Below are 72,089 nucleotides of genomic sequence, written 5' to 3' on the forward strand. Positions count from 1 at the left end.
CACTACATCTCAGTCACTGCTATAACTACAGTATATCACTTAAAAAATGTTTTATGAAGATTAGCTACTTTAATTATTTACATTAAAATCAAACAATGCAATTTGTAATGAGCCCATCCATTTGAAATAGAACAATAAATTCATTACCTGGTAATGTGTGAGGTAATGTGTGTGGTTATAATAATGTTCTGGCCATGGCTTCAATTGCTTGCCTATTGTTCTTTACAGAACAAGTGGGAGGGGGGGAGCGTTCTCACACACACACACATATATATTAATATATATATATATATATATATATATATATATATATATATATATATATATATATATATATATATATATATATATAGACATATAATATAGACATAAAAAAGTTAGAGAACCACATAGTATAGCAACATAAGTGTTTCAGAAAACTGTTAGGATTTAGGAGACATCTGTAAAGATTTCCATGATTTTTCAAAAATAGCAGATCTACAAGCTCATAGTGCGATCTCCTCCTTTCTCAGGGCAAGCTCGTGTGTGTGTGTGTGTGTGTGTGTGTGTGTGTGTGTGTGTGTGTGTGTGTGTGTGTGTGTGAGAGAGACAGACAGACAGACAGACAGACAGACAGACAGACAGAAAACTAGCCATTACTACTCGGCTAGTTGAATAGACTGTTAACGAGCCAATCAGCCAGAACAGTCCACAGCTGGCTGTGGAATGTTGGCTGACTACCGGGCCATCAGAGGTACTTGCTGAGCCAGTGGGGGAGGGGGGAGAGCTGCTTGGACGCTCAGCAAGCCAACGTGCAAACTCCGACTCTGTCTGTTAGAGGTAGTATCAATTCACTATTTTGAAAAGTATTTCGCGGGCCGCACTGGACCTTTCCGCGGGCCGCAAAATGCCCGCGGGCCGCGAGTTTGACACCCCTGCTATAGATAGATGCAGTAGGTAGATAGATGCAATAGGTAGGTAGATAGATGCAATAGATGGATGCAAATAGATAGATAGATAGATAGGCCTAGCAGGGCAGTCAGTCAGTTAATAGTGAATAGCTCAGTCTACACAAACATGCAGACGTGTGCACTAGCAGTAGTAAAATCACTTTTGTGGACATACATACATTTTTTTGGGGGGGCTATAGAGGATGCAGCAAGCAGTAAGTCACGGATCAATGGTTAAAATGTGGAATTAGTCATTCTAAATCATGCAGCCCTGCTGGTCGAAGAGGAGCTCCTCCTGAAAATCATTAAACAATCATGTATTCCCATTGATTTATTCTAAAGACCTGCAGAGCGGGGAGCAGATTAAGGCGAGAGGAAGAGCAGGCTAATGCAGATGAAGCCGCTGATGGATAGATGCAACCTCCTCAGGGGAATTATGCTTTTTGTCCTAATCAGAGAGAAACAATAACCGCCACAATTACCAGCCCCTAAGCAGGTCTATTAAGGTCTCCTCTACTTGACATATTTATGTATTTCACATACTGAAGGCCACATTAAATACACTTTATTCAGGTGTTTTGTTTTTTTTGTACCCCTGTGTTGTAAACATCACAGCCACATGGGATGAGGTGAACTGAATGGTCCATCTGGCCTCGTTGTTGCATCTCCTTGTATCTAATCTCTCGAGACAGTTTCTGCTAACAGCCGAATCTGTCGGCACCACTGCCCTAAACATGTAGTGTTGTTGTTAGTATAGGAATAAACACACTACTGCCCTAAACATGTAGTGTTGTTGTTAGTATAGGAATAAACACACTACTGTCCTAAACATGTAGTGTTGTTGTTAGTATAGGAATAAACACACTACTACCTTAAACATGTAGTGTTGTTGTTAGTATAGGAATAAACACACTACTACCTTAAACATGTAGTGTTGTTGTTAGTAGGAATTAGCCTGGGAAGCAAAGCTTTTCGGGTCTATGATCCGGTCGGGAGCGGAAGTAGCCCTACGTCACCAGGCGCGTCATCCGCGTCATCAGGCGACTGGATCGCGACAATCCGGAAAGACTTCACCCCAAAATAGGTCCGTCTTAATAAAATCCTTGATGCGGCGTAGTTTTGCTTATTTTTTAAATATAAATGTGAGTGTACTTTACGACGAGACTATGTAGCGTCTGTATTATCCCACGGGGAAATTCTATTCCATTTAAATAGGGATTGGGGAACCAAAACAAAGCGGCACCGCAAAACCGGATCGCGACCATCCGGAAAGATAATTCTTTTTTTTCTCCATTTTTTTTCTTCAGTAGGCGTGGCCTAGACCGGATCACACAGGTCTTTAGTAACGCATACCAGGCTTTCCTCCGAGGTGGAAAGACTGGGGACGCGAGGTTAAGTAGGAATAAAGTGAAGCACCCGGGAGGAAGTGCACTAAGAAAGGGGAGGAGACAAACCGAGTTCCTGTCTCTACACAAAAATGGAGGTGTTTTTTTAATAATACATATATATTTGTTTATGTATTGCTTAACTTTTTTTTACCGAATGGGTTTCCAGATTGCCTTGTATCAGACCTATTGGGTTGGAATCCGGAAATATGTTGTGCCAGCAGAGACCCCCAGTATGAGATGTGTCTAAGATCTGTCACAATGTTTTGTGAGCTTATTTTAGATCTGCTATTTTTGAATAGCCTAAAAAAATATGGCTTACAGTGAGTGTTTAAACTGTTCCTCATTATTTTACTTGGGACCGCCTGGAACCCCCTCGAGGACCCCCTGGGAGGGGTTCCCTGACCCCACTTAGAGAACCCCTGTTCTATCGCACATACTTTTGGAGAGAATAATACTTGTTAACACAACTATATGGACAACATAATGAACCACTTAAACCCGGGGTCCCCCAGGGCTCTATGCTTGGTCGGCCACTTTTTCCCTTCTACACACTGAAAATAGTCCATCCTCGTAGATCGTCTGTTTTCGCCAAATGTTCAGTATTTATTAACTGTATATAAATACATTTCCTGTACATTTTCCGGATGCCCACGTCATTTTGGTCAATAGAAGTTGGCAAAAAAACAAACACTTTGATGCAGAAAGATTAGCAGTGAAAGATTATATAAAAAATAACGTTTGTTTCATTAAAGAAGTTACACAGCATGACATTAAATTGCTTAAATAGCTTAAAGAAATATAACAGAAAACAGAAGAAATGTAAACAAAAAAACCCGGCAGACTGAGAATACATTACTGTGTTTGAGAAGTTTTACTTTAATACGTATCCACAAAGTCACTAAAGATATTCATAAGACAACGCTATATGTGAATGTAATTTGATTAATTCAGACAATAATTCAGATTTATTGCCTAATAAAACGTAGATTTAATAGAGAATATCTGTTCCATTCTATTCACAGTCATGCATTTGGCTAATGGGAAACGCCAAGGAAATTCAAAAAAATTATAAATGGCAAAAGATTTAAATAAGTCTCACAAGTTTAATTTCGTATAAATGTGGTGGTTGAAGCCAGTGGAGACTTTAAAGCCGATATAAGTCATTCCCTGGGAGGAGATATTAATCAAGGCAGATTAAACGCTTTACACGTGTGCTTAATGTCTGCCAGGATAGAAAGAGGCAAGGAGAACATATTTTCATATTATTATTACATCCATAACAAAGCTTTCTACATCTTAAAAACTCAGTGCCGGTGTCATAGGGGCCATCTAAAAGCTTATGCTCAAATCCTCTGGCAGAAATAATGAGGAAGAGAATGAGATTGTGGAAAGAAATGCAGAAAAAGTTTCTCTCTAACTCTCTCTCTCTCTCCCTCTCTCTCTCTGGCAAGAGATTAAAAAGAGTGGACTTTTAAGTTTCATAGTACTCGGTGTGAGGATATTATTTTAGCGGCGAACGGTGTGATTAAAGAGTTGTCTAGTGAGAGATTCTCAAAAAACATTGTTTCAGAAGTCAAACAGCGCTTTGTCTCCCGGTTCAAACTTTTTTCAACTTGTCTTTTTAATCTGAGAGTCTGAGAGCTGCTATTTCCTTGTACTTGTGCAATGACATGACAATAAAGAGTTTACGATAGTGATTGTGTTTATCTGATCTGTGGTTGTGGTCACTGTACCGCATAGGGCTGGGCAATTAACCGGAAATATTTATAATATAGTCTTCAACGTTTTTCAGGCCAAGGACCCCCTAGCTGAGAGAGATGAAGCGGGACCCCCCCCCTCTATATTCTATAAAATTGCATTTCAGAACTTTTATTTGTTTTACCTCTTTGCCAAAAATAACAGATCTACAAGCTCACAACGGCTCGCAGCGTGAGTCGTTGTGAGCGTTGTGAGTTCTCCTCAGAAAAGGGATGCTATGGTTCAAGTGGTTAATGTAGTAACTCTGAGGATCCCCTGTTGAAGACCCCCTGATTTAGAGCCAATAATAACCCACTTAGAACTGAATAATCGAGAACCACTATAGTGGCCTAGGGAGAGGGAGAATCAGTGGGAACCAATCCGCTACCTGGGATCTGTATTGCTGCTTCTTGTCTGACTTAGAGGCAGTTGATGTCGCTGGGCATCGCCGATGGATCTGAACTAACCTGGGGGTTCCTTTATCTTTTATCTCGTTGCGGTGATGTCAGTCATACCCATATCCCAATGTCCACCCACCCCCCCATGTATGAATGAATGAACCATTGTAAAGCGCTTTGAGCACTTGGAAAAGCGCTATAAAAATGCAATTCATTATTATTATTATATATATGGAGTTCCCGATGTCAGTCATGCCCAAAGATGGGGTCTATGATGTCAGACCAAGCGGTTTCGGTTAGCCCCATATATGGAGCTTCCAGGAGGGGTGTATGATGATGTCAGACCTGAGTAATATGTCAGTTATCTCCATATATGGAGATGTCGGGATGAATAGGTTATCTCTGTATATGGGGGTTCCGGCTCTCCTCAACACGGCCTAGCTCGTGGTGGTATCCATGTATGACTAACGCTGGCAAGTATGCTCTGAAACGTTCTTTACATATTGATTTGAAGTCCCACACTGTATGTGAGGATATGGAGATGTAACTTTGACCGAGAGGGAGTGTGTTAATTCAGAGCCAGGAATCCTTTCTTCTGCTGAGCACACACAGCCATTGCAACAGTCATGCAGCGAAGTGATGTGGAACTATTTAAACAGCTGTGGGTAAACACTGTCTTTGCTCGGTGGAATAAACATCGCCGTTTGTGCTATTTAACAATTCTTTTAAAAAGAAGGGGAAAAAAGTGTTCCATATGAAGTTATTTTTCAAACAAAAAAAACAGAACTTCGTATGAGTGAGTGTGTGTGAGTGTGTGTGTAACACTTTTTTATTCTTTTAAAAGTGTGTTTCCAGCAGTAGTTCAGCGCCTCAACCACAGCCTTTGGTGTGCATTTACCTTTTCTACTGTATGTTTAACAATTCCTGCCTGCAAACATTCTTCTGTTGGCTATGAAGAAAGTACATTTTTTTAAATGTCATAATTGGGGGCATGTCTTAAATATCTACAATGGCACTATTTATTTAGCCAGAAAATATGCTGTTCTGCTATTTATTATGCATAAGCCTCAGTGCATCCATAGTGTTGGTAATGGAGAGACAGTGAGACAATGGGGCATCGTCCAACATTATTTTTTTCTCATGAAAAGAATGAAGAAATAATTAATGACACTTTTATTGTCCAACGTGCAGTAGTCTATTAACCCATTAAGACCTGGAACGCATCTGTGTCACTTTTCGATTTGAGCTAAAAAAAAAAGCATTATTTTACACTGTGGCTATTCAAAAATAGCAGATATACAAGCTCATAGCACGGCACCGAGTGCCGCGCTACGAGCTTGTAGATTTTCAAATCATGAAAATGTGTGCAAATCTTTGAATATATGTTGTTTTAAAGCAAACATTTTTAACTGAAATCTCTGCTTCTGGGGGGTCCCTGGAACAAAATATTTTGAGATGGGGTCGGCGGCCAAATACATATAATTTGGGGGGTCCTTGACATGAAAAAGTTTGAACACCATTGATATAGAAACATACGTTTTTTTCAGAATACTGTTGGGATTTAAAAGATATTCGTAGAATCGGCCTCAGGTCTTCATTGGTTAATAGATTGGTTAATAGATCTTCATGAGAACCACAGAAATCAAATTACTACCAGTATCTATATCAAAGTTAACTTTTTCAACATTGTTCCTCACTAATGCTCAGTGGTGAAAGTGGGCCGGCACGGTCCGGAACGGCGTTCCGGTAAAAGATTAGGTGCCGGAACGCCGTTCCGTTAAGAAAAAGTCGAAGGTAGTTGTGAAAATCCCATATTAAATAACCTGCCACAGACCCATGGCCATGTAGCCTGACACTCAGCCTGAATTTTCATTTCGTTTCACTCCATTATTCAGTCTGAAAGCCCTCTCAACGCAGCGGAGTTCTGAGATGGGGGCGTGGCCAAAGTGGGACTCCACTATGAACCAACGCGATTGGTTCATACTGGATTGTCCCGATCCCGATTCGTCGGTCAGATTTTCAACCGAGGAACACCCGCCTTCGAAAGCGTCACCAGACCCTGAATGCTAGGCAAAGGATTCAGGGGGTGGAGCCAGGCTAATGGCCATGTTCAAGAAGAAAACATAATCTACTAAACGTCAGATTAATATACACAAGTGTTAAATGTTATAATAAAGTGCTTTTGAATTGTTCCACTGTGTGTTTGTGTCAGCTTAATCCGTGCTATTTTTACGGTGTTTATTTATTTTACTGAGCCGAGAAGCGTCTCGTCTCGTCTTCTCCAGCGAAACGAAACTGGGACTGGGATCAATTCACTTTGCAGCTTGAATATCCGGTATAAAACGGATACGGAAACGGCCTTTGTCCGTGCCTATGTGTGTGTGCAAATTACCGGATAAAGAAGGCGGGCTTTACGACGAATTAAATCCCACCAACGTTCAAAACATGTTTCTGGTTGGCTGACAGACTAGCATACTTAGTTCTGATTGGTTCAACACGTCTTTTCTGGAAAAAAAGAAAAGAAAAGAAACGCGAGGGGAGATATACACTGTTTTGATGAAGAATGCAATTTAAAAAATAAATGAAGCACAATGCAACGAAAACTAACTGAGATGTTTAAGAGAAAAGAAGACAGAGTTGAAGAAGCTGACAATGTGGTTAAAAACTAAGTTTGTAGAACAACAACGCCCAGGTACAGTGGTGGGAAAAGTACTCAATTACTTAAGTAAAAGTATCAATACTGCAATGTATGTATGTAAAGCTCTGTTAAAAGTTTGGAATTGAAAATTTACTTGAGTGAAAGTACAAAAGTATTGGTATCAAAATGTACTTAAAGTACCAAAAGTAAAACTACTCAAATGTTTGAAAATAGCAGATCTACAAGCTTGTGGAGCTTGTAGATCGGCTATTTTCAAATAGCCTAGGTATAAAATAGGGCTAAGGGATTAATGTATGATTTATAATGCGATAATGTACAGTATATCTGCAAAGTACCTAAAGTTTTCAAATAATTGCAGTGGAGTAAAAGCACAATATTTGCACAACTATTTTCTATGCATGATATCATGTGCTTGTCATTTCTACACCATACCAGGCATTAAGAAATTGATTTTCAGGGATGCATGAATGAGGAAAAAAGCCTATAGTTATACCTATAACTTGTAGGTATAAATGTGGCTAAATCTATGCATTTTACGAGTTTTGGGCCCCCCAAAACATTTTGGACCCCGCCGCGCGGCCGAACACCCCCGCCGCGCGGCCGAACACCCCCGCCGCGCGGCCGAACACTCCCCCGGTATTTATACCTTATAGGTATAAATGTGGCAAAATCTATGCATTTTACGAGTTTTGGGCCCCGCCGCGCGGCCGAACACCCCCGCCGCGCGGCTTCGCCGCGCGGCCTAACAGTTCCGGCAAGAACTCTCAGCCACTTTCACCCCTGCTAATGCTCATTATAAGATGTCTACTCACTCTGGTAATTTCTAAAAAAGAGTTCAAACTTTAATTGTATTTATTTTATTTCATGTTTGATGTAAGAACAATCTATGTCAGCATGCTAACTTTCCCAGGAAGAGAAAGGCTGTAGTTTCTATTAGCGTGGAATCCCCATCAATGATGTCACAGGTAGGCAGGTTTCTGAACTGTCCACAGAGACACAGAGTGAGTAGACAGAAATGATGGCGTCTTATAACGAGAATTAGTGAGAACCAAATATTATGAAGATGTGTGAAGAAAATGGGTGTAGTGATCCTTTAATATAAACCCAAACCATTGCCCAATTGATTACAGTGCTCTATCATGTCGGATGAAAAGAAAAAGAGTCATTTCAGCTTTGAATTTCAATGCAAGAATCATGTGAATTATTATAATCAGTAACATGAGGACCATGTCATTACTGTCACCATGCTGAGGCTGTGAAAAAGTGCTCCTTCGTCTTTTTCAGTTTACATCAAAGTGCTTCAGCTCATATACGCAACAAGAAAACAACGTTTCAGTTTCAAACATTGTGTGTGTGTGTGTGTGTGTGTGTGTGTGTGTGTGTGTGTGTGTGTGTGTGTGTGTGTGTGTGTGTGTGTGTGTGTGTGTGTGTGTGTGTGTGTGTGTGTGTGTGTGTGTGTGTGTGTGTGTGTGTGTGCGCATGTTTGCGTGTGCATGTACACATACATGCATCTCCTAAAGTCTATGTAATATGAGACTGGGGGGGCTCTGCCACTGCAATGTGAGGCTGGGGGGGGCTCTGCAATCTGAGGCTCAGCTACTGCAACCTGCATGAACACATCCAGGCCTGACGGCTCCACATACAGGTGTTAGTGGTGAATCAATGAGATGTAATGATTAACTCTGCATGGGGGTTCCTTATGCTGCCACAGGATGACCTCATTCTGGAGTCCTACTGAGACCCAGGCTAAACATGTTGGAATATTAATTATAGACACATTTTCACCTATAGTATAGGAATGTTATAGTTTAGGTATAGGTTTGGTCTTAGTCGACCAAGACGTTTCAAAAATAAAAGGAAAACCTACATTTAAAAATTGCTGTCCTACAAGATCATAACACATCATGATGCATTTTGAGCTTTTAGATCTACACTTTTTTTTTTGCTATATCTGAAATAGGACCTATAAGCCCTATTTCAGAAATAGCAAAACAAAAATTGCCTTAAGTGGTTAACACCACATTTGTGTTACTGTGTGTAACATGTTATGTACAGTTGTAACATACAGTACTTGTTACTGTGTGTACAGCTGTCACGATTACAAATTTAAGTTGACGATTAATTGTCACACTAATAATTGCGATTAACAATTGTGTTTTTGGCATTGAACGTTGGAACATTTGAATAGAAAATACATTTCTGTTGCCTCGCAATCAAAAAATGCACAGGGCAGATTATGACAAATAACATATAATTACAGATTTTTATCTATTTTATACTTTAAAAAAAAAGTTAAACAATTATGAAATAGCTTATCTACAAGCTTATAGCGCGTCATGAAGTGATGCGTTATAAGCTTGTAGATCTGCTATTTCAGGTGTTTATTTTATGTATGAAATGTTTTCAACACGGAAACGATTATGACGATTATGACCAAGTAATTGCTATTAGACAATTATGGAATAATTGGCCTATAACTGTGTGTAACATGTTATCTACAGTTGTAACATGCCGTATACTTGTTACTGTGTGTAACATCATATTATCTACACGGTAACATCATGTTCAGTAATAAAGCAGCAGTGTGTGGTGTGGTGTTGACAGAAGCTATACCTGGTGACAGTGAGGACAGTCCTCCATACTGGGACAACAGACTATTGACCCTGCCTAGATTGGATTTAGCGCCGGGCTGCATGGATCCCAGCCCTGCTCGACATGATGGATTATTGTAATGGCCACCTCACTGTCCTTTCTGACACATTTAAATGGCAATATATTTGAGCATGACAGAAGGAGGAAATTTAACATCTCAAAAGCCCCCCGCCCGATTCATGTTTTTGTCGCACAGCGGTGTTGCACGTCTAAAAACAGCAGAGCTACAAGCTCACAAAGCGTCGCGTACGCGACGCTTTGTGAGCTTGTAGCTCTGCTGTTTTTTATCGCGTGACGTGGCATTAATTAGGCTTAAGGCTATAAGGGCAAATGATAATATTTGAGCGGTAAATAGAAATGTGTCACATTACTCACATTATGGGGCTAACATAGTGATAACATGCAGCGCTCAGAGCTACTGTAACTTAATTAAAGCATTTTGAACTTCAATAGATATAATAGCTTGTTGCTCTACACAATTTTTCAGAATTAGGGTCTGTCTGTCTATCTGTCGGTCTGTCTATCTGTCGCAATGCGTTGTGGGCTTGTAGATTGGCTATTTTTGCATAGCTGGAGTACAAAATAGGGTTTCGTAATAATGATAATATAAATCTACAATGTAACGTGTAACTAAACGGTCAAATAATTGTAGTGAACTAAAAAAGTACAATATGTGCCTCTGAGATGTAATGGAGAGTATCGAAAAACTGAAATACTCAAGTAAAGTGAAAGCAGTTCTCTCCCTGATGAAAGACCTTAACTGCTCCAAACATGTTGGCAATTTTTATAGAATAAAATGTGTTTTATCTTTACTTCCTCTCTCTCCTCCACATGTTTTGAGTGCTCGGATCTCCTCTTCATTTGTAAAGCAAAAGTACCCCATGAATTGTGCTCAAATACAGTACTCGAGTAAATGTACTCAATTACTTTCCACCTCTGTGGTGTGTATATATAGGAGCGAGGGGGGTTTCCTTTGCATGTTAAAATGACCGTATGACAAGGAGACCAAGTAGGCAGGACAGGTTCATCTGTTTGGTAGACAGTCTCTGCTCCCAGGCTCCGGCACACAGTCTATAGAACACAATGTAAATGAAGTAGCCTGTGCCAACAAGCCACTACTTTCTCTCTATCATGAATAAATATTAGTGCTTCTCACTGCTCAGGCCAGCCTTGCTTTTCCTTGTACTTCCCCAGTGGTGGAAAAAGTAATCACATCTCTTAAGTAAAAGTATCAGTACTGCAATACAGAAATACTTCTCCAAGTAAAAGTCTGGAAAGCTAAATTTACTTGAGTAAGAGTACAAAAATATTGGTATCAAAATGTACTTAAACCACCAAAAGTAGAAAGCACTCTTTCTGCACAATGTCCCATTTCACAAGTTTTCAAATGTACAAAAATCTTTTGAAAATAGCAGATCTACAAGCTCACAATGCATCGCGACGCATTGTCAGTTTGTAGATCTGCTATTTTCAAATGGCCGAAAGAAATGTATAAGTGGGTAATGTATGTTTTGTAATGATAATCAAAATCTACAAGGTAACTAGTAACTAAAGTTTTCAAATAATTGTAGTGGAGTAAAATTACAATATTTGCCTCTGAGATGTAGTGGAGTAGAAGTAAAAGTACTGAACATTTGAAATACTCATGTAAAGTAAAAAATACCTCAACATTTGACTTAAGTACAGTACTTGAGTAAATGTACTTAGTTACTTTACACCAGTGTCTATCAACCTTTTTTGTGCCAAGGCACACCTGGCATAGCCAAAAAATCCCAGGGCACACCTAGATATACGGTATCTATAATTATATATATATATACGGTATATCTATATACACACACTAGGGGTGTGCCGATTTTCACATTTCACGAAACGATACGATACGATATTGGGCACACAACTTCGATACGATTTCGATACGATACGCACTTTTTTATCGTGAAAATATATGGGGGAGAAAAAAAGCAAATGCAAACAAATGCTTTACACCACTGGTCCTTCCCCACAAAAGCCTGTGTGTGCGGTGGTCACATCCTATACATCCATGTTGCTAGCTATGTGCTTGAAGCGCGATATATCCGTACGGCCCCGGAAATGGCCCCCGATCTCCAAGCCCAGAACGTGGCGCGTCCGCGACGCGTTCTGAGCTTGTAGATCGGGGCTATTTCCGGCGAGTGATTAAATTGTGGCGTTTAGGTGTCTAGTAGGTGTCTTCATCACGACACTGGAAACACGGAGGAGACCCCCCGGTGGAAAGGTTGTCTTGTTATCAAAGACCCCCGTTTGGATTGGTAAACACAAAGTCATTAACCTCTGACCCCTGCTGTCCCACCACACATGGGGGGGGGGGGTGGGGGGGGCATAATGTCACTGTTTGGAGAAGAGAGACTCCCTGGTGTGTGGAGGAGAAGGTGTCAGGTGCCGAGATGGGCTCGTCAAATCGGCTTTAAGCGCCGGGGAAGCGACATTGACAGTCGTTAACCCGGATAAATCTCCATTCATGTTTGTAATGTCCTCCGGAGAGACTCTGAGAGACCCATCACATCACAGCCAATACAACATGTTTTACCATGCTAACCCTGGAGGGAGAAAGACACAGGAAATTGGGAAGAAATTAACCCATTAAGACCGGGAATGCATCTCCACTATTCAGTGCCACTCGACGTCTAAGACGTCCGTTGTATCATAAGCCCTGTGCCACTGGACGTCTAAGACGTCAAAAAATATATATATATCTTTTTTTTTCTTTTTTTGGCTCCTAAGCACTTTTTTTTTTACAATGAATTTTGGCTCTGGCACTCAGAACCAAACTGCCAGAAATAAGTCAGGCACTGAATGAGTTAACCATATTTTATACTTTGGCTATTCAAAAATAGCAGATCTACTGTACAAGCTCATAGCGCGGCACTCGGTGCTATGAGCTTGTAGATCTGCTATTTTTGAAAAATCTTGAACATTTGAGCAAATATTTGAATATATATATTTTTAAAGGGAACATTTGTAACTCAAATCTTTGCTTCTGGGGGGTCCCTGGAACAACATATTTTGAGATGGGGGTCCGCGGCCAAATACATATCATTTTGGGGGTCCTTGACATGAAAAGGTTTGAGAACCACTGATATAGAAACATAAGTTTTTCAGAAAACGGTTAGGATTTAGAAGACATTTGTAGAATCCCCAGATGCAAATATTTGAGTGACAAATGTTCGCTTTAAAAAAATATATACATTCAAAGATGTGGAGATTTTTCAAAAATAGCAGATCTACAAGCTCATAGCACTTGGTGTGCTATATATCTGCTATTTTTGAATAGCCAAATAAATCTTAAAATGACAGAGATGCGTTCCCGGATTGAATGGCTTAAACGGGCGGGAGGGGAAAAAAAGGGGAGAGGGAATATTTGGTTACTGGGAACGACAGAGGGGTTTCACAATGACTTCCACAAGAAGAGATCAGATGGAGATAGAATGAGAGGCTGGGTGGTAAATATGTGGGTCGTTTTTCAGAGACCAGAAGAAAAAAAAGAAGGAAGGAAAGAAAGAAAAAAAGAAAGAAAGGAGAATGAGCTGACAAGCTAACGACAGTCGGGAGTAAGCGTGGCTCAATGGCGGCGGCCATCAGAGGAGTTGATTTGAACAATGTCTCTGGTGACAGAACGCTGTCCCCCGGAGCCGCTGGCGTTTTAAATGGTTTCTCTGACACGGGGGGGGGTGAGAGGAGGGGATAAACTGCACTCCTCCAATCCCCCCGACCCATTTAGCGTGCAGATGAAAAGGCGGACAGACAGGCTATACATGTTCCTCCACTTTTATTCAGCGCCGGCCCGCTGATAAACAAAACAGCCAATATCCTCCACTGCGTTTGTGACAGCCGCCTGCCGTCCGCCTGCCACTCAGCATAGATCCCACCAACGCTGTCTCTCGTGTTAATTTAGTGGGGTATAGTTCACCCCCCCAAAAAAAGGACTTTTCTATCAGTTACTCACCCCATAAAGACTTGAATTTATGGAGTTTTTGTCGGATTTCTCATCCAATATTCCAATATTGGATGGGGGGGGGGAACTCTGAGAATGTACAAATGTAGCCAAATGGACCCGTTCATTTGGTTACATGTGTACACTCTCAGAGTTAAAGGCATACATATGTAACTTTGCCCTTTGTTTACATAACAAAACAATTTAAAAAAAAGTTTTACCATGCCAGCAGTCATCAGCCACTGGAGTAGTGTGGCGTTTACCTACAGAAACCAAGGGGCCAGCTTCCGAGTTGTATATTGAGGCTATATAGGAAGTGACAGTTCATATGAATGGCCCGTAGCCTCGCTGTTTCACCGCTGCTGGTGTCAGGAGTAATTACGCTCCATTCAAGCGGATGGGTTTTGATGAATTTTACACTTGATTTTATTACCTTTATAAATATTGTCATAAATTCTTTATGTTTCCAGTCGCTAGTTTAAAGTCTTCTTTCAATCTCCATGATATGAGTTTTGGTAAATTATGGTCCCATTTCTTTCAAAATTGATGATAAAGTAGGGTATGCTATAAGAGGGGCGTGGCTACCTTGTGATGATTTGATTGACAAGCTACACAACCAATAGCATTCACTGATGTCACGTCCCTGTCGACCAAAATAAACAGTGAAAACAACCAAAATACAGCGAGAAGGCAGTGTGTTCCTGTAGGTAAACACCACCACACTGCTCCAGGCTGATGATAACTGCTGGGATGGAGGGAAATGGTGGGTAACTTTATTTATTATTTTTTTATTATTTTTGCTATATGTAAACACAGGGCTTTAAAGTAACCCTCAGGTTTTGGCTGTGTAACGGCCCTTCCCCCGGTTCACCAGTTGTTATTAATTTGTCACGTATTACGTGTGATTGATATCACTCTGAACTCTGCACTTTGACAAATTAATTACTCAAATCGGCAATTAAAAGTAATTATTTCATTATTGGAGCAGTAGTCATTATTTAGAACTTGATTAAATGTGTGTTTAATGACACAGCTGTGCGCGTGATTTATGTATCTGCTCTCTCTCTCTCTCTCTCTCTCTCTCTCTCTCTCTCTCTCTCTCTCTCTCTGTATGCTTTGCAGTATTGTTGTGGTTGTGTAATAGTGAATAACTTAACCGGTATACAGTAGCACGTCAAATATCATTGCTGAAATGCAGTCAATTCATACATAAGCTGCAGTCTTGCGCTCTACCATTTTCAAAACAAAATCTTGAATCAATATGCGAAATATTTTCTAAACATTTTAACTACACAAATCTTGTGTGGGGGTCCCTGCCTGGCATTAAAATATTTTCAGATGGGGGGTCCTTGACATGAAAATGTTTGACAACCACTCGTTTAAACAACATTACGAAGCAAGCCCAAATAAGAAACTACACTTTACAGAAAAACTATCCCAAACGTTGCTTATAAATAAGCAGACTTGGCAACTACTGGCACTGCCTGGCTCTTCTAGTCTCCATCCATCTGTCAGCCATCCTCTCTGTCTCTCTGTCACTCTCTCTCTCGCTCTCTCTCTGAGGAATTCACAGTCAGTCAGTGGTCTTATCGGGGGGTCAAAGGTGAGACGCAGTCCCTTGTCAACTTACCCTCAAGTAATTTCCATTCTAATGCCATAATTCTTATAATCTGTGAGATGTGATGTGATGGGCATCACAGCACATGCACCCCTGGGGTTTATGCACTAAAACTAAATAAAAACTATAAGCTATGATGACTAAAACTATGACTAAATATATTGACAGTTTCGTCAACAAACTAGACTTTAAAATGTTAGTGAGGGATGAGTGGAGAAGAGATCCAGTAGAACTAAAAGACAAGTTATTTTATGTTTGGTTGCCCTCAGGTGTTGCGCTCTGAAAATAGCCGATCTACAAGCTCACAACGCGTCGCAGTGCGACGCGTTGTGAGCTTGTAGATCTGCTATTTTCAGCATGCAACCAAGTGTAAAATCAGCCATTACGACGCCATCAAGGCACCGCCAAGATACATTTTAGTCGACTAAATCAACTGTAGATTTAGTCGACTATAATCTTATGATATTTAGTCGACTAAAACTAGACAAAAACTAAAACATTTCAGATGACTAAAATATGACTAAAACTAAATGGAATTTTATTCAAAAGACTATGACTAAAACGAAATAAAATAATTCTGTCAAAATCAACATGATTGGATCTCTGGTTCTTTCACCTGTGATAGGGAGAGATGGCAGAGACCCTCCCACAAAAAAAACTAGCCCCTTACCCAGTGGTGTAATGTATAGTACATTTACTCAAGTACTCCGACTTAAATCCGATTGTGAGGTATATGGAGCATTTCCAATTTTCTATACTTTTACTTCTACTCCACTACATCTCAAAGGCAAAATGTACTTTTACTCCACTACAGTTATATGAAAACTTTAGTTACTATAGTTACTTTGTAGATTTGGATTATTGTTACAAAACCACTTCAGACCTATATATATACACTTTGGCTACAAGCTCACAACGCGTCGCTCACACCTTGTGAGCTTTTGAGCTCTCAAAATTTACATTGCACCTGACACCCTGCACTGACACCTACACTTCATCAGTGATGGGAGAAGTTCACAGATTTGGCCCATTTTGCACCCTGTCCGTCCGTCCGTGTGTCCGTCTGTCTGTCTGTCTGTATGTGAACAGCTAATCTCCGGCACCGTTGGCCCAGTCGCTGTGAAACTGTGCAAACACACTCCCTTTTTCAGAATGTTTATTTTGTTTTTCAGAATGGCCTGTTATAGCGCCACCAGGAGGCAGATTTTTGCAAAACACATATTTTTGATATTACTCCTACAGATTTTGTCCAAACATCACGCAAATCGGTCCACAGTATCTCTATAGTCATGTGATCAACACAGATCTGACCGGTTTTCCATATCCCATCCTGATTGGCTAAGATTGCCTTGCAAAGTTTGTAGGATCGGTTCGTTTGGAACAAAATGCCTGAAATCATGAACGCAGCATGCAATTTCCGTGAAATTTTGCACGCACATTTCCCACTATAGGCAGAGGAAGAAATGCCACCCTTTTCACATTGGCTTATTATAGCGCCACCCAGGTGGCCACAATAACCTACCTGACCTGGCGGAGACCTGTGCTCCGAGAAGCACTTTTTCGTAGGTTTTTACGTGCAGCAGTTCACCCATTCTCAACCTTTTTGGGTCCCGACCCACAGTTTGAGAACCTCTGCCATAGTGCTGGCTGCATGCGGCTCCGTGCGCAGCATCCTAACAGCATGCAGTGTGGATATGTTTCACAAACAAAACAATGCTTTCAACATTGTGAGAAGAGAGACGGGCGAGGAGGAGGTGGTGTTTCTACTCGTTGCATCAACCTGATGACTGACTGACTGACTGACTGGGGATATTAATCCATTCAAACCGGGAAAGCATCTGTGTCATATGAGCTTGTAGATCTGTTATTTTTGAAAAATCGTGAACATTTTTGCAAATCTTTGAATACGTTTTTCTTTCTTTTTTAAGCGAACTTTTTTTTATGATCAACACTTTAGTTTTACCTTTAAGCAGAACAAATAATAAAACAAACATACAAATAAACATGTAATAAAATGAATATTCAAAGAAGATCAGAGTAAGAAAATGTACACACACAAAAAAACATCAACAATAGTATACAAATATAATATAATATGTACATTTAAGCGATTTTTTTAACTAAAATCTTTGTTTCCGGGTGTCCCTCCGTGGAACAGAATATTTTGAGATGGGGGTCCGCAGCCAAATACACATCATTTTGGGTGGTCCTTGACATGAAAAAGTTTGAGCTGTTCAGAAAAAAACTGTTAGGATTTAGAAGACATTGGTAGAATCGGGTCCTCTCGGGTCTTTATGGGTTAATGCGCTCCACTAACTGTTAATTTCACTTTGTAGAAGTGATTTATGGGCAGCCAGAGAGGAGAGGCACAATCTAATTGAGATCACAATGGCTGTTTCTTACACAGTCACGCCTGCACCTTCCAGATGGGGCCGCACCATGATTAATGCATAATGAGCAAATAATCCATGAAATTAATAACAAAACAATTCCTCAGCGACTCTGAGCGTCTTTGAATAAATACAAATAGAAATGAAAGAGTTTTTTTCTTTGGTTTTATTTAGTCATTTCTCTTTTCTTTTTTACGCACTTCAAATAGAAGAAGCAGTGGACAGAAGCCACATAATCAAAATGCCATTGGGCTGTCTGTCTGTCTGTCTGTCTGTACGCATGTCTGTCTGTACGCCTGTCTGTCTGTCTGTCTGTCTGTCTCTGTCTGTCTGTCTGTCTGTCTGTCTTATTGTAAAACAATACGAGATTTCTCAAACTCAATGTATAAGATCTTTGTGGACCAATTATATCTTATCTGCCCCTGAATCCCTCGAAGGTGCAGTTAAGTGATGTTCTTTTGTTAGAAGTGTGAAATGGCTCTATTAGTCTGTTAGTAATCATGGTGTTTGTTCAGTAACAGGGCTCTGTCTCCCCGTCTCTCCAAGCTCTTTAGTAAACACAAGGCCGGGATACAAATATAGATGACATCAGAGATCTCAATCAACTTGTCCACCTTCTGTAGACACCGGGACACCCTTGGTGACGCAAGTTGAGAGTTGTGTTGGTGGGCTCCATATATGGCAATATGGTTCCATGTATGGAATATGGTAATATGGCTCCATGCATAGGAATATGGCTCCATATGGTAATATGCAAAGTATAAATACTCCTGGCCATTACTCCACGACAGGTCAAAGTTGCTCAGTCAAATGTGTACTTGAGATAAAGTACTGGAGCACTTGATTTTTAAAATACTTTATACTTTATATTAGAATTGTCTTAAGGGAGGAACAGCTGGCTGACCGGCCGGCCGGCGGGCGGACCTCCGACGTCATGCTCATGACTCAGCCATAACCATATAATGCAGCTACGCCCTATATATATATATATATATATATATATATATATATATATATATATATATATATGTATATATATATATATATATATATATATATACACATATATACCGTATATGAAATATAGTGCGTACCAAAAAATCCTGAAGGAGGCGTCAACAAGTGTCATTTGGTGGCGCGGACATCTTTGTGGGGTATAAACAGGTTGACTTAACATTGACCCCCCACAAGTATGTCTGCAGCTACTATGCCACGCCCCCCATGGTGATGACACGTTGGCAAGCACTATACTGATGACATCATGGATCTCCATATATGGGCATAAAAGGGACGAGAGATACAGAGATCTCCATAAGTACAAAATATCAATAATAGTGAAAATAACAGATCTACAAGCTCATTGTAAGGGTCCATTTGGTTCCATTTGTACACTCTCAGAGTTACAGACCTGCATGGGTCCATTGATTATTGGACCCTTGCTGGTCCCTAGACCCCATGTTGAGCACCAGTGATCTGGAGCATGACTAAGCGATTACGTCACACTCTTTATTTGCCCCGGAGCGACACACTGACCTGAATAGCTGCTGTTTCATCCATATTTACGCTGTCAAATCCTCACCCACCTACTTTTTTTACTCCATTTAAAGACTTAAGTAAGCTACCAGTTAGGCTACTTTGCAGGTTTAGATTATGATTACGAAATACACATTAACCAATTCAACTCTGTGATGTTATACTTCAGCTATTTGAAAATAGACTATCTATACAGTAGCCTACATGTTGCGACGTGTTGTAGTGAGCTCGGAAGATTGGTTATTTACGAAACATTTCGACTTCTGTACTTTAAGTAGGCCTACATTTTGATGCCCATACCTTTGTACTTTTACTCCAGTCAAATTTCAATGAATGAATCGTTTATTTTGGTCCTTTCAACAGAACATGGATAGATTACTACAGTTTAGCAGTGATAGAAAAAGTACTCAATTTTAAGTAAGTGAAAAGTATCAATACTGAAATGTAGAAATGTTCTTACAAGTGAAAGTGCGGATTAAAAATGTACTTGAGTAAAAGTATAAAAGTATTGGTATAAAAATGTACTTAAAGTACCAAAAGTAGAAAGTACTCATTATGAAGCATGTCCCATTTTGCTTCAAATGGACAAAATATATACAGGGCGTTAGTGGGTTTTGTAAAAAATAATAAAAATTCATAAAGTAACGAGTAACTAAAGTCTTCATATTATTGTAGTGGAGTAAAAATTGCTATATTTTCCTCTGAGATGTAGTGGAGTAGAAGTATTGAAAATTGTAAATACTGAAGAAAGTAAAAAGTACCTAAAAATTATACTTAAGTACATTACTTGAGTAGGCTACATGTACTTAGTTACTTTACACCACTGCAAATGGCATCGATAAGCATATACCCTATTTGAAGAGTAACTTTGTTACAAAACAAAAAAAGGCACAATACCAGACCTTTTTTTTCCCACTTGTAACAGAGTATTTCTACATTGTGGTACATATGGCTACTTTTACTTGAGTACTTCTCCCACCCCTGGTCAGCCTGTGGTCAATTGTAATGTGTCTATAAAGCGTGGTGAGCTCACACCGCCTCTCCTTTACAGCCAATGTGTTTAAGTGTGTCTAAAGGCGTGATTTATAGCTCGCTACAGTCGGACGACGACGGGGTCGCGTGGTCGGAAAGAACAGCACGACGCAATGCTTGGAGATCACCATTTTTGGGGGGAACGCACAAAATGTTTGCTTGTCCCCTGGAGGTGCCTTTCTGACACCCAGTGGTGGAAAGTAACTTAGTACATTTACTTAAGTACTGTACTCAAGTACAATTTTAGGTATTTGTACTTTACTTGAGTATTTCCAATTTCCAATACTTTTGCTTCTACTCCACTACATCTCAGAGGCAAATATTGTACTTTTACTCCACTACATTTATTTGAAAACTTTAGTTACTTTTCAGATATAAATTATGATATTATGAGACATACATTAACCACTTTAGCCCTATTTTATACCTAGGCTATTTGAAAATAGCTGATCTACAAGCTCACAACGCGTCGCATCGCGACACGTTGTGAGCTTGTAGATCAGCTATTTTCAAATGATTAGTACTTTTACTTTTGGTACTTTAAGTACATTTTGATGCCAATACTTTTGTACTTTTACTCAAGTACATTTTTAATTCTGGACTTTTACTTGTAACAGAGTATTTTTATATTGCAGTATAGTACTTTTACTTAAGTAAAGAATTTGAGTACTTTTTCCACCACTGCTGACACCTCAACCCAATAACATGGAGAGACCTGCAAGACCTCAGTGGATAGAACCAGGGCTGTAGTGTGGAATAGAAACATATCTATCATCACATCACCCCTGATTACTTTATGACCGTTATTCTGCATATGAAAAACAGTGGTGTGGAAGAAGTTATGTTTTAAGTAATGTTTTATACTAAAGTAACAGTATATAGCAATGTCACAATATAGAAATACTACATTTTCACTTGAGTAAAAGTATCAGTGTCAAAATATAATGAACCACTTGAACCCTGGCATGCCTATTCTGGGAGGAACATTCGCCCAAACTAGAAGATATTCAAGCTCATAATGCTTGTAGATCGGCAATTTTTGGCAAAGAGATTTGTGTAGACGGGAAAAAGTAGGCTACAGTTGCAACTCAAGTCCGTTTTTACTAAGAATAGAGAGTTTAAGTTGTTAAAGTAACAAAAGTTAAATCAAATACAAAAACTTTGTAATAATTTAAAATGTTATAATATATTTTTTAACAAATATTAAAATAAATAGCCATTAAGCTTTATTTTCTAAATACATCTGAAGTAGTTCTAATATATTTTTGTACATTTAAGTCCCACACCAATTTTTTTGTGTGTGGGGGGCCTAATTCATTATGTTGCACGCAAACATCTACAAGTTCATAACGTGTGAGCTTGTAGATCGGCTATTTTCAGCACAAGAATAAATGAGGCCCTATAGTATCTCCTCCTCCTGTTTGGTTTGGGGGGGGGGGGGGGGGCTGACAAACAGAGGGGGGAAGAAGGGGGTGACCGGTCCTCTCTTTAACACCAAACACTGCGTCTCGCTGAGACAAATTGCTACAAATTGGTATTTTTCCACTTTATAGGATTACAAAGGCGTCCCGGCGGGGAAGGAGCAGCAGGACACAGACACACCGCGGTGGGACGGACTCTAATGAACAAAGAGTCTCTGGGAATTAGCTGCCAGCCACAGTCAGGGTCAGTCCCCCGTCCCCCCCCCCGGTCCCCCTCCTCTAGTCTAAACACTGTCCTTACAGGCCTGACATCCAGGAAAACTACTCACCCAGGAGACACAGAGACACAGAGACACAGAGACACAGAGAGACACAGACACACAGAGAGACACAGAGAGACACAGAGAGACATAGAGACACAGACACACAGAGAGACACAGACACACAGAGAGACACAGAGAGACATAGAGACACAGACACACAGAGAGACACAGACACACAGAGAGACACAGACACACAGAGAGACATAGAGACACAGAGACACAGAGACACAGACACACAGAGAGACACAGACACACAGAGAGACAGAGACACACAGAGAGACACAGACACACAGAGAGACACAGACACACAGAGAGACACAGACACACAGAGAGACACAGAGAGACACAGACACACAGAGAGACACAGACACACAGAGAGACACAGACACACAGAGAGACAGAGACACACAGAGAGACACAGACACACAGAGAGACACAGACACACAGAGAGACACAGAGAGACACAGACACACAGAGAGACAGAGACACACAGAGAGACACAGACACACAGAGAGACACAGACACACAGAGAGACACAGACACACAGAGAGACACAGACACACAGAGAGACACAGACACACAGAGAGACACAGACACACAGAGAGAAGGAGACACACAGAGAGACACAGACACACAGAGAGAAGGAGACACACAGAGAGACACAGACACACAGAGAGACACAGACACACAGAGAGACACAGACACACAGAGAGACACAGACACACAGAGAGACACAGACACACAGAGAGACACAGAGAGACAGAGACACACAGAGAGACACAGACACACAGAGAGACACAGACACACAGAGAGACACAGACACACAGAGAGACACAGAGAGACACAGACACACAGAGAGACACAGACACACAGAGAGACACAGACACACAGAGAGACACAGACACACAGAGAGACACAGACACACAGAGAGACACAGAGAGACACAGACACACAGAGAGACACAGACACACAGAGAGACACAGACACACAGAGAGAAGGAGACACACAGAGAGACACAGACACACAGAGAGAAGGAGACACACAGAGAGACACAGACACACAGAGAGACACAGACACACAGAGAGACACAGACACACAGAGAGACACAGACACACAGAGAGACACAGACACACAGAGAGACACAGACACACAGAGAGACAGAGACACACAGAGAGACACAGACACACAGAGAGACACAGACACACAGAGAGACACAGACACACAGAGAGAAGGAGACACACAGAGAGACACAGACACACAGAGAGACACAGACACACAGAGAGACACAGACACACAGAGAGACAGAGACACACAGAGAGACACAGACACACAGAGAGACACAGACACACAGAGACACACAGAGAGACACAGACACACAGAGAGACAGAGACACACAGAGAGACACAGACACACAGAGAGACACAGACACACAGAGAGACACAGACACACAGAGAGACACAGACACACAGAGAGACAGCGAGACAGAGAGAGACACAGACAGACAGACAGTACAGATACACAGCGAGACACAGAGAGACAGACAGTACAGAGGGTTCACTTAAAAAGGATATAGCCAAGCTGTCTGTAGAGGTGCAATATGAGCTTATTGTTTAATTAATACAATCAGATTGGACGTTTGTGTTTCATAACTGGGGCTGTCAATGGAATGTATTACAACTTATAGGTGGATATAGCCTCTACTGTGTAGACAGGCAAGATCTTGCCATCCTGAATAGCAGTGGTGTAAAGTAACTAAGTACATTTACTCAAGTGTACTTAAAGGGATACTTCACTTTAGGGCCGGGGAAAGATTTAAAAAATATATTAAAAATAAATGAAAAAAGTTATGGAAAATTCATGGCCCCCTCACGCATTAGAGTGTCCTACTAATGCGTGAGGGGGCCATGAATTTTCCATAACTTTTTTCATTTATTTTTAATATATTTTTTAAATGTTTCCCCGGCCCGAAAGTGAAGTATCCCTTTAAGTACACTTTTGAGGAACTTTTACTTTACTGGAGTGTTTCCCATCTTCTATACTCTTACTTCTACTCCACTACATCTCAGAGACAAATATTGTACTTTTACTCCCCGAAATTTTTTTGGAAAACTTTAGTTGCCAGTTACTTTGCAGATATAAATTATTACATTATAAAACATACATTAACCACTTTAGCCCTATTCTATACATAGGATATTCGAAAATAGCCAATCTACAAGCTCACAACGTGTCGCGATGCGACGCGTTGTGAGCTTGTAGATCTGCTATGTTCAAACATTTTAGCACTTTTACTTCTGTTACTTTCAATATATTTTAATGCCAAATACTTGTGTACTTTTACTCAAGTAGCTTTTTGAACACAGGCCTTTTACTTGTAGCACAGTATTTCTACATTGCGGTATTGATACTTTTACTTAAGTAAAATATCTGAGTATACTTCTTCCACCACTGCTGAATAGATAAGATGCCGCAAAGCATGCTGGGAGAGTTGTTATGGATGAGAGAAAGTTGTCAGGTCCATGTTGATAGACTGGAGACAGCGTGCTGAACACAAGGCTCAAACTGTGTCTCTGTTTCCCCAGCGGCTTCACCGCTACGCTATAATACTGTGTTCCCATGCTCGCCACGGCCCCAACGCTTGTTCACTGATGTCACAAGTGGGTGTTAATAACGTCTAGGGTTCTCAACGTACGGGGCCGGGGACCCGGCCAGGGAACGTGCGGTTCAAATGGACCCTGAGTGTACAGAGTCTGTATGTAACTCTGAGAGTGAATACTACATGGGAATGGTTCCATTTTTACACTTTCAGAGAAAAAAATAACTAACCCATAATCCTTAACCAAGGATTTTACAGTGTACAATGGGGCCTAACAGATTTTAACAATAAAACAAATGTTTTTTTAAGTATCAAATGGGATTCCGAGGCCTGATGCATAGCAAACTGGGGGTCCTTAACCACTTAAAGGGATAGTTCACCCCAAAAAAAATGCTTATTTTCTATCAATTACACACCCCATGAAGACTTGAATTCATGGAGATCTTGTTGTTTTTGTTGCATTCCTAAGCCAATAATTTGATGACGGAAAGATGCTAATGTCTCCGGTCATCAAATTATTGTCTTATTGTCACTTATTTTATGTCCAGCACACAAATTTCTGCTTCTGGGGGATTCTACAAATGTCAGTTTTTTTTTTAAACTTATGTTGCTATAATATCAGTTGTTCTCAAACTTTTTCCATGTCAAGGACCCCCCAAATGATATATAGGCCTATTTGGTGGCAGACCCCCATCTCAAAATGTTTTGTTCCAGGGACCCCTATAGAAGCAAAGATTTGAGTTACAAACGTTCGCTTTAAAAAAAAATATATAGCCTATATTCAAAGATTTGCACACATTTTCACTATTTAAAAAAGAATAGCAGATCTACAAGCTCATATCGCGGCACAGTGCCGCGATCTGAGCTTGTAGATCTGCTATTTTTTTTGAATAGCCAAAGAAATCGTAAAATGACACAGATGTGTTCCCGGATTGAATGGCGTTAATGTGTATTTAGTGTTATTACCAGTATGAGCCTCTCCTCAGGCACCTGGGTGGGGTGGGGGTCCATTCAGGGTGCAGGGTGGGGGTCCATTCAGGGTGGGTGGGGGGTCCATTCAGAAGCTACGGGGGTCTTGTTAACCCCGTCACCTCCAGGCCATCCCATCACTCTGCCGAGTGAATGAAAACGCTAGCTCACTCATAAAAGCTCATGAATGGGCCGAGCAGACAGTAAATCAGCATCATTTGATAACTAATCAACTAACCAACACAATGCCAGGCCCTGGCAGCCAATGATAGGGAATAAGAAACTCATAATTAAATCTAGAGAGAGAGCAAAATCACGTGTCCTCCTCTCACTATATACTATTGGAGAAAAAACAAAGGTGTGTGTGTGTGTGTGTGTGTGTGTGTGTGTGTGTGTGTGTGTGTGTGTGTGTGTGTGTGTGTGTGTGTGTGTGTGTGTGTGTGTGTGTGTGTGTGTGTGTGTGTGTGTGTGTGTGTGTGTGTGTGTGTGTGTGTGTGTGTGTGTGTGTGTGTGTGTGTGTCCAAAAAATAATCCTGTTGTCTATCGATTAGTCACCACATAAAGACTTGAATTCATGGATATATTTTTTTGTTTTTGTCTCGTTCCTAAGCCAATAATTTGATGACCAGCGGATCGCTTGCTTCCGGTAGGAGACACAAAAGAGACTCTTTGTGTCTCCTACCGGAACTGCTGCTGGTCATCAAATTATTGGCTTAGGAATGCGACAAAAACTAAAATATATATTTTCTCTCCATGGGGTGACTAATCCATAGAAAAAAAGTCAATTTGGGGGTGAACTAACCCTTTAAGGTACACAGTTCTTGTTTTTTTGGTCAGAAATGTGAAATCTCAAGCAACGATTCTAACATTTTAACAAATAAGCCACACATGCAGCAGCCATGAGAACGTGTGTGTGTGTTTAAATTGGATTGTTCTTGGAGTGTGTTTTCTGGTGGTGTGACCTTGTTGTCTCCAGTGGTTGTTTGGTTTATTGACTGACCACAGACACACCAGCAAGCCTCTCATTGGCTTAAATGGCCTTTTTTTCTTTTCTTTTTTTTTTCCTTCTTTTTTTATTGGCAGGCTAGTAGGTGACGGGCAATTTTTCTCTCTCCAAAAATAGCGAAAATAGCCGATCTACATCGCGACGTGTTGTGAGCTTGTAGATCTTTTTCTCTTTTTTTGTTTTGCTGTTTTTGCTATTTTTGCTCTACACTGTTGTACGACTAAGTATAGGCCGTTATTGACTGTCCATATCCCCTCACAGCTGCACCTCCATTGGCTTAAACAGGCTTTTCCTTTTTTTTCTCTCTAGTTTTATTGGCAGCCCAGTGACAGAGGTGTTTTCTCGTGGCTCTTTACACTTTAACAGCTTAGCGTATCAAACGTGTTTTACTGCCTCTCGCAAAAAATCACACAAAATGCAATAAAATCAAATATGATCAATGAAGACGCCCTCTTTTTGTGCCCGCTGTGAACAAACCGGTTTAGAAGTTAGAAAAGTAACAAAAACAGTCCTGACTTTTTATAGTGTGACACCATCCATCCCACTGATTATTTCAAAAATAGCTGATCTGACAAATTAACAAACAAACAAAACGTGGCGCGTTGTAACACGCTGTTAGCTTGTAGATCAAATATTTTTGAATTTAGGAAATTTGGGGGGATTTGATATCCCCCTATATCCTAGTGAAAACAAGTCCACAGAAAAAACGCTTTGTTTTTCGTACATTAATGCCCTGGTTAGTACAATAGTGTCACACAAAAGGAGAGAAGATAGAAGATAGAAAGTAGAAAGTGACAGTGGTTAAAGGAGTTCACCAAAAAAATGATCTATTTTCTATCTGCATGAAGCATTGAATTCATGGAGAGTTTTTAGTTTTTCTCCCATATTCCTAAACCAATAATTTGATGACTGGCGGAAAGATGCTAATGTATCCGGTAGGATACTCAAAGGAGTCTCTTTGAGTCTCCTGGTCATGAAATAATTGGCTTAGGAATACATAAAAAATAAAAAAAAGTCTCCATGAATTCAAGGCTTTGTGGGGTGTGTAATTGATAGAAAATAAGAAATGTTTTAAGTGTGTTAGTGGGTTTTTATAACACATTGAACCGATGGGAAGTATTAACAAGAGGAAGTGGAACACAGGTTATTTTTTTTCCCCCAATTCCGGTTTTGGACATACGAGGTTTCCTCGCCCGACAGCCTTGATATACTCTTGGCTGGATATGAACCCTGGAAAACATCTATAAAGGTATGAAAAATGATCAGGGAAAAGGGAGCACAATAACACAGTGAACTTGAGAAGCTCTTTCCATTGATTATGGAAATGTCTTTTTCTGGTGACCTGGGGTATTATGACTCTTAAGTATTGATTAAATACACACACAGAATACTTTGGCAGTTAAATCGGAGTTTCATTCGATTAGCTCCTCCCCCCCCCCCCCCCCAACCCCTCCCCCTCTTGCTGCTCAAAATGGCCACTTTAATGGGATTTCATTTTTGTGTATAATTCAGTGCTGTCGGGCGGAAAACCATGTAAGTCCAAAACGGTTACTTTGCTGGAAATGGAAATAAATTACCTGTGATCCAGTGGATCCCATGTAGTTATTATTTAGTCACCCCCAAAATGACTTTTTTTTCTTGTATTTCTTGTTTTGGTCGCATTTTTAAGCCAATAATTTGATGACCAGCGGACCGGTAGGCAACGGTTCCGGTAGGAGACACAAAGGAGACTCTTTGTGTGTCCTACCGGAAACCAATGGACCACTAATGGTCCATTGGGGTGACTAATCGATAGGAAAAAAATATGTTTTGGGGTGAACTATCCCTTTGATAATTTGTATTTGTTCAATATTTATAAAAACCAAATCAAAGCGGAATTTAAATGAATAAAATGTAATTGTGTCCAATCTGTATGATAGAGTATGTTAATACAATATAACTTATACAATCTGTATGGTAGAGTATGTTAATACAATATAACTTATACAATCTGTATGGTAGAGTATGTTAATACAATATAACTTATACAATCTGTATGGTAGAGTATGTTAATACAATATAACTTATACAATCTGTATGGTAGAGTATGTTAATACAATATAACTTATACAATCTGTACTGTAGAGTGTGTTAATACAATATAACTTATACAATTGGGGTGGTTGTATTTGGTCTCCCTGCTCTTCTATAGAGTACAGAAGTCCTGACGTCACTCGTCCATCCCCTGGTTCGTAAAGTAATTTCTCTATGTAGAATAACATTGGGTCATCATAGAATCGTCTCATATAAGAATTGTGGTCCAAAAATAAACAAACTGTCTCGGCGATATTGTCAGGGAGGAGGTTCTGTATCGTTTATGATAGTCAGTCACTCATACTTGATACAGTCTGTTTCTGGCGAAAATTTAACTAATTCGGCGGAAGTAACATTATCGTTTTCTCACCGTCAGTTGATGCTTCATATCCATATGAGTCAAACCGCCGGGTCATTTGTTTATTTTTGGAACACAGTTCTTATTTGACGCGATATTAAACACGTCTATGGGGATTCAGAATGGGGGTGGAAAACCGCGAACCAGGTAGACAAACCTAGGATGTGTAAATTACGTCAGACTTTGGTGCTCTATTGAGACATTTAGATCGTGTGTCTAGGTGAGACATGACCTTTGCTTTGACACAATCCTGTTTCTGGTTTGACACGAATTTTGACGAAGGTCAAGACTCAATTTATCCCCTGATCAAGCAGGCAGGCTCTACTAGCTCAATGGCAAAAAAAAAAAAAAATACATCTCAGCACTTGTGCAGGATATCCAGGGTTCAAATCCGGGGTAGAAGAGGAAAGTTACATAGTGCAGCATTAAATACTTTCATTAACATTTTCGAAAGCTTTCAAAAGGCTCGGAAATAGTAGATCTTTTTGCCACTTTTTGCCCAACACGACAAAGCATAGGGCATTCATTTGTGGGGAAAGAAAGGTATTATATTAGGCCTATAAAGTTTAAATTGGAGATATAAGTTTTCATGGCCGACAGCGAGGATATCTCTTGTCAGGTGGAAACCTCATATGTCCAAAACTAACTTAAAATTCAAAAACATCAAAAGTAAGCAGATCTACAAGCTCAAAACGTGTCGCTTCACGCCCGCGTTCCGAGCTTGTGGATTGTGTGACGCTGTAGTATATGATCAAGTAAGGCATTAAAAGGGATAATTCACCCCCCAAAAGGACTTTTTTTCTATCGATTAGTCCCCCCATGTAGACTTAAATTCATAGATATGTTTTAGTTTTTGTCGCATTTTTTGGGTGAACTATCCCTTTAATTTACAAAAAAACACAACAAATCAAAAATACGGAGATGTGAGGTTTCTGCCCGACAACGACCATATATACTGTGTTGTCTGCAAAGTGAATTAACTTCTCTCCACAATGTAGATGTAGACTGTGAGACTGACCCTGGCTGCTTTGACTCACCTCTGACTCCCTGACCCGGGGGAAGTGTCTGGTCATAAGAGGGGGGGGCGGGGGGGGGGGGGGGTCAGACCCCCTCACCCCATGCACTTAAGGCCCCTCTCTCTCTCTTCTCTCGGCCCCCTCTCTGATTTGACACGGACACACATGCAATAATCTGGCATTGAAATCGATATTATGTTCCCTCAGATTGACTTCATAAGTAGGCCATAAGGAGACTTTTTAGGATATTAGCAGTTTGGCAGGAGAATGAAGGCAGTCTGGAGTTCAAGCTTCTGGCCTCTTAACACGTTAAAACCGGGAACGCTTCTGTGTGTCATTTTATACTTTGGCTCTTCAAAAATAGCAGGTGCCCCGCTATGAGCTTGTAGATCTGCTATTATTGAAAAATCATGAAAATGTGTGCAAATCTTTGAATATATATTTTTTTAAAGCAAACATTTGTAACTCTAATATTCGCTTGGAACAGAATATTTTACAAATGTTTGCTTTAAAAAATATATATATATTATGTTCAAAGATTTGCACACATTTTCCCGATTTTTCAAAAATAGCAGATCTACAAGCTCATAGCGCGGCACTCGGTGCCGCGCTATGAGCTTGTAGATCTGCTATTTTTGAATAGCCAAAGACATCTAAAATGACAGAGATGCTTTGCCGGATTGAATGTGTTAAAAGGAGGAATTTGCCCCTGAAAGAGATTTCATGCATTTTTCTAAAGCACTCTCAGTCTCTGGACGGCTCTGTTAGCATTAGTATTATATACCCTTATAACAACTCCTCCTAAAACTTGCATATTATAAGATTATTGAGCTTTTAACCACTTATACTTATAGGCTATTCAAAAATAGCACATTAAAAAGATGTGAATCATCGTTTTTTTCCTGGAAGTGGCCTGAAAAAACCTCTATCAGGAGACCACAAGGTCTCCTTTGTACACATATAGTGTTTTTAATTTGTTGATGACATGTATTATTTTTATGCTATGTTGATGAATTGATGAATACATAGGACCACAATGGAAACAAGTCGCCATGCAGGACTTTTTGTGTTATTCGTTTAGCCTTAAAGTCCATGCTGTTTACATTTCTGACTAATAAAGTATTCAATCAATCAATCAAAGCAGGTCTACAAGCTCACACCGCTTGTCCATCCATCCATCCATCTTCAACCGCTTATCCGGAGTCGGGTCGCGGGGGCAACAGTTCCAGCAGAGAGCTCCAGACCTTCCTCTCCTGAGCAACATTAGCAACTTCCTCCTGGGGGATCCCGAGGCGTTCCCAGGCCAGTGTGGAGATGTAATCCGCCCATCTGGTCCTTGGTCTGCCCCGGGGTCTCCTCCCAGTGGGACGTGCAGCGAGGACCTCCCTAGGGAGACGCTCGGGAGGCATCCGTACTAGATGCCCGAACCACCTAAGCTGGCTCCTTTCCAAGCGAAGGAGCAGCGACTCTACTCCGAGTCTCTCCCGGGTGACCGAACTTCTCACCCTATCTCTAAGGGAGATGCCAGCCACCCGTCTGAGAAAACTCATTTCGGCCGCTTGTACCCGCGACCTTATTCTTTCGGTCATGACCCACACTTCATGACCATAGGTGAGAGTAGGAACGAAGATTGCTCGGAAGACCGAGAGCTTTGCCTTCTGGCTCAGCTCTCTTTTCGTCACCACAGTGCGGTACAGCGACTGCAATACCGCTCCTGCTGCTCCGATTCTCCGGCTGATCTCCTGCTCCGTCCTCCCCTCACTCGTGAACAAGACCCCGAGATACTTAAACTCCTTCACCTGGGGCAAAGCCTCATTCCCTACCCGGACTGCACAATCCACCGGTTTCCTGCTGAGAACCATGGCCTCAGATTTGGAGATGCTGATTTTCATCCCAGCCGACGCACACTCGACTGCGAACCGATCCAGTGAGAGCTGAAGGTCCCGGACCGATGGTGCCATCAGGACCACATCATCCGCAAAAAGCAGTGACGCAACCCTTAGCTCACCGAACCGTATACCCTCTCCGCCACGACTTCGCCTCGAGATCCTGTCCATGAAAATCACAAACAGGATAGGTGACAAGGCGCAGCCCTGTCTGAGACCAACCCCCACTGGAAAATAATCCGACTTACTGCCGAGCACACGGACACAGCTCTCGCTTTGGGCGTACAGAGATTGGATGGCCCTCAACAAGGTCCCCCTCACCCCATATTCCCGCAGCACCTCCCACAGAAACTCCCGGGGGACCCGGTCATATGCCTTCTCCAAATCCACAAAACACATGTAGACCGGATATGCATACTCCCAGGCCCTCTCCAGGATCCCTGCCAGAGTAAAGAGTTGGTCAGTTGTTCCACGACCAGGACGGAAACCACATTGCTCCTCTTGAATCTGAGGTTCGACTATCGGCCGGACCCTCCTTTCCAGTACCTTGGCATAAACTTTCCCAGGGAGGCTGAGTAATGTGATACCTCTGTAATTGGCACACAACCTCTGGTCCCCCTTTTTGAAAAGTGGGACCACCACCCCAGTCTGCCACTCCCTCGGTACTGTCCCAGACTTCCACGCGAAGACGTATCAACCAAGACAGCCCCTCAACACCCAGAGCCTTCAGCATTTCTGGACGAATCTCATCAACCCCCGGAGCTTTGCCACTGTGGAGTTGTTTAACTACCTCAGTGACTTCCTTCCGTGAGATTGACGCCGATCCCCCATCATCCTCAGGCTCTGCTCCTGTCAGGGAGGGTGGGTCTGATGTCATTGGGTTTAGGAGTTCCTCAAAGTGTTCCTTCCACCTCCCTACGACTTCCTCACTTGAAGTCAGCAGAGCCCCATCCTTGCTGTATACAGCTTGGATGGTTCCCCGCTTTCCCCTCCTGAGGTGCCGTATGGTCGTCCAGAACAACTTTGGTGCCGCCCGAAAGTCCTTCTCCATGGATTCCCCGAACTCCTCCCACACCCGCTGCTTAGCCTCCGTCACAGCTGTGGCTGCCGCCCTTCGGGCCTGTCGGTACCTTGCAACTGCCTCTGGAGTCCCCTGGGATATCATACCCCGATAGGCCTCCTTCTTCAGTCGGACGGCTTCCCTGACCACCGCTGTCCACCAGGGTGTTCGAGGGTTACCGCCCCTTGAGGCACCTAAGACCTTCTGACCACAGCTCACAGCCGCAGCTTTAGCAATAGAGGCTTTGAACATTGCCCATTCCTGTTCAATGCCCCCAACCTCCACAGGGATGCCAGAGAAGTCCCGCCGGAGGTGGGAGTTAAATTCCTTCCGAACAGAGGTCTCCTCCAAACGTTCCCAGTTCACCCGCACTACACGCTTGGGTTTGCCAGGTCTGTCCAGAGGCTTCCCCCGCCATCTGAACCAACTCACCACCAGATGGTGATCAGTTGACAGTTCCGCCCCTCTCTTCACCCGAGTGTCCAGAACATGCGGCCTCAGATCAGCTGATACGATTACAAAATCGATCATTGATCTTTGGCCTAGGGTACTCTGGTACCAAGTACACTTATGAGCATCCTTATGTTTGAACATGGTGTTTGTTATTGTCAGTCCATGACTAGCACAGAAATCCAATAACAAGCCACCACTCAGGTTCAGATCAGGGAGACCGTTCCTCCCAATCACGCCAGTCCAAGTATCCCCGTCATTGCCCACGTGTGCGTTGAAGTCCCCCAGCAAGACTATGGAATCCCCCACCGGAGCCCCATGCAGGACCCCATGCAGGGTATCCAAAAAGGCCGAATACTCTGAACTCTTGTTTGGCGCGTACGCACAGACAACAGTCAGAGTTTTCCCCCCATCAACCCTTAGGCGGAGGGAGGCGACTCTCTTGTCCACCGGGGTGAACCCCAACGTGATGGCACTCAACCGGGGGCTTGTGAGTATCCCCACACCCGCCTGAGACCTCACACCCTGAGCAACTCCAGAATAAAACAAGGTCCACCCCTTGTCCAGGAGTTTGGTTCCAGAGTCCTTGCTATGTGTGGAGGCAAGCCCCACCAGGTCTAACCGGTAGCGCTCTGCCTCCCGCACCAGCTCAGGCTCCTTCCCCACCAGCGTAGTTACGTTCCACGTCCCAAAAGTCAGCCTCTGCTGCCCCTGATTGGTCCGTCTGGAACCTCTGCTGTCACTGCCACCCATCTGACAGTGCACCCGACCCCACTGGTTCCGATCGCGGGTGGTGGGCCCACGTGGCACCGCTTGTAGATCTGCTATTTCTTTTTTTTTATTGTTTGAATTCTTCAAAAATATATTTGCATTTAACATTTTCCACCTATAATTTCCCAAAATAGGGATGCCAGGTGGCAGGGGTGCCAGGTGGTTGAAAGTGGTTAAAACATCCCGTCAAAAAATAATAATAATAACTAGAAAAAGTGCTCCTCGGAGCACAGGTCTCCGCCAGGTCAGGTAGGTTATTGTGGGCCAGCTTTGGAATTGGCCAATCAGGAAGGAATATGAAAAATAGGACGGATCCGTCTTGATCACTTGACTATAGAGATACTGTGTACCGAGTACTGTCAAAACATGTGTTTTGCACAAATCGGCCTCCTGGCGCCCATGTGACAGGCCCATGTGAAGACATTTGAGGCAGAGGTTCTGCTCTGGCATCCAGGGAGTGTGTGTGCACAGTTAAGCTGCCATCCAGCCAACAGTGCCGGAGATTAGCTGCTCACAGACGGAACCACACACGGACGGACGGACGGACAGGGTGCAAAACATAGTCTGGGCCATGCCTTTCGGCCTGGCGGAGACAATAATAACGTACAAAGTGCAAGAAGATAAATATTAAACAAGTGTCTACTATAATATCCACTTAATCAAACTCGTGCTTTCCTGAACCTCATTCCTTATTCCCACAAAACATGCAGGGTTTGGTGTTTATACCACTGGAAGGAAGGATGTGGCTACATCTCTACATGAAGACACGTTCAGCCGTCGCATCGTTTTTCATCCGCGCCCCATTATTTAATGTTGTTTCCTTCCCCCAAAACGCACTGACAGTCACAATACAAATGTTGTCGATGGATATACATACATACATACATACATACATACATACATACATACATACATACATACATACATACATACATACATACATACATACATATATGTGTCACTGTCAGGCGGAAACCTTGTATGTACCAAAACAATGCGTTACTTTTCAGGAAAAAAATTGTCATAAGCTCTTGTTAATGGTGCAATATTTATAAAAACCCACAGACACAGTTAAAGGAGCACTTCACCCATTTTCAACCCATCTTCAATTGGTCCTCCTCACTAATGATAATTATATTATGGCACCATTTTTGTCTACTCCATCTGTGTCTCAGAGGAGGGCTGTGGACAGTTCAGAAACCCGCCTACCAGTGACATCATCGATGGGGGAATCCAAGCTAATAGAAACTGCAGACTATCTTATTCCTGGAAAGTTAGCATGCTATATAATCGAAGGCATTGTTCTCGCATTCATATTTCTTTTTAATTAATAAGTTAAAATCTTGTTTGAAATGACAAAACCTGCCTATGATGTCACTGATAGGCGGGTTTCTGAACTGTCCACAGCCCTCCTCTGGGACACAGAGTGAATAGACACAAATGGTGCCATATTATAACAGGCATTAGTGCATTAGTGAGGACCAATTATAAGCATTAGTGAGGACCAATTATATGAAGATATATAGGTTGAAAATGGGTGAAGTCGTCCTTTAACCATTTTCACTTACATACATTACTTTTTAAATAGCAATAATAGCCGATCTACAAGCTCACAACGCGTTGCGATGCGACGTGCTGTGAGCTTGTGGATCGGCAATAGTTTGGACAATTTCGTGCGACACTCTTGAATGAAGATTTAGGGCGAAATATGGAGATAGGATGTATCTTGCCTGACAGCAGTGATACGGTGTCACATGCCCTGCTTGTAATGGAGTGACAGTCCGGCCCTGAGCGGCAGCTCCCTATGAAACACGTTTTGTGTAATGTTTTGGGACACTCCCTAGTTTATCATTAGTGTTGCCATGTCTGCTTATTATAAGCGACTTTGGGCTTGTTTTTTGGGTAAAGTTGCTTGTGAATATTGGTAGGTTGCGGTAGATTGCAGTTTTCTTTTGGGCTTGTTTCTAAAGTGTAGTTGCTTATTGGACTTGCTTCCTAATGTTGTTCAAACCAGTGGTTCTCAATTGGTTCTAATTTTTCACATTTTCACAGATCTACAAGCTTGTAGATCGGCTATGTGGTGGTGTGTGTGTGTGTGTGTGTGTGTGTGTGTGTGTGTGTGTGTGTGTGTGTGTGTGTGTGTGTGTGTGTGTGTGTGTGTGTGTGTGTGTGTGTGTGTGTGTGTGTGTGTGTGTGTGTGTTTTTGGGTGTGCTCATGTGGCCTAGTCGCTTCTTTTTGGCATTTTTTCATAGATCTGGTTGCTTGTTTCTCTCGCAAATTCTGGCAACACTATTTATTACGTGACGGGGATGGGTGCTAGGTAGGGTGGGGTGGGTGGGTGTCAGGCGGGTGGGTGGGTGTCAGGCCCGGTGCACATTGTGTGTGTATAATTCATTTTTGTCAAAAAAGGTGGAATGCGTGTGGAAGCTAATGATCCACGTGAAATGAATGACTCCATCAAAAGGAAAAATTCCCCCCGTTCGCACGAGCGTGACCAGATCCTCTGACTTTGATCAACCATTAAAAGCCAAATAATAATCAGGAGGGTTGGGCGTCAGGCCACACAGGGCTGTCTCCATATTTCATCATGTTTCATCATTTTATTGTTTCATAAAGTGATGCCCTATTTTTTTTTTCACTTTGACGTATGACATGCAAAAGATAGCAGATCGACGAGCTCAATGCGTTGTGAGACTGTAGTTTGACTATTTTTGCTATTTCTTCACATTTTTGACAAACATTTTGAACATAATTTTCCACATAAAAATAGGGATTCTAGGTTGAAAGTGATTAGAGGTGTAGTTCTCATCCCCCAAAAAAAGGACTTATTTTCTACCAGTTACATACCCCATGAAGCCATGAAGCCATTGAATTCATGGAGATTTTTAGGTTTTTGTCCTACTACTACTCCTTTAAGTATATCTTTGGGTTTTTATAAGATAGAGGCTCGGGCGACCACGCGGCCCTCACACCCTACTGTACGCTGCACCGCACGATCCGACCGTTATGCCCGTACAGTATATGGGCGTATCAGACCGAGAACAGCCGATCTCCAAGCTCACAGCTTGTATATATCACAGCAAATATCCACTGAAGAACGTGTGTGTGTGTGTGTGTGTGTGTGTGTGTGTGTGTGTGTGTGTGTGTGTGTGTGTGTGTGTGTGTGTGTGTGTGTGTGTGTGTGTGTGTGTGTGTGTGTGTGTGTGTGTGTGTGTGTGTGTGTGTGTGTGTGTGTGTGGTAATGAGCATCTATAATTCAGAGTACATACATGAACATTTTATCAGATGTCCTATCAACATGACTGCAGAATGAGAGTGTACCATAAAACCTTAGCATTTGTCCTTGTACCTTCTTACATAAGTTAAACATGACGATCACGAGCACCGTGCTGGATTCACCTTCCAGCTTAATGGGCAGTGGTGCAGTGGTAAAGTTCCCGCCCACCACCACGGAGGTTGTGCGTTCGAATCCCCTGCAGTGCATTTGACTCCTCATGGGGCTCCTCATAGGATACAATAGCAGTGACAACACACAGAATATAAGTGAAATCTGACACCGCTGTGCTCTGCCGTGTGTCCAGATCCCATAGTCTGAGAGGATGACAAGCCCTTATTGGCTGAGAGGCCAGCCAATGAGGAAAAAGTGTCGAGAAGCGACGACTAGGTACAGGTCTGTTTGTAGACAGGCTGGCTTTTTAAAGCCACCCTGTAAAAAAAAAGAAAAAACGTCCAGCTTAATAATACAAACCTTCAACTTAATACATGAACAGTATAATGCCTCGTTCATAATCCGTCATACGACAGTGACACGCAGCGGAAAGAGGCGAACGCGTCGCATCTGCACCGCATTGTGAGCTTATAGAAGGGGCTATTTACTGCTGGGCGACACCGTACGTACGTCTAAGCATAAAGCAGGCCTAAAGGGCCTGTGTGTGTGTGTGTAGCTAGCATACTGCAATCTCCTCATGCGCCTCCATGCACTTCACTGCACAGTCCGTCCCCATTGGCGGACGAATCCGTCTCCATTGTTTTAATTTCATTAAAGGCATATTACAGTTTATCATCGTTTCATACCGTCTCTTTAATTCATTACAGTGGAAGCAAGCACTCTGCGATCCGCAATAACTGCAACCCGGGGCTGAGTGAGGGCTGTGCATCTCTGCCAGGGGAAGGGGGGTCCTAGACTCAAATGAATCTATAATCAGCCTTTGATTTCCATGCTAGACCAGGCCAGGGAGATGCCTTTAAGACCGGCCCAGGATACAATCTATTACCCCCCTCCCCCCTCCCTATAGCTGCCATTTTCCTAAGTGTTTGCACCCCATCACTGACCCTGCTACTTTATATCTGTTGGTTTTACATTTTATTATTTTTATTTTCAGAGTGCATGCTGTCCATATGTTAGCCTAATAGTTGCTATAATTCTTTGAAGCAACAGGGAGCTCATGTTTTATTGGGGCCTCTAAGTAAAAAAGAGAGAGAGGCGAACAAATGCATTTTAATAAAAAATAAAAAAGTCCTTAGCAGCAATACACTAATGGGGCCGACACTGGAGGTATTATTTGCATAGAGATGAGTTATACAGCCCGGTGTGTGTGCGGCTTGACACGACTTTAAAAAAATATGATTGACGAGGTTATTATTGCTTCACTGTGATTCATGTTAACAAATTATTTTAGTGTCGGTAATAAAAGCCAGAACAAAAGACTCGGGTGATGAGGGCAGCTTTTTCACTGGCGGAGTTTACCCAAGGTGCTTATTTAGTCATTATTTAAGCACAGCCTTATAGCCAGTGGTGGTGGACAGGATAATAAGTATGTTTACTTGTGTACTTAAGTACATTTTTGGGGTATTTTCTTTTTTTGTTTTAGTTTTTTTGCAAGCTGATGATGACCACTACACATGCTCCGCTACATATTAATCATTGTACTTTTGACTCCAATGCATTTCTAGGAAGGGACTCTTCGGTAGCTTATCTACAAGCTCACAACGCGTCACAGTGCAACATGTTGTGAGCTTGTAGATTTGCCATTTGTACTATTTTAGAAGACTTCTTACCATTTCTGAAAATGTTTGAATACTTAAGTATTTATTTGATTATAGGCTACTTTGTCCACCTCTGCAGCCTACCCAGTGGAGAGGGGAGAGGGGAACTACTCGAGTCAAGTAAAAGTACTCCTCAACATTCCCACCAGTATACCCACCTACCCATGCCTTTTCCATGTCATTCCCAGGCAGGCAGGAGAGGCATCGCAGCATTCTCTGTGTGTGTGTGTGTGTGTGTGTGTGTGTGTGTGTGTGTGTGTGTGTGTGTGTGTGTGTGTGTGTGTGTGTGTGTGTGTGTGTGTGTGTGTGTGTGTGTGTGTGTGTGTGTGTGTGTGTGTGTGTGTGTGCAACCATCCTTGAGTGAGTCAGGCCATAACAAACTTTAGCCTCCTCATTAATCACAATAGTTTGTCTCTCTGTGTGTGTGTGTGTGTGTTTCCAGAGGCAGATAAGACCAGGCTGTATGAAGAGCAGTTTGCTGAAGCAATGAGTCGTGGAATGAGCTGCTATCCATACAGCCTGCTGGCTCTGTGGGAGGAGGATTAGCTCTGATATGCACTTATTGTGTTTATTTACTGTGTGTGTGAGGATTAGCTTTGATATGCACTTATTGTGTTTATTTACAATGCGCTGAACTTACACCTGTTCATAAGCCGCTACATGATAGCATGCGTCCCTTTGGTTGGATACCTTGTAACTCCATTTTTCAAATGTGTATGTTTTTTTCCCCCATAAATTAAAGCCCTATACTTCATCATATGAATGTGTCACATAAAAGTATAGCGAAAGCTGATCTACATGCTCACAACTCGTCTCCATATGACCAGTTGTACATCAGATTTTCACTATTTTTGAAAAAAGAAATGTACGTGAAAAGTTGTATCTGTGGGTTTTTATAAATATTCAATCAATGAATAGTATGAAAAAGATCTTGTGACTAAATAACTACATTGTGTCCACTGGAACACAGGTTATTTTTTTCCCCTCTCATTTCTTAGAAAGTAACGGTTTACTTTTTTAACATACAAGGTTTCCAGGCGACAGCAACGATCAGTTCCTTTGACAAAAGGGAGGGAGAGAGAGAGAGAGAGAGAGAGAGAGAGACATAAAGACATCATTAAAGCAGATTATCTGCAGAGTAAACGCTTGGATGGGACCGTCTGCCATCCAGACATCCTGGAATACACATGATGGAAAAACAAGTCATAATAATAATAATAATAACAACAGGCTTAACAGTGTAGTAGAGCACACTGATCACATACATGTTTATAAATACAGTCAGACACAGAGGACAGGTAGACTCCTACACTAGTAAGTCTCTCTGGATAAGAGCGTTGACTGCTACATTAACACATTCCACGCCAGAGGATTAATATCATAATGTACTCACCAGTGCCAGCGATTTATTGTTGTTTTTTAGTTTTTTTCACCTCGCCACAGACCTCGCTAAATAGGCTACCTTAAAGGGACACTTCGCCGATTTTGATAAAAAATCTTTTTTTATGAAGTCTAGGACCCCATAAACATGATCCTGGTGTGTTTTTTGTGTTGTATCTGTGTTTTTAGATTTTTTTATCCGTGAGACGCCAACCAAAGCGTCAAATGTCCGCACTACATGACTGCAGGTGACTACAGGTGTAGTTCCAATCCAAACCAACCCCCATAACTCAAAGGACCGTCCCCGAAGGTGTCACCGTAACATTGTTCAACCTTCTTTCCCCACTCGGCCACTCCCATTAGCTACCTCACATGTACTATCATGGCGTCTGCAAACATATCAGAGTTATACTTTAGTACCCGGACCCACACGCAGCTAGGCGGGCAGCGAGGAGCAACAACCCATCGGGGATGTTTCTTAGTGGAACTGACAGAATGTACACAGACCGTGGACGGTGGACGCTTGTCTCTCGAGTAAGTACATGCTGTAAAGTTACCACTATCACTATAATCTCATGTTGTATCCCTCGGGTAGACTAAACTAGCTCGTGGAGCCGTGGCGTGAACGGAACGTTTGTTATTGTTGACTTTGAATGTAGCCTCGGAAACCCATGTCTTTTTTTTGGAACATGACTGTCATGGCGGAACTTAAACCTGGTTTTGGCACTTTCTCCATTCACAGCCCTTTCATCTACATAAACGTTCATATTTCAAATATAAAGTTCTTACCCCGTGGCCACAGATGTTACAATTGGAATCGGATGGGTCTAAGTACCCGTATCTTCCGTATTGTTCAATAAAAAAACATTTAAATCCGAACGGTGGCCATTTTCTCTTAGATGTATAATGTATCAGAGTGCAATATACATCCCAACCGATAGGGTCGCGTAATTGAAAGCATAAGGACTCACAACGCGTAGCGGACTCTACACTTTGTGAGCTTGTAGGTCTGCTATTTTTGGTGCGCATGCAACTAAGAATAAATTAGGTATCACGTCGGATGATATCCATGTAAACTACAAGTCTAATCTAATGTGTTCTTTCCAATGACAGGACAGAACGTTGTCGTCAGCCTGCAAAAATGAAGGAACTGCAGATGAAGACCTGGGACTACAGCCATATTTTCTAAATAAAACGGTTACATTTACACACTGCTTGCTCTACTCATTGGTATATTCTACATTGTGTAAGCATTTATAATGACAAAATGTATGTACACCCAATTCTATAAGGGTTCTTTTGAACTGTTTCATGATATAGGATAGGAGATGGTCTTTCATTTGGCAGAATGGTACATAATTACATGACTGTAAGCATTACAGATATAATAGTGAAAAACTCTTGTACATTCTGTTAGTATTTACTTCTACATGTAATCATTATTTTTCTGGGGACCCCAGCACATTGGATTCAACTTTACTGGTCTTAGATACAATAGGCTATAGTAAAACCTAATATTATCCATGTACACCAATTGAAAGCATGAAACGGTCTCATTTGAACAAAAAACGATTAGGCTGTGTATGACAACAATATTTGAACATTAGCATGATGTCATATATTCTAAAGTAATGGCCATCATGTGTTCTATAAGTTTAGTCCAAAGAATATAACTGGAAATGACAGTGAAACATTATGTTCTCAGAAATAAGGAATCACACATGACATGAGTATGAAACGTTTTGTTTTATTATTATATTGTTGACTATGCCTCATCGCCATGGATGTCCCGACTAGATGGACGTCACCAGCACCGGACTGTCTTCATGGTGGGAACTGGGAAGGAATGTTGAACACACGCACACGTTTGCGCTACTCTGCTAATTTACACATGATATTTAGTTTGCTAAAAGATAACATCAATACAGAACACAATACAACAGCAGCAAAGATTGAATAGTTTCACGGAACGGAGCATTCAAGTCTATTCACTGTTGCCAGATCTTGTGAGAGAAATAAGCAACCAGGTCTATGAAAACAAGCCCAAAAGAAAATACCTAGGCCAAGAGCACTTGAAACCAAGACATGGGCTATTTGAAAATTGCCGATCTACAAGCTCACAACGCGTAGTGATGTGATGCATTGTGAGGTTGTAGATCAGCTATTTTCTAAAAAATCTTGAGGAAAAAAAGAGCTAATATTTTTGAAACATTTTAACAACACAAATCTGGTACAGGGGTCCTTTGTCAGAAATTATGATTTCAGATGAGGGTCCGTGGACAAGTACACAATTATTTCATTTATGTATTTAAAAACAAGCCCAAAAAAAAAACTCAACTACCAATATTTACAAAGTCCCAGAGTCGCTTATAATAAGCAGACATGGCAACACTGGTTGATGTTGATGACAACATCAACATGTGTTGATGTTGTTGTAGTGAGAACTGGGAGGGGAAAGTTACAATGTAGACCACACCCCCACGCATCCTCCCTTCCCCACAAGGAAGGGCAGTGCCCCAAAGCATTATGGTCATTGTAGTAATGCAGCAGTCCAGTCAAACCCCAGTCAAAAACACATACTTCTATATTGTTCTGGCCATAGGGTGCACATTTCAAAATTTGCTATTATCTATTACAAATATTATTAACATTGAGTGACTGTAAGTTCTTCCAGGAGTGAAATGCTCCTTTAAGATCGCGCGTTCAACTGTTTGTAGACACACAGGGTAGCTGTGTGAGTGGCCCAGAGAAGACCGTTTCAATCGGCGATCATCCATTTTGCAGTAGTCGCAGTTTCTATTAAACAGCGTTCAGTGTGGAGAAAAACAACAACCGAGATAATGGCGGATTAGGGGAAGCTTTAGAGCGGCGGCGGGTGGGAACGAAAATCTTCGATTGACATTCTATATCCGTTTCCGGTGTGCTACAATGAAATGTGTCACTGCGAGGGAGGCCTACAATGAAATGTGTCACTGCGAGGGAGGCCTACAATGAAATGTGTCACTGCGAGAAAACAAAAAGAAAAAAAGACCACTTCGCGTAGAACTACGCGACTGGCACGCTGCGCAATTATTTAGGTTCGCGTAGAACTACGTGATTGGCACGCAATGTGTTAAACTGTAAATTGAGAATTGATACATTGATCCAGAGATCTAGCTAATGTTTAAGCTTAACCCCTTAAGACCTGAGGCCGATTCTACAAATCTTGTTGCTAATATCAGTGGTGCTGAAACTTTTTCATGTCAAAATATTCTGTTCCGGGGACCCCCAAAAGCAAAGATTTGAGTTAAAAATGTTAAGATTGTATACGTTCGTTTACGTGCTAAAAGATTGACTTTAAGAGCAATTTTACCGTACAATGTAAGTCAATGAGGAGCATATTTTGAATTATTCATTTCTAATCAATGGAGCAATTATTTTGTATTTCTTGTTCACCTTTGGAGTTACATCATGGCAAGGTAACTACACAACCCAAACCTCTACCAAAGTGGTCTTGCCCTTTAAGCTTCCTTTGAATTAAAACATAAGTTAACATTAAATTATTCAAAGCCAATGTTAAGTCGCTCAGTGAGCAGTAATGCCAGAAATAGAAACAGAAATGGACTTAAAATGCTTTTACAACGAGGCACGTTGAGACTTTGTGGGGTCAGACTGTGTTTTCACTCAGCCATAAATATTTGGTAAAAAGGGGAGGAGAGAGAGAGGGAAGGGGGGGAGAGAGGGGGAGAGAGGGGAGGGGGGGGGAGCCGGTTTGAAAGGCCGTGTTGGCCTGTTAGCTCTCCATAATGGGGGGCTCCCAAGGCGCTCCTTATCGGAGGGAGAGCTCCAAGGGTATAGAGGCGAGATAAGACCGCCACAGTGAAATGTGAGCCGCGATTCATGGCAGCATGGGATCCCGGGCCTCCCGTGGCACATGTCCTTGTGTGTAATCTGCTGCAGTACATGGTCAACTGAGAGCCTGTCAATGGGCTCTTTATAAAGATTGGCTAATACCAACACATTAGTCACACCGCTAAACAGCCAATGATTTAGTGGTGGGGGACGAGGGGGGACGGGGGCTTTAAGCAGATACTGCAGTTGAGGAAAAAGCTGCAATCCGTTTGGATTCAGCGTCGTCTTTCTCCTATTTACTACACACACACACACACACACACACACACACACACACCCACACACACACACAGATAATACAGTATATGCGTACATAAAACTATACAGAACTCAATTTGTATGTTGATCCAAGCCAGAGCAGGGTGTTATTCTTTTCTGTTTAAACTGCCAAGCCCATGTGGAATACAAATGCTCTGAGTGTGTTGGCAGAGTGGCGTTGGGTTGGGTTGGGTGGGCATTGTGAGAGAGAGAGAGAGAGAGAGAGAGAGAGCAGGCAGACAGACAGACTGGCACAGCAGCCAGTCAACAGATGCTGCACACAGTCTCTGAGGGCCAGAGTCCATGTTCAGCACACCTGGAACACATCAAACCTGTGTTCACTGACACCAGGTCTGTGTTCACCACACCTGGAACACGCCAGACACCATGGGCAGGAATGCCCTGCATGGGATCAGGAGAGTGTGGAAATCAGACCTGGGAGAAGACCTCAAGAGGCGGCTGTTCATAGCTACAGTGGAGTCAGTACTGCTGTATGGGGCCGAGACATGGACCCTCACAGTGGAGTCAGTACTGCTGTATGGGGCTGAGACATGGACCCTCACAGTGGAGTCAGTACTGCTGTATGGGGCCGAGACATGGACCCTCACAGTGGAGTCAGTACTGCTGTATGGGGCCGAGACATGGACCCTCACAGCACAGCAGGAAAGGGCCCTGGATGGAGTCTACACAAGAATGCTTCTGGGGTCATTTAAACGTCCACTCAGGCTTTTGTGTTTCACCCCAGACAGTTCTTAAGTTGATTGATTCAATATTTAGATTTTATATTAATTTCATCAGACACGCCCCCTTCCTATATTGCCATTTTAACCATGTTAGTTTCAGTGAAAACACTCATCCCTGCCATGGTGACTGATACTGTCCTGTAGTGTGTGAGGGGGCTGTGTTTTTTCAATTGTTTGGCTTTTTGTGTTATCCTTTTAGCATTATTGTATAACTGTACCTCATTTGCAAATTGTTAATAATGTATCAATGAAACAAACGCTACTGATGCAATGGAAGTTACTATTAAACAGCAAAATGCCTGCAGAAAATAGCTATTGATTGGCCATTATGTTTGTGCTGTGTTTATATTATAGGATTTAAAACAAATAAATAGGCTTGTTGAAGACTTTGAAGACTATTGGGGGATAGTTTATATAAGCATTCAGGAGGACATTAAGGGAATTTACTTCCATTCAATGAAAGACCATTCACTCAACTTTCACATCATTGTGTCATTAGACTGTGCGATATTTTAGTGGAACGATGTACTCAAGCTCTACAAATGAATGAAAAGGACGTCTATTTGCAAAGCCTGATCTTATACATCAAATATCGCAATAAAAATAAAAATAGAAATCTTATCTGAGCTATAGGAGTTTGTCATGGACCCCCAAAGTGTCTTTCATTAGCTATGCCATGGACCCAAATGTTTCTGGACCCTGATATGAAAAGGCCTTTTGGTATAAATACATTAAATCGTCTAAAAAAGACATAATTGTATTATATGATAAATCAATTCATGCTGATGGTGAAACGTTATAGACATAGTGACTCATGCGTTTTTTTCTTTCATTTCCATATACTTGGCTCAATGAGCCCCTGGGAGGGTCCCTGGACCTCACTTTGAAAACCAACTGGCCTTTGAGACCAATCGTGTGCACACGCGCGCACACACACACACGCACGCGCGCGCGCACACACACACACACGCACACATTTCAAAGTTCATGACCTGATGGCTGCTGTGTGACCTCTCCTTCTGAAAGACAAAATGACTGTTTAAACCGCATGTTTTGTTCACAAATCCTATTATTGCTCATGAGTTCAATCTCAAATAGGGCCCGGGGACCACCACCAGGGTATATAATGGACCCTTTTGGGTGAGTGTGTGTGTGTGTGTGTGTGTGTGTGTGTGTGTGTGTGTGTGTGTGTGTGTGTAACTCTGAGAGTGTGCAAATGGAACCAAATGGACCCGGGATGGTCCATTTGGTTCCATTTGTGCACTCTCAGAGTTGATTAAACACCGAGCATTTGACAGTGTAGATTATAGGGTAACAGGAAGAGTGGGAACATTGATGTAAAATTGGCTATTTGGTCCAAAATATTAATAAATATATACATATTTGGAAAACGGTCTTAATTAATGTAAAGTTTGCATGAATAAAACACAATTGAACATTTCACAATTAAGGTATAATATTTGTACAATTGCTAGAGAATATGTCAATTTGTAGCTATATGATTCCCTGCTTTCATATGACATGAAAAATAATTATTTTCAATGACTGTTCATTCATGGGTATGGTGTTGCGTTGGGTCACAATTGCTACAAAACCTGCACCAATCATTTTGGGCATATTAGGCTAAACAAGATGTTGAAGGATATGCGTTTAAGTCTAATAATGATGTACACTGTGCTATGTTCAAATAGCGTTCTATAGGGCCCTGGTGGAGGTATCATGTCGCTACCATGTGTCTGTGATGCTGCAATTAAGTTAAGATGCAGTAATTGTTGGCCAATTGTAGCTGTTCTGTTTAAAAAGGACTCAATGGTGGTTTACTTTGAGAGATTGCATAGACATCTGTCATCTAAAAGCTTGTAGATCTATTTTCAAATGGTCTAAATGTATACAGGGCTGAAGTGGTTAATGCATGTTTTGTAATAATAATCTAAATGTACTAAAAAAAGTATAACTCAAGCTGTCAAATAATTGTAATCGAGTAAAAGTACAATATTTGCCTCTGAGATGATGTGGAGTAGAAGTAAAAGTATTACAAATGGGAAAAGTAAAAATTCCTCAAAAGTGTGTTTAAGCAGTACTTGAGTAAATGTACTTAGTTACTTTACACCACTGATTATTTATTCAGATCCTAGTTCTCCCGTGGTGGTGGTGGTGACTGTTTTTGAACATGAATCTCTACCTGGGGTATAGCCTCGAACAACAAGGCCTTATATCATATGTTCATTTTATGAACATACAGCCAAAAGATCCGCGTTTCAGCAGCAAAACAGTGAAGATCCGTAGCTTTTTACTTGACGAATAATGTTGCATTTATTCCAGAATGATCCACATGTGATGATAAATTAAACATTACGGAGCTGCTGCTGCAAATCGGTTGACTGATTTCCAATTTGAAAAGGAACATGCTGATGTAGCCCTACCATGCGAAACTGCACAAGCGAGCGCGCGCGCGCACGCACGCAGCCACGCACTCACACTCTCACACACACACACACACACACACACACACACACACACTGAAATTAATTTAGTCCTCCTTTTTACTGCAAAATAAAAAAAGATATGTATATGTTATTTATATCATTATTATAACGTCTTCATTTGCTCAAAGCTGGACCAAAATTAGACCAAAACGTCATTTGTTCAGTCTATCAGACTAATATCCTATCATGTATAAACCAAACGGAAGATTTATTTGCTATATTATGTCTAGTCGCTTTCCTCTAAACCGTTTAATGGTTTATAGGGTGTGATTTAAATTTCGATTTGTTTAAATGTATTTCTCATAGTCCATAGGCAATTAATAAAAAAGTTTGGCTAAGTGTTGTCTATAATAAGGTCCATAGATGCATTATTACTATTATTATTATTATTATTATTATTGTTGTTGTTGTTGTTATTGATGATGATGATGATGATAATAGCCTATTCCAGATGACTGTGGCCTACTATGATAGACTATAACGAGAAATAATGAATAAACAATTAGCATTTGCACTGTCAAATAATAAAAAATAAATATTGCATGTAATCAAGAGAATGATTGACAACAAATGAACCTTCATCTTGGCTAATTTGCTTATTGCGGACAGAAAGACTATATAGGCTACACCCTTTTAAACAATAGAAAATATCAACCTAAAAAACAATCGTGCATTTCCGTTTTTATTAAATAAAAGTGCATTATTACATTATTAACCTGCCTTATACAATTGTGCAGGATTCCAACCACTGTTATCAACTGAAAACATTATAAATAAAGTGAGGACATTTCATTAATTCCGCCATTGGGGATAAACAATGATGTGGGTATGATGTGTGTGTGTCTATTACAAATTTATACGACTCTGTCACATTCATCTCTCTATATGTACAGGTAATGAGTTAAATTAATACTCCATGTTTTAAAAGTAAGTGTGTGTGTGTGTGTGTGTGTGTGTGTGTGTGTGTGTGTGTGTGTGTGTGTGTGTGTGTGTGTGTGTGTGTGTGTGTGTGTGTGTGTGTGTGTGTGTGTGTGTGTTGCCTGTATATGGAACCCATTCGAGGGGAAGGTTGTTCAGCCCAATGTTGGAGGGCATATGTTCCAGAGAAATGCTTAAATACATTTATCCGTATTATAATGACAATTTGACTATAATGTGACTACATAAATGCAATGTAGGCTTAAACCAGTGGTTCTCAAATATTCAAGGACTCCCACATTTGTATGAATTTTGCAGCGGAACCACCCAAAAGAATATAATTAAGCTAAAAGAAAATGTAAAAATATTGTTTTAGATTTTTCTTTTTGTTTAAACAGCCGACCTACAACAAAGTCACAAAGCATCATATACTGCAATGCGTTGTGAGCTCGTAGATCGGCTTTTTTTTTTTTAAATAGCCAAAGTATCAAATATAAGTGGCTTCAAGTGGTTCAAACTGATTGTAATTAATGTTGCTGCATGGCATTGGAGACCTCCTGGCTGGAACCCCTTCCAAGGACCCCCGGGGGGTCCCCGGACCCCACTTTGAGAACCACTGGGCTAAACCGTTAGTCAGGAAAAAAATAAAAAAATAATAATAACGATAATAATAAAATGGTATAACATGTTTGTATAATTATGTGTTGTTCACCCACTCAAACATATATAAATTATTCACAGAAGTATTGGATACAACTCACGTTTTTTCTATTTACAAGTAAAGTACCATCGATCCTCTTGTATCGCAGTCAGTCAGAGAGAGTCCTTCATCATCATCATCATCATCATCATCATGTTTTGGTCACAAATCTCATAATAATTCCTTTTTCCTCTGAGAGTCTGAGATCCTCCTCCATCCCGTCCATCCATCCATCGTGCAAAAAAACCGTGTAGATTTGGGATGAGCGGGTGAATCCTCCTAGAAAACGTGACACCCACCAGTTCAACAGTTCGGACAGTTTTAGTTTTGTTCCGTTGAAAGGGTAACAGGATAGGTGGGCACCGTGAGGGAGATCTGGGCACCAAGATGTAAAATTGGCTATTTTGTCCAAAATCTAAAAAAGTATATATATTTTTTTTGGGGACATTTTTTTCTTAAGTAATATAAAGCAGTGGTTCTCAAACCTTTTCGTGTCAAGGACCCCCAAGATTATATGTATTTGGCCGCGGACCCCCATCTCAAAATATTTTTGTTCCAGGGACCCCCACAGAAGCAAAGATTTTGAGTTACAAATGTTCGCTTTGAAAATATATATATATTCGAAGATTTTTACGGATTCACGGTTTTTCAAAAATAGCAGATCTACAAGCTCATAGTGTGGCACTCGGTGCCACGCTATGAGCTTGTAGATCTGCTATTTTTGAACAGCCAAACTATAAAATATAGTTACATTGGTTAAAATGATTGTGACACTACATTCAAAACAAATTTGGCTGGGGACACCCTGGTACCCCTCCAAGGACCCCTGGTGGTCCCCGGACCCCACTTTGAGAACCAATGATGTAAAGTGTACATGATGTGAACGTGCACGCGCACGGTACATCATTATCAGACTTAATGTTATATCCTTCAACTTCTTGTTTCTGCCCCAAAATGACTGGATAATATACAGGTTGTGTAGCAATTGTAGAAATATTAGACCTTAATCATCGAATGTTTAAGCATGTTTTAGTATACTTTACATTACTTAAGACCATTTTTCATTTGTTTTAGTTATAGGTTTTTTTTACATTTTGGACAAAATAGCCAATGTTTCCACCGAGGTGCCCAGATGTCCCTATAAGGGCCCACCTATCATGTTACCGTTGAAAGTCTGATTATTAATTATTAGGAGCTGTCGTTTTCTGACGTGTGAATGAGCAGAGAGTTGTTGTTGATGAGAATGTTGTTATTGTTGGGTTTGTGTTTCTTCAGCAGCATGCTGATCTTCCGCTCGTCGTCAGAGTTGGGGTCCAGGGGTTTGTTATAATCAGAGTTGGGGTCCAGAGGTTTGTTGTAATCGTCGTCGTCCTCCTCGTTGTCCGACGTGCCCTTCAGTCTCTCCGTCTCCGAGTCCTGCTTCTTCTTGGCCGAGGCCATCTCTGCTGCGTGGCGCTTCCTCCACTTAGTCCGTCTGTTCTGGAACCACACCTGGAGATACATAATATAATTATAATATACGATAAAATATATTCTGTTCTGGAACCACACCTGGAGAGAAACAATATTATAATGAAATAGAATTAAAATATATTCTGTTCTAGAACCACACCTGGAGAGAAATAATATCATTTTAATAAAATGTAATTATAATGTAATATATAATAATTCTGCTCTGGAACCACACCTGAAGATGAATAATATATTTGTAATAAAATATAATATAAAATAAGTCCATTGGAATCCTGAAAAGTAACAGTTTTCTTTATTAACATATGAGGTTTCCACCCTACAGACACGACATATGTATTAATTACAATAGGCCTATTATTATAGCCTGCATATGTTTTTTGTTAAATTAATCATGACTGTGTAAACTGCACTCAATGGCTACTGGTTATTATTTTATAACAGAAATCATTGTAGCTACTTTATATCCATCAGCCTATAACCGTTATAGGCTGATGGATATAAAGTAGCTGTAATTATTTTTGTCCGGGCAAAATATAATACAGTTTTATAGCTATTATTTATATGGCCTCCAAACATACACGTGGACACGTGGCCAATGTTGTGTTGATAATAGGCTAGCCTACACATAATGACAGTGCAAAGATGAATTGTTGTTTAATAACAGGTCTTGTTGTATAATAACTATATATTTTCTTTTTCAGAGTTATAGATGCTTTAACCAAACACCAAATCAGACCACACCAAAAACTAAAATAGCCTATAAGCCTATGTGGAAATTATAACAATTAAAAAGTATTTAGGGCTGTTATTTGATTCCCCCCCCCGTAAAGTAATTTCATATAATTGATAAACAATAATAAAAATAATAAAAAACAGAAGCACTATAACTAGCCTACTATTAAAGCATATAGGCCTACCGTGTATAAATAATATGTTTATAATTGTCGTCAGTTTGTGGAGACACCGTGGGAACGACGTGTAGACATACAGGTGGATGGATGCCCCCCCCCACCCCCCGAACTGTTTATTGTACATATTTTTCTTCTTTTATTACTACTCGTTTATATGATGTTTTTGCATAGTATTGTATATTTGTCTTAAACTTAATGTTTCGATTAATGGACAGGACCCCAATGGAAACAACAAGCCATAGTGCTTTGTAATCCTTTTATATAACAGACCTTGTTTATAAGTTAACTGGACTTTCTGTGCTTTTTTTTGTTGTTGCAAACTGTTAAATAAAGTATTCAATCAATCGATCAATGAATGAAATGGATGGCGGTGTGGTAATCTTTACCTTCACCTGGCTCTCCGTCATTCCCAGTGAGTAGGCCAGCCTGGCTCTCTCCGGTCCGGCCAGATATTTAGTTTGTTCAAAAGTCTTTTCCAGAGCAAAGATCTGCTGTCCAGAGAACGTGGGCCGCGTGTGTTTTCTCTTTCCATCTTTATCCAGTAATATTCCACCATTATGATCTGGGGAAATTAAAATACAAATAAAATAAAAATAAGAAAACACACGAAATGGCATTTATTGTCAAAATCGATCGGCAACCCATACGTTGCGACTGATATTCGTTTTTTCTTTGTGTATTTTTTGTCATTGAAGATTTATCATATCACTTAGTTTTCGATCCACTGCAGTGATAGAAAACTAAATGATTTGATGCATCTTGTTGTGAAAACCACAACAAGATTCATCATCTCATTTAGTTTTTGCATTTCTGTTATTGAATATTATCATATAATTTAGTTTTTTTGTTCTTGTATTTTTGTATTTTTCTTATTGAACATTTATCATAATAATGTAGTTTTCGATCCACTGAGTTGAGAACCACACCGGACACAACAGCAACAACACTCACGGGGTGAACAGGAGAACCGGTGGTCTCTCCAGTGCGGACTCTGCATGACGCCGGGCCAGAAGATCGGCGTCCTGCCCGGCAGGTCGGCCAGGGGGGGCTTGTTGGGGGGGAACCGGGCCACCGCCACGGCCCCGCTGGGGCTGAAGTACAGTCCGTGGTGGGGAGGGGGCGGCGGGGGGCTCAGGCTGCTGAACCGGGGCAGACCGGACAGCATGCCGGCCGACGACGAGGCGGCGGCGGCCGCCGCAGCAGCCACGGCGGCGGACACGATGCACGGCCGGCCCAGGATGTCGTTTATTCCGTGAGGGGTGGCGGCCGCGAACAGCGATGATGGAGACCCGACGCCTGAGGAGGTCAGATACTGTTGTCCTCCTCCTCCTCCTCCTCCTCCTCCTCCTCCTCCTCCTCCCGTCGCAGAGGTCTTCATGCCGGGGGAGGAGGACGTGGGGTTCGGAGACGTGGCGGCGGTGGGAGGTCCCGCGGACCCCGAGGAGGAGGTCGGGTAGGACGGGTAGAGCTGGCTCTTCATCTCGGCCATGCTGGTCAGCGCGGCCAGCGGAGGGGTGCTGAGGAGGAATCCGTCCATCTGACCCACGGCTAACATCACCAGGTCCAGTTGGAATGGTTTCCCTCAAAAAGACCGTTCCGATGCTCTTTGATTTAAAGTTAAAAACGGGATTCAAAGCAAAAAGACAAAAAGACAAAACTTGTTTTCTTCAGGTTGCCGAAAATTGCAGATGGACGAAAATCGCCCAACAAAAACTCATAGATAAACAAAACATATGGGAGAAAAACACCCTGTTGAGCAAATCTTTAGATAATTCAGATTTCCTTTACATTAATAACGGTGTTATTAATAACGGTGTTATTAATGTAAAAGACTCTCTGCGTCTGAAGCAGTTTATATGGAGAAAGAAAAAAGTGCTGAAACAGAAAACGATAGCCTCGATCACTATCAAATAAAAAACTCTACAACCTCAATGTCCACTCAGATTAAATGAGGTCAAATGCCTGTAAAAGTCATTTTAATTCAAACATATTAAATGTTTAGGCTATATATTAAACTATATTAGCAGATAGAATGTTCCATCCCATCGAGCTCACCTTCAAAGAGCTTTGCATGAAATCCGAGGATAAAAAGATATACTTTTTGTGCCTTCAGGACGGTCTGTGAGATCATAATAAAACCCATCTGTTTCTCTGTCTGTTGCGTCAAAAGTCCAAACTTTAGGAGGACAGCGGCATCAGGCTGGCAGACAGGGCTGCGATTGGCCGAGCCGGAGCGGTGACGTCACGTAGAGGGCCGTGTCCAGTGCGTTTAGGAGCTCCATCCTTATTGGCTCACACACCATCATCACAGTTTGCATTTGCACAAGTTGCTTATAGTCTATATAGATACGGACGGTCTCTCTCTCTCTCTCTCTCTCTCTCTCTCTCTCTCTCTCTCTCTCTCTCTCTCTCTCTCTCTCTCTCTCTCTCTCTCTCTCTCTCTGTGTCATTGGCTGAATTGTTCGTTCATAATAGGCTACACTATCAGGTCACAGGTGTTATATGTAGCCTCTAGGGCATAGCAGTGGCAGCCATTTTCTGGTTCCACCGATCCAGACCCCATTCATTCTTCCCATAGAGATATAAAAAATGATTTATATCAATTATTTTAAGCCTAGAATCAAGCCATCCAGGCTCCTGGTGAATCATGATTTTTTTTTTGTTGAAAACCACTAAACAAAGGGTATTTATTAGATATAGTATATCATAATTCAATATTCAACTTTTTTTTTCTTCTTCACAGAATCTTTTATGGTCATGATTCACCGGGAGCCTGGATGGCTTGGTTCTAGGCTTAAAAAAATTGATATAAATATTTTTGGAAATCTCTATGGGAAAAATGAATGGGGTCTGGATCGGTGGAACCAGAAAATGGCCGCCACTGCTATGCCCTATCCACAAGTTTTCTAGGGCGTTGTGGGAATCACTTCCTGTCGATGTGATCCCTGATACCTGATCAAATCGACAGGAAGTGACGCCCACAACGCCCTGGGAAACTTGCGGATAAGACAGTAAGGCCTCCATTTGAATTAATGAATGAATTACTAAATAAATAAATAAATAGCCTGTGACATGTGACTAACCTGGTGCCCCATAGAGGCCTCAAGCTTATCAGTGGCTCTCAACCTTTTCAGCAGTGGTGTAAAGTAACTAAGTACATTTACTCAAGTACTGTACTTAAGTACACTTTTGAGGATTTTTTACTTTACTGGAGTATTTCCCATTTTCAGTACTTTTACTTCTACTCCACTATACATCTCAGAGGCAAATATTGTACTTTTACTCCACTACAATTATTTGAAAACTTACTAGTTACTAGTTACTTTGCAGACATAAATGATTACATAACAAAACATACATTAACCACTTTAGCCCTATGTTCTACAGAGGCTATTTGAAAATAGCAGATTTACAAGCTCACAACTTGTTGTGAGCATTTTAATACTTTTACTTTTGGTAGTACATTTTGATACCAATACTTTTGTACTGTAAAAAATAATCATACCCCTCACCCTGATAAGCAATTTGAATTGTAGGAGTTGAGGCATTACATTTGGTTTGACTCGGTCAATAAATATTGTGAAAATAGCAGATCTGCGAGGTGTTGTGCATGAGCTTGTAGATCGGCTATTTTCACAATTTATGCCTCTGTCTTATATTATTTGACAATCTGGCCAACGTTTCACCATTTTTTAAATTGTGCTTTGATGCAGTAATGGTCTTTTTTCATTTAATTTCTTTCTCTTTTTTTGTATTGTCACTTGTCATCTGGAGACCCCACAGGTTGAGAACCACTGGTTAGACAGACAGACAGACAGACAGACAGACAGACAGACAGACAGACAGACAGACATAATTACATTATTTTGGAATTTCTGTATCTACTTACTAGGCTTAGCAGCAGCAGTTGCTATGCATGCACTATAGTGACATCTGACATGTAGCCTATATGTCTCAAGCATAGGATCATTTGTGATGACATCACAGGACGTTTTGTGCCTCCACAATACATACAGTTTACTTGAGGGCCGACCAGATGATCCTCCTGGATGTGGATGGATGGCAGTTTGATTTGATCTCTCAGTTATAGGTGTGGATCAGGGACCCGCTCAAGTAATGTAATGGAGCAGCACCATCTTGTGGACAACCTTTGTTCTGCATCCAGCTCAGTGCTGTTTTAAGTGACAAATGTAGTATGGGGACATGATCTGTCCTGGAACTGCTACAGTTAATAGGCTATAGTAACTTATATAATCCAAAAGGGTCTAAAACTGACTAGATGGTTGATTTCTGTCAGTTCTTCTGTAAAGGAATATACAATTAATTATTGTTCTTTATTTAAAACATGTTGCCCAGCCAAATTGGACCTACGTATCTCTCCGTTTTGTCCTGCTAAAAATTGTAGGAAATAAATACTATGGATCACAAGTTTGAGTTATCATTTTAATTATAAAACGATTTTCATAAATATATTTGACAAATAAATAGTATTTTAAAACTGTCCTGTCACATGCACATAAAACACTCCTTGAAAAGTCTGCAATGTGCCTTTAAAGCTGTGACTTAGAGGAAGTGACATCATTTGACCAAGATGACACTACAGGACACTGATCAAAGGTCAGTTCTGTCATTATATTAATTAAAAGCTTGTTTTTGCTTTTCTTTTCTTATTTCCAGAGGACAAGCTAAAGTGTCAGGTCCTGTTCAAGCCAAAATATCCCAGAAAAGGATGAAATTATTGCAAATCCAATCAAAAAAGGTTACTGACATTCCTTGAATCCTTGCTAACACGCTAACAGGTTTAGTCATGTGCTCAACCACGAGGTAAACAATGCAGTTAAAATGGCCGACCGTCAGGCCATGTCACTATAGTGATGGCAGTCTAACACTGAATCTTCGGTAGGCCTACACGCTCGATGCTGCGGAACAAATCACGTGACGAATGACGTCCGAAGCAGCAACTGGTTAATTTCTTCAAACTGGTTTGAGTTGCCACGGATCGGCTGCCGCAAAGATAATAGCGACCACAGAACTGAAGCACTGCAACTGAAGCTTCAAGTAATTAACCTATTTTTGAAACAATATTGGTTAGTTCAGTGGTTCATAAAAGCTTCATTTGCCCATCACTACCTGTCACACCAGGCCTCTCTCTCTCCCTGTGACAGGGATGTCAGATCCTGTCACAGGCCCTGTCACAGGGATGTCAGACCCGGTCACAGGGCCTTACAAATGAATGGCATTGTTCCTTTTTATTACCTTTATTTTGATATAATGCCATACATGCCAGAGTAAACATTATTTAGATTAAATGAGGTAAAATGCCTTTAAAAGTCCTTTAATTTAAACATATAGTCATTAAATGGTATAGAAAATAGAATTTGCATCAAGTTTATTGTGAGTTCAAGACAGTCTTTGAGATGATAAAACTCATCTGTTTCCTCATATGCATGAGAGGTCTATTGAGAGATTGCTAGGGGCCTGATGTGACAGGGCCTAAATATGGCAAATGCATTGAATGTAACAAAAACAAAAATCTGTAAGCATGTTCTACATTTTCTACATTTTTATTCAGTATGCATGCTTAATATGATGAAGGATACAACAGCTGATTAGAACATTGCTGGCCCACAATAACCTACCTGGCCTGGTACTCCGAGGAGCACCTTTTCTAGTTCTTTTCTGAAATTATTTTTATTTAGAAAATGTCTGAAAAATATTGATATACATAATATATATATATTTAAATGTAGGAATTGTAAGGAAAATAATTACATTTACTTGCGACCCATACAAATGTGTCCCGACCCATTTTTGGGTCGGGACCATAGTTGGGTTCAGTTGCTCTATAATAGCCAACTGAACGGTCGTTCAAATAACTTCATTCTTCATCCTGCCACTATGGCTTCGCCTCCACCTCGGGTGGCTCCTCAGTGGGCCCTTCCCACCTCAGTGACGGAATCCTCCTCAGTGAAGGGATCCTCCTCAGTGACGTTGATCCCTGCTGTGTACTTGGGCCGAACAACCACCTGGTAGATGAGTGATCCGGAGTTACATGGATAAGCGGAACTCCTGGTATCTGGGATGACGGCCATATCTTTGTTGTTGAAATCCTGAACGTGGAACACATAGCGCCCTGCGCAACTTAGCACCACCTTGTTCTCAAAAACCACTTCTGGGGACAAGTTACAATCGCTACTTATTGATAGCCTTGCTGCCAGGCAAGAAACGCATTCCTGACTTTGAAAGACCAACTCTGTGGACCAGCCCACGTCTCCGTACATGGGTGTACTGAAGGAGCCGCCGAGCGTTTCGTGGCGCGTGCGACTCCGAAAGAAGAACTTAAGTCTCCTAAGGTCCTGGGCTTCCTGGGAGTCGAACGTGAAGCTCCACGGCTTGCCGGTGTAGATTCTGGGCGTGTACACTATCCCTACGAGCTCGCGGAGCAGTTGCCCAAAACGCAGGGCGCTGAACTGAAAACCCAGCAACCTTCCAGCCTCGTAGCGGGGATTCCGGAGGCTGTACAGATCTTCGGCGGAGATCATAGGGAAGCGGACGTGTTTCAAAAGGCCAAACGGATCCCCGGTGACGTTTCCGCTCACACGGCCGGCCTCCCAGCTCTCCACACCGCGAAGAACGTAAGACTCACTGGGAACCACGAGATCCGAGCGGGACAGCAAAGCCTTGGCGGTTTCCAGGGGAACGCTGGTCCATGTCGGGGATTTGACGAGCTCCTCAAAGTTCCAAGCCAAGTAGCGGAGACAGGCGCGCTGCATTTCCACGTTAACTGTGCGGACAGAGTATTCATACAGAGATATCTGGGTCTGGAAAGTGGGGTCTTGAGGAAGGACCGAGGAGGAACGTTTTTCTGTCTCCTCCTGAAGCCCACCAAGTCCCCAGTCAGACGCCATGTTGTGAATGCACTGGAGAGAAGACAAGGTGATGTTGATCTGCCCTGTGTACAGGTACCTGCAACATACAGTACAATCGGCTATGGTTTATATACAGCAAGCAAGGGATAATCAATAGGGAGCAGGTCATTATTGAGAAATAAACCCAGACAAGGTGATATAGACTTTATAGACTATAGGTCTTTGTCACCCTGAAGGGGTTTATTTCTCAATAATGCCCTGCTCCCCATTGATTATTACACAAACTACTTAATATAGAAATGTATACATTGACCCAAACGTAGCAACAAAGCGAAGGATTTCATTGCTTACGGTAATAAAAGTATTCCATTACTTCATACCAGGTGCGTACAGTGCAACTCGTTGCCTCGGAAAACAACGGGAAGTGTCGATAAAAAAGTGTTGGTTACTGCATTGTCTATTTCTCGCTTCAAATGTTTTCCAGAATATTCTTGAGAGCAATGTTTAGCTGTAAATGACATGATGTGTGTTTGTTTACATGGCTGCCATGTTGGATGAATTAATTAATTACTAATTTATTTATTTAAATTAATTATTATTATTTTTTATATTTATTTATTTAATAATATTTATAAATGTCTTTTTTTAATTAATTATTATTATAATTTATAATTTATATATTTAAATTTGATTTCATTCAATTATTAATTAATTAATAATTGATTAAAATCTTAGTGTTTTGCCAATTATCAGGGGGTCCTTTTGCAATATCTCCACACCCCACCAGTGGGCGCCGACCCACAGGTTGGGAATGGCTGTTGTAGTTAATATGCCTTTGTACCTGACAAAGCTGGTGACATAGTGGCTGCAGTTAGACGTGACATTGATCCTGAGGTCAGTCAGTGAGCCGTTCAGGACAGATCCCTCCGGGTCCAGGGTGAGAATCAGCTTATGGACACAAATGCTCTCCGCCGGGTCGCCGTCCACTTGCATGCTGATGTTGACGTCACAGTCACTGCCACTGTCAAACAGCGCCCCCAGGAGTTCAAGAACGTCTGTGCCGTGGTTCACCGCACGTGTGGTTCTCTCATTATTCACATTCTCTGGATCTTCTTCTGGATCTTCATGAAGTGGAACTGGGAACACATCGGTAGGTCCACCACATAGTGGCAGATAAAAGGATTACAGCTTAGGCATTGGCACTGGGTGAAAAATGGGTTACAAAATCGTTAGATAAAACAAAGAAAACAAAGAAGAAGAAAAGCAAGACGGGCCATCTCCGCTTTACTTCAAGTATCTGTGTGACGTGGGTAGGTGCCCCCGCCTCCTTAGGAGACCAGAAGTAGATCATTAGTCTATTAATTCCAATGGGAGAAGTGAACGTGAACAGGTTCTGAACCATTCTTTATCCCCATGGTCACTGAACTAAATATTGGACCCATGCATTCTTCACAAGCCACACAAACACAATCCTCCCAACTAACACTAAAATGGCTTTTTTCAGAGAGACAAATCAGGAGAAAATCTTCTTTGTTATTGACCTTTCTCTGTCCTAACACAGTGATTCACAAACCTTTTAGCTCGAGACCCAAAAGAGAAATTTGACGTTTGCCCGGGACCCAAACTAGTCAAAATGGCTGATCTACAAGCCATCTGCTATATTCACTACTTCTAAAAAAACAACAACTTTGTTTTGGTAGACGGGGATGTTTTGGGGCAACCAAAACAAACAGTGAATATGACAAAACACAACGAGAGGGCAATGCGTTTCTGTAGGTAAAAACCACCACACTGCTCCAGTGGCTGATGACTGCTGGTATATACGTGTAGCCCCCACAGTCATAGTAGCCAGAACCGGCGTGCAAAAGACCTGCCAATCGGGCTCAGCCCTATTGGCATGACTGGTAACACGTCGGACTGGCGAGTGGGAGCCTCGGGTTCAATCCCAGCCCACTGCGTTCCACTACAATCTGGCATAGTCGGCAGGACGAGGAGCGTAATATCCTCGCGTGAGGGACATGACGGACGTCGTGTATGGTGGTCTGTGGCGTGAAGTGTGAAGCGCGAGGACGCGCTCCAAAGATCGGGGGGGTGATTGTAGCCCCCACAGTCAAATTAGCCAGAACAGGCATGCAACAGACCTGCCAATCGGGCTCAGCCCTATTGGCATGACTGGTAACACGTCGGACTGGCGAGTGGGAACCTCGGGTTCAATCCCAGCTCACTGCATTCTACTACTATCGGAAATGATGGGTAAAACATGTATATATTGTTGTTAAGTAAACATGGGGGAAAGTTACATAAACTAAGCCTTTAAGCATCTTTGTTTAGATATTATCCAGAGACATATCTCACCTGGATTACAGACCACACTAGCATCCTCTGAGTGGCCACAGTCGTGGACCCCCCAGCCAGGGGAGTCACACTCGGATAGGTCCCTTTCGTCACCACGGCATCTTAAATCATCCAACCAGATTTGACCAGAACCTTAGCCAGGGAACATCGTCCAATGAGAGTTATTTGAATGATAATCACCCCATGCATTATATACTGTAGTGGTTCTCAAACCTTGTCATGTACATGACACAAAACGCAAATTAATATGTGTTTTGCCACAGACTCCCATTTGAAAAGGTTTTGTACCAGGGACCCTTAAACAAAATTTGTATAGTTAATTAAATTATATATATATATATATATATATATATATATATATATATATATATATATATATAATGACAAATTACATATAAATGGCTACGTTCACTATTTTGATGCCGATACTTTTGTACATTTAATCCAGTAACATTTCAAATACAGGACTTCTTCTTGTAACAGAGTTATTTCTTACTTATAAATTACCACTTCACCCATTTTCATCTTCATATAATTGGTCTTCACTAATGCTCATTGGTACCATATCTGTCTACTCACTCTCAGAGGAGGAATGTGGACAGTTCAGAAACCTGACATCATCATCATTGGTAGGTTTGGTCATTTCTAATCTCTCAAGAACAGATTCTGCTCTGCGTTGGAATCTGTCGTGAAGGTTCGTCATAACGTGTACACACTGGGCTACAAGTGGGCGTGCCTTCAGATCAGGAAGCAGGCCGCGCTTTACCCAATCAACAACAATTTACGTGTCCGCCGATCCTTCCCCACTCGAAACCAACCAAAACGAATTTAACAATAGCGTCCGCGGAGCAGACAAAACCACGAAAATATATTCACATTTTAACTTGCTCTTTCATCATAGAAACAAGTGGGCTTATAACCAAAACGATCCATGTTCTCTGGGAGAAGTGGTGTTAGTGTTCCGTGTAGAAATATTGTTAGTGGGAATGAAAACATAGTCGCACCACCGGAAGTGAAACGCTGAAGGCAGACCAAAACCCCTGTTTCCTTGCGCACGGGTGCTCCGTCGTCATTGTCCCAGAGCCAAGTGAGATAGTAACAGCAGAGGGCGCTGTTTTTCCTTCTCATTGGCTCCCAGATTGGGTCATTTCAAACACGATGCATTGTTTAATTGTTTTATTCATGCGAGAACAATGGCTTTTATAGTAGCATTCTAACTTTCCAGGAAGAAAGTTAGATTTTTTTAAGTCATTGACTGCCAGAGTTTATTCATAATGTACTCACCCCTGTGCCAGCGATTTGCGTGTTTTTTTATTTTGTAATTTTTCATTCAAATAAATTGTCTGAGTGCGGTTTTAAACACATACGACAAATCTGCCAGCAGAGAGCAGCAAATAGACACCTTGATCAGCTCGCTGACTCGCTCGCCCCCCACAAACAGAGTCAAACGGTCAAATACGTCAAACCGGATGTGATGTGTTCTCAGATTCTCCGATCGGCCTAAAGTACGATGTGATACACGACGGCGATGACTGTTCGTCACCCAGACTATAGATTATAGAAGTGGAGCTCTCCGTTAGTTTTTTATACTGTGTGAAAAACCGTGTTCTGGCCGAAAATGACCGGGAAAAAAAAAAGAAAACCGGAAACGGAATCTGCGTCATGAAACCGGATCCCGGTGTGGGTGAAGTAAGTTGAACTCGAAACCTAGAATGAAAAATAAACAGAATAGCGCAATCACAGATTAAACCACAATTAATCACTAGATCGCATTAATGCGATCTTGGCGGACAAGCGCGTATTTATTAGATCGCATTAATGCGCGATTGGCGGCATATTTAAGCCTGCCGTTTCTATTAGCTTGGATTCCCCATTGATGATGTCATTGGAAGGTGGCTTTCTCTTCCTAGCTTAAATAAACCTGGTCCTGGGGGCTTGTGAGACACAGATCGAGCAGAAAAAAATTGTACCTGGTATCATAATATAATGAGCATTAGTGAGGACCAATTATAGCCTATATGAAGATATGGGTAAGAAATGGGTGAATAGTGCTCCTTTAAGTACAACAAGTCTGACAGTGCTTCTACCACCACCTACAGTAAAAGGTGACTTTTAGTGAAAAACAGAATGAATGTACCTGCACCATACACTCTCTCTGACGCACTGACTTCAGACACGGCGTCAGAGAAGTTGAGATATCGACAGACGACGCGTGCTTCGTTAATATCCCATTGATCATCGCACACCGTCCCCCACTGCCCGTCATGATAGATCTCCACGCTACCCTCATTAGAAGACGGACCCCCAACCAGCCTCATGTGTCCATCCCGGATCCCTGGATGAGGCATAAAAACACGACCAAACAGTGATGGACACGTGGTACCTATAAGTACATTTACTTCAGCACTGTACTCAAGAATGCAGAGTAGTAGAATGCAGAGTAGACTGGCTCAACACACTAGGATCCGCAGGTAAACTCATGCAGGAATCAGTCTAAAAACAATGTACTATCAAAACAACACTCTGTAGATTGCATCTGTTTAACATGCTATCTAAATGAAATTAAAGGGTAAGACCACTTTGGTAGAGGTTTGGGTTGTGTATTTACCTTGCCATGATGTAACTCCAAAGGTGGGCAAGAAATCTAAAAGAATTGCTCCATTGATTAGAAATGTATAATTCAAAATATGCTCCTCATTGACTTACATTGTACGGTAAAACAGCTCTCAAAGTCACTCTTTTAGCACAAAAATGAACCCAAACATAGCTGATTCAGACAATATATAACATCACCAAATAAAAATGTCAACTTCCTGTTGATTTTACTATTTGAAGATCTGGATACGGATCCGCGGATCCAGTCCGGGTTTTCTACTTATTAAAAATGGCAAAATCAACAGGAAGTTGAGATTTTTATTTAAAAAAAAAAAACAGTACTGGGTTTGGTGATGTTCTATATTGTCTGAATCAACTTTCTTTGCGTTCGTTTTTGTGCTAAAAGAGTGACTTTGAGAGCTGTTTTACCGTACAATGTAAGTCAATGAGGAGCATATTTAGAATTATCAATTTCTAATCAATGGAGCAATTATTTTTGATTTCTTGCCCACCTTTGGAGTTACATCATGGCAAGGTAACTACACGACCCAAACCTCTACCAAAGTGGTCTTGCCCTTTAAGCAACATGAAGTCCTACCCACCACCAAGAGAGAGGTCGACCAGGAGAAGGACACAGCAAATGAAGAAACACTCTCTTGACATTTTGGCGGCTTAGCAGAGGTTACGTCTGAAAAACACCAGGAAATCAACAGCAGTGGTTCTCAACCTTTTCAGGCCGCGACCCCCCCAAAATAATCGTATTTGAACTGGGGTTCCACCCTAACAAGCACTTGGAATGGTTGGAGTTGTGGCATTACACTTTCGGTTCCACAGATAAATATTGTGAAAATAGCAGATCTACAAGCTCTCAACGCCTCTATGTAGATCTGCTATTTTCAAAATGTTTGCCTATTTCTTATATTATTTGACAATTCGGCCAATGTTTGACCAGTTTTCATAATATAGTTTGTTGATTTTGACGCAATAATGGTCTTTTTCTTTTCTTTCTTTTCGAGGTATTAAAAAGGTCTTAAAAGTCCCACTTTGGTAGAGGTTTGGGTTGTGTAGTTACCTTGCCATGATGTAACTCTAAAGGTGGACAAGAAATAAAAAATAATTGTTCCATTGTTTAGAAATTGATAATTCTAAATATGCTCCTCCTTGACTTACATTGTACGGTAAAACAGCTCTCAAAGTCACTCTTTTAAGCACATAAACAAACACAAACAATGTTGATTCAGACATTATAGAGCATCACCAAACCCAGTACTGTTTGTTTTTTTTATAAAAAAAATGTACTTCCTGTTGATTTTGCTATTTTTATTAACACATTGATTGCCAGAATTATTTCAGATTTTTTGCATTTTCATGTCAGGGTTTTTACATTGAAAAAAAAAAGTATCCTGAGATACCATTTTTTTTAGTTTTAACTTAACAAGGAAGTGGATGGGAGTCTAGATCTTCGACAAATCATATCTCCTTGGTCTTTGGGTCAAAAAAAAAACATATTTTTTCCTAAAAACGAGTTAACTCGATCGAGGCAATCAAGCGATGGATTCTAAAAACGAGTTAACTCGATCTAGGCAATCAATGTGTTAAGAAGAAAACCCGGACTGGATCCGCGGATCCGGATCTTCACATAGTAAAATCAACAGGAAGTTGACATTTTTATTAAAAAAACAAACAGTACTGGGTTTGGTGATGCTCTATATTGTCTGAATCAGCTTTGTTTGTTTTTGTTTACGTGCTAAAAGAGTGACTTTGAGAGCTGTTTTACCGTACAATGTAAGTCAATGAGGAGCATATTTTGAATTGATCAATTTCTAAACAATGGAGCAATTATTTTTGATTTCTTGTCCACCTTTGGAGTTACATCATGGCAAGGTAAATACACAACCCAAACCTCTACCAAAGTGGTCTTGCCCTTTAAATTGTCACTGCACTGTCATCCGGGGACCACCCTGGGGGTCCCGACCCACAGGTTGAAAAACCCCTGCATTACTGTAAGGACATGGTTAACCGTGTGTATTCTTATCAGTGGTGGAAGAAGTACTAACTAACTAGTGGTGGAAATCCTGGTGACGCGCAAGGTTACAAACTTAACTAGTGGTGGCTGGAAGAAGTAATAAAGTATTCCTCGAGCCACTCCACTCCCCTCTCTGTCCTACACCATCGGTTCTCAAACATTGTCATATCGAGGACCCCCACATTAATATGAATTTGGCCGCAGACCCCCATTCGAAAAGATTTTGTTTGAAATTCGAGATTTGTTTGAAAATAGCACATCTACTAGCTCACAACACGTTGCATTATGCGACGCCTTGTGAGCTTGTAGATCGGCTGTTCAAAAACAGCAGATAAGATACAAGCTCACAGCGCGTCACTTTCTTTTGACAATTTTTTTAAAATATCGAAAATGTTTGGAAAACTTATTAAATCATTTTGGCTTTTTCTTCTCTTCTGGGGGGTCCCTGGGACAAAACCTTTTCAGATTGGGGTCCGCAGCCAAATGCATATCATTTTGCCATGAAAAAGTTTGAGAACTACAGAAATAGCCAATGTATATGCATAGCATTAAAGTGGTTTAACTTATTTGGAATAATGTACAAACAGGAACATACACAAAAAATTGCCAATTTCCAATACAAAACGAACAATAACCAAAAATGTGAGTGCTTTGTCGTAAATATGTAAGCAATAAGCATACATACACATTATACATATATATATATATATATATATATATATATATATATATATATATATATATATATATATATATATATATATATATATATATATATATACATACACACATCATCTTAATCACATCAAGTCAGAGACACACACAAACATGCTCAAAACACATGCAGAACAGGCACATAGGGCCTACAACCTCATGTTCCACCAGTCCACAGGTCCCCTCTTATGCACACACACACACACACACACACACACACACACACACACACACACACACACACACACACACATATGCACACGCACGCACACACTCACACTCACAATCACACATACACACACACACACACACACACACACACACACACACACACACACACACACACACACACACACACACACACACACACACACACACGTACACACAGTACACACAGTACACACAGTACACACACACACACACACACACACACACACACACACACACACACACACACACACACCACCACTGGACGTTGTACCAGGCCATGCATGTCATATGGACACAATTACATATCGTCTCACACATAATACGCACATACATGTACTCTCATGTACTCTCATGCACGGGAACCAGTTACCTTGAACATACAGAACAAACAAGATCCAGGCCTCTCTGTTGGACCCTACAACTCAGAACGCACACACTCGGCACACAGAATTCACTGAGGTGCATGTACATAGACACTCACTTTAATGTCCCTATAAAGGCAGAAAGAAGTTAAGAGCCAAGCTACCCCCAGAGTTTTACCCTTTTCCCTATGAGTCTGACACCAGGCTATACAGACTGACCATGTAGAACTTTGTCCAATAAACTCTATTTTTGTTATAACCTATTTTTCTAATTCATTCCCCGCCGGCGACCATCTCCAAGACTACACACATTTAGCGCAGCTTCACTCAACAATTTATGAAATTGCGATCAACCATTTACAAAATTGCGAGTAGCTCAAGTTTATCTTAAAAATGACTACATTACTAATCATTTCTGAAATTGGAAAACGTGAAGATTAATTTAAAATAAACTGGAGTAAATGGGTCTCAGAAATAGTGTAAAAGTTAATTTAAGAGTTATACTACAGGAAAGCAATCCCTATTTTTGCTTTATTCTCCTTCCTTTTCCTTCTACTTCTTCCTTCTTTATTATATATATATATATATATATATATATATATATATATATATATATATATATATATCACATTACAGTCATTTAGCAGACGCTTTTATCCAAAGCGACTTACAATAAGTGCATTCAACATAGGTAACCAAGGAAACCACTAATCACCAGAAGTCTTAAGTGCATTTTCTCCTAAAACAAGCAACTAAGAGTATACCACCTAGCGCTAAGGTAAACGTGCAATATATCAGCTACCTACTTTCTTAAACAGATGAGACTAATAGGAAAATCAAATGAGCAAGAGCTAAAACAAATAAATGTATCAAATAAACACAATCCAATACAACAAGAGCTCGTACTAAGTAATTAACAACAAGTAGGCAAGGCTAAGAATATATTAGCCTTGCTCATGTATTAAAAGAACGCTATATATATATGTATATATATATATATATATATATATATATATATATATATATATATATATATATATATATATATATATAGACTTTGTCTCAAAGTTCACTATTACTTGATTCAGATGTCATGTATGTTGTCAATAATCACATATCTCACCTGCAAAACCAAGTGTCTCCCCTTTAAACGAGTCCAGTCCAGATAGAAATCCTTGTGTAAATGTGATGCAGCCTCCTTTATAACAGCTACCGACACAATGGACCAACGTACCATACAAATTAAAGGGATAGTTCACCCCAAAACAGTTTTTCTATCAATTACTCACCCCATGCAGCCTTGAACTCACGGAGATGTTTTTTGTTTTGTGTGTCACATTCCTGATCAATATTCCAATATTTCTTTAACCCATTTAGACCTGGAAAGCCTATACGTCAGGCCTTTGAATCCGGGGAAGCATCTGTGTCATGTTAGTTGTTACTACACATCGTTGCTGTCGGGAACCTCTTATATTTTAACTTCTTGTGTTTTTTCATAAATCAACGCCCTACTTGATCATTACTACAGCGTCACTCGAAAGCATCGAAAGTAGCAGATCTACAACCGTGTTTCGAGGCCAAAAGGCCTTATTAGTAGACATTCATGTCAATGTAGGCCCAAAAGTTCTACTGAAAACCTGAAGGAATAGTCTAAATTAAAACATTCACCTTGTAAAGAAAGAAACCATCATCATACCTTTTATGTGCATGTTTCTCAGAGTGTTGAACTATAGGCCTGACCACCTCCTGTCACCAGGCTGGCCTCTTGGACTCTTTCCCTTCCCTGTGTTTTTTATTTTTATCTTTTACCATGTGTATGTACCTATTGTACCAGTGAAAGTTACCTTTTGGTGGACCAAGTGGTTTGACCCTGACAATGCTTTGCACCTTAATCTCATGTAGGCTACAATAAACTGATGTTCTTTTTTGCACCTTAAGGTCTAATATCAGGTACAGTATACTTGCTGCTATGTTGATGCATCTTAGGGCAGGATAGCAGTGGCGGCCATTTTCTGGTTCCACCGATCCAGACCCCATTCATTTTTCATGAAGAGATTTCATAGAGATTTCCAGAAATATTTATATCAATAATTTTAAGCTTAGAATCAATTACGATATGTCCTTTTGCACACCTACAAACGGACAGGTGCATGAATAGTATGAATGCTGAATATGGAAGAGAGAAGGAGTCCCGCACACTGTCTTCACTTAAAGTATTTATTTAGGATGCAAAGTTTCGGCCGCTTGGACCTTCATCAGGCATAAAGAAGCAAATGGCACACAGCCAGTATATATGACATCTCTCAGAGAGGTGAGGGCCAATCAAAGCCACACGCCAATCCGTTACCAATGGAGCAGGGGGTGGCTCATATAGGTGAGTGGAGCAGTACTTTTCCACAGTAAAAATAATATTCTTATCGAACATGAGAAAAAAGTTTTGCTACAAGAATACAATTAAATAAGTCATTAGAAAGGTATTACAATCACAGAAAATATAAAATACCTTTAGGGTCCACTTAGTGAGGCAGAATATATAAACATGGATATAATAACAAATACAGAAAATGCTGTGTCCCAGGAGGGCATAATATCCAATAAATGGGGTCAGACCTAGTAAATTACAGGTGTAAGGGTCTAAACTCGAAATACATCAGTAGGACATCACACACGAACAGCAAGATTAGAATACTGTTGATCAGGACACAAAAAAGAGAAGAAAAAGGGGGAACATATCATATAAAAAATACCCAGAGGCGTAGAGCCTAAAAATCATAGCATCACATTCAATAAAAATTCATCATTTAAACCTTTGGGGGCTAGAGTATCTTCAGAAGGATTGATTGATTGATGTACTTTATTTAGTAAGACATGAGAACATCAGTACATGGAAGTTCAAATTCACAATACAAGGTCTACTAAACTGGGAGTCTCATTAAGCACTAAGCTTGTTTAAGATGAGATCCCCATGCACACAAATCATGATGAGCTGCCACCTCTAGGTGGCAACCATGACCACCTCCCTACCAATCTGGGAACCCATCGCCAAATGAAAAGGAAAAACAGCGCCCTCTACTGTTTTTGACTGCGTTTGAATCTGTCGGTAGCCGTGTGGGCGGGATTCACGTGTCCGTCGATCCTTCCCCACTCGAAACAAACCGAAACTAATTTAACAGTAGCGTCCGCGGAGCAGACAAAACCACGGAAAGATATTCACATTTTAACTTGCTCTTTCATCATAGAAACAAGTGGGCTTATAACCAAAACGATACATGTTCTCTGGGAGAAGTGGTGTTAGTGTTCCGTGTAGAAATATTGTTAGTGGGAATGAAAACATAGTCGCACCACCGGAAGTGATGCGCTGAAGGCAGACTAAAACCCCGGTTTCCTTGCGCACGGGTGCTACGTCAACTTCCTCCCAGAGCCAACTGAGATAGTCAAAAACAGCAGAGGGCGCTGTTTTTCCTTTTCATTTGGCGCTGGGTTCCCAGATTGCTTGAAGACTGACCGGATGTGATGGGAATGTGGGGAATAAGTAGTGATACAAGTAACTGAGAAGTTCTTGTCCTGTTTCTTAATCTTTTGTAGTAAATCAGATCGTGGTTTCTCTAAAGCTGAATTAAACCCCTGCTCAACCCATTCTGTCGGGTAGCCCCTTTGAATAAATCGTAGTTTCATCTCACTGGATTTATTCATGCAGTCGTCTGTTGTGTGACATATTCTTCGGAGTCTGTAAAATTGGCTTTTTGGCAAACCTTTTTGTGGGGTGTGCGCTCTTGGCCAACAATAATGTGTTCCTGTCTGTGTCCTTTCTTTTTTTTTATTTTTTTTTTTATCCCACGATTTTGTAGCCCTATTTTTTACACCCAGTGCTAATTGTCTATGTAATCCTGGGCACTACCTTCCCTCTGCCAACCTAGGGAGGCCAGGGCCGAGCTCATGCCTCCTTCAATGCATGAGAGCCAACTGACCTTCTTGTCACCTGACAGGGGAGAGTTTCCCTGGTTGGACGTAGCGCGTGGAAGGAACACGTTATTCCAACCAGTTCCCTTCCCCTCCATCAGGCGCCCCGGCTGGCCAGGGGCAGGCAGTATAGTGACCAGGATTACTGCATGTTTTTGTGAGGGTACCTACCCTAGGAGACACGGGGAGAACATGCAAACTCCACACAGAAAGGCCCTTTCGCCAACCCCACCTAGGGTATGGGCACTGATGACGCGGAGGAGAGAACACGCCCCCAGCGCCCACAGCGTCCCCTGCGGGAATCGAACCCAGGACCTTCTAGCTGTGAGGCGACAGCACTACCGACTGTGCCACCGTGCCCCCCCCACCGTGTCCTTTCTATATAAGGTGGTTGATAGACCACCATTATCAATAGATACCCACGTATCCAAAAAAATTACCTTCTCCAGTCTAAACTCGCAAGTAAAAAAAAAAGTCTCTTAAAGCTGTTTAGTAACTCTATAAAGCTGTGCAACTCATCTATGGTGCCCTGGAAAATACAAAAAATATCATCAATGTATCTATAGTATTTTAGAATTCGTGGGAGGTTCTTCTCAAGGTTAAAAAAGTTGTTCTCGAAATAACCCATAAATAGGTTAGCATAATTAGGCCACAGATTGTCCCCATACTGACCTCAGAGGTATGCAAATTAAAATCGCCATCAAAACAGAAATAATTGTACTCCATTACAAAGGTTGCTAAATCGGCAATACATTTGTTAGGAGGGTTGGCTGTCTGATCCCGATTTTTTAGGAACTGATTCAAGGCCTCTAGACCTTCAGAGTGTGGTATATTGGTGTAGAGGCTAGTGATGTCCAAGGTTAGCAGAAAAATGTCTGTAGGAAGGTCAGTTACAGAAGCTAGTTTGTTTATAAAAGCTGTGGAATCCTTAATCAGGTAAAGCTTGGACAAAA

General features: G+C 41.3%; 2 protein-coding genes across 2 annotated transcripts; both read right to left on the reverse strand.

Annotated features, from left to right (window-relative positions):
* Positions 1 to 22,027: 22,027 nt before the first annotated feature.
* On the reverse strand, positions 22,028 to 53,600 carry nkx6.1 (NK6 homeobox 1; the record flags this gene model as incomplete). The annotated part of the gene is made up of 5 exons (XM_080420365.1): positions 22,028 to 22,051; positions 45,131 to 45,182; positions 50,872 to 51,152; positions 52,432 to 52,607; positions 52,997 to 53,600. The coding sequence occupies 5 exons, from the start codon at positions 53,598 to 53,600 to the stop codon at positions 22,028 to 22,030; spliced, it is 1,137 nt and encodes a 378-aa protein (XP_080276491.1).
* Positions 53,601 to 57,972: 4,372 nt separating this feature from the next.
* Positions 57,973 to 59,907, reverse strand: LOC308079029 (galectin-3-binding protein A-like; the record flags this gene model as incomplete). Its single annotated transcript, XM_080420366.1, has 2 exons — positions 57,973 to 59,011; positions 59,756 to 59,907. The coding sequence occupies 2 exons, from the start codon at positions 59,905 to 59,907 to the stop codon at positions 57,973 to 57,975; spliced, it is 1,191 nt and encodes a 396-aa protein (XP_080276492.1).
* Positions 59,908 to 72,089: the final 12,182 nt, after the last annotated feature.

Source organism: Gymnoscopelus braueri (genome assembly GCF_963280865.1).
Source record: "Gymnoscopelus braueri genome assembly, chromosome: 22".
Classification (NCBI taxonomy): domain Eukaryota; kingdom Metazoa; phylum Chordata; class Actinopteri; order Myctophiformes; family Myctophidae; genus Gymnoscopelus; species Gymnoscopelus braueri.